Here is a 72,089-nt window from a genome sequence, read left to right on the forward strand (position 1 = left end):
CCTGGGTACTGAGCGGGGGTCTTCTGGGTACTGAGCGGGGGTCTTCTAGGTACTGAGCGGGGGTCTCCTGGGTACTGAGCGGGGGTCTTCTGGGTACTGAGCGGGGGTCTTCTGGGTACTGAGCGGGGTCTTCTGGGTACTGAGCAGGGGTCTTCTGGGTACTGAGCGGGGGTCTTCTGGGTACTAAGTGGGGTCTTCTGGGTACTGAGCGGGGGTTTTCTGGGTACTGAGCGGGGGTCTTCTGGGTACTGAGCGGGGGTCTTCTGGGTACTGAGCGGGGGTCTTCTGGGTACTAGACGGGGGTCTTCTGGGTACTGAGCGGGGGTCTTCTGGGTACTGAGCGGGGGTCTTCTGTGTACTAGGCGGGGGTCTACTGGGTACTGAGCGGGGGTCTTCTGGGTACTAGGCGGGGGTCTTCTGGGTACTGAGCGGGGGTCTTCTGGATACTGAGCGGGGGTCTTCTGGGTACTAAGCGGGGTTTTCTGGGTACTGAGCGGGGGTCTTCTGAATACTGAGCGGGGGTCTCCTGAGTGCTGAGCGGGGGTCTTCACAGCTCGTCTTTTATAATGATCTAGTCCATGATATCTTGGGGGGATCCGTCACCCCCCATCCCCGGGTAGGAAGTTCTGACCCCTCCAGTATTTTACGGGTAGAATTCTAGATCTGTAAATGTATTAGACAAGACCGTGTTACGGGGTTTGTTGTGCTCAGCTTTGGCAGTGATTGGAGGATTCCCTCCCGGTTCCGTGCACTGTATGATCGGGTCAGATCCAGACCGAGGTTTTCCCGTCTTTGCTGCTGGTGCTTCCTTTATCGGACGCAGCTTTGGGTTTGGCTCCTTGCTTTTCATGGGCGGTGTTGACCCGGTTCTGCTCCACCACGGTCCCCCCGGACGCTGGGCTGCTGGTCCTGGACGTGGGACCATTGACCTGAGAATTATAGGACTGGAAGGCGATGTCTAGCTGCTCCTGGGCCACCCGCAAGTGTTTATGTAAAGAGGTGAGGTCCGGGGGCAGGGGGTCATCGGGGCCCGTACATTGATGCTCTTGGGCCACGTTGGCCAGGTTCTGCTCATGCGCCATCGCGCTGTTTGGGAGTTTGGTGGACTTGTCGGATCGGACCACCATATTGTATTCCGGGGGGGAAGTGATGTTCTTTGGGTAGGAGTAGTTATACGGCGGCTGTCGGGCGCTGATAGTCCTTCTGCTACGGATGGCGTCTCTGATGGTGCCGATGCCGAGGTGGAACATCTCACAGATATTGAGCAGCAGGCACAGGCAGCTGACCACGTACATGATGAGGAGGAATATGGTCTTCTCCGTGGGTCTGGACACGAAGCAGTCCACGGTGTGAGGACACGGCGCCGTGCTGCACTTAAAGGACGGGAGAACCTGGAAGCCATACAAGAAGTATTGTCCGGCCAAGAAGCCGACCTCAAACACGGCCCTGGCCAGCAGCTGGGACACGTAGACCCTCATGAGACCCTCCTCCTGGATGCGCCGCCGCCCGTCGTGCTTCTTACTCTCCACTTTCTGGGGTTCCGCCGGGGCCTCGTAGATCATGGGCTCCTCTTCCTCATCGTCTGGATCTTCTGCCTCCTCACCCGTCCTCCACCTGGATTTCTTCTTCTTCTTGAGGGTGTATTTCCGTCTGTCTTCCTCGGAGACGCGGGCGATCCTGTGAATGGCGTAGCCGAGATACATGACGGATGGAGCAGAAATCATGATGATCTGGAAGACCCAGAAGCGCACGTGGGAGAGCGGAGCGAAGGCGTCGTAGCAGACGTTATCGCAGCCCGGCTGCTTGGTGTTACACGTGAACTTACTCTGCTCATCCGAGTAGATGGATTCTCCGCCCACCGCGGTCAGGACTATCCGGAAGACGATGAGGACGCTGAGCCATACCTTCCCCACGAAGGTGGAGTGATTGTGGATTTCTTCTAGGAGACGGGTTAAGAAGCTCCAGCTCATATTGGGCATAAGGACTGTTCATGTATAACCTGCAAAAGAGCAGAGAGCAGCGTGAGACGAGCGGCGCCACAACCACATGCGTCTAATAATCCCCCACAGAGCAGACATGACGCCACGTGCGCACCGCTTTATTTCCAGGCGTATATCGGAGTGTAGAACGCGGATACTGCGCCAGCGAGCGGCTTCCCAGCCATTTCATTTCTACGTATTTCCACGCTGCTGCATCAAAAAACGCCCCATAAAAACGCTTCGGAAGTCAGCGCTAATAACGCCAGATTCGGTTTTCTCCTGCGATCAGCCGCGTGTTTGTCAGCTGTGTGAACGGCGGCCGAGGGCGGAGCAGACGCGCTATTAGGGTAAAGGGGCAATTACTTTTGCACGTGGGGGATTCGGGGGTTAATAACTTTCCCGTTACGGGATTTCTCAGGTTTTCTTTCACTGGACTATTCAGCGGACAAACCTGCAATGTGGAGCATTAGATCATGTCTTCTACTCAACTTACATCCAGAGCTGCAACAAATCATATGCAAACAGTGTTCACCTATACACATGAAGTAATGCTCTGCGCTGCATTGTATTGTGTGAGATGTAGAATATTCTACCACAAACCTACTATACAGTGACGGGCGTAAGAACTACAACTCCCACCATACACAGCAGAGTGTGCTCCTGGACACTAAACCAGCAGGGGGCAGCAGAGACGTGAGGTCCTGCAGGCTGAGCGCGAGCAGGATACAAGTAATATTGTGTTTGCAGCTCTTCATGTGACTGGAGTATAAGGGGATATCCACACGCTAAACATACGTCTGTAACATACGGAGCTGTTCTCAAGGGGAAGCCTCTAAATTTCAGCCGTTTTTATGCATCAGGCGTTTTTTACGGACGTTTTTTGAGCTGTTTTTCTATTGACCCAATAAAACGACTCCAAAAACGGCTCAGGAGGTGACATGCTCTTTTTTTACAGGGCTTTTTTTTAGGCGCCGTTTTTCGTTGCTGAAAATAAGCTGTGTGAACATACCCTAAGACTAGATGTTACAGCAGAATTGTGACTGCAGCTCTTGGTGTGATTAGAGTAATTTGTAACTCCGGATCAGTACCGCTGAGGATCAGGCCGGGTTCACACACAATGGAAACACTGCAGAACTTCTGGCGGATATTCCGCAGCATTTACAGTAGCAGCGAAGGAAATGACATTCTGCGAATCCTTGGCCCACGATGCGGAAATAATCACAGAAAAGTCGTGCCGCGTGTTCTGTGTGGAGATGTTGTGTGTTCTGTGTGGAGATGCTGTGTGTTCTGTGTGGAGATGCAGCGTGTTCTGTGTGGAGATGCCGTGTGTTCTGTGTGGAGATGCTGTGTGTTCTGTGTGGAGATGCTGTGTGTTCTGTGTGGAGATGCTGTGTGTTCTGTGTGGAGATGTTGTGTGTTCTGTGAGGAGATGCTGTGTGTTCTGTGCGGAGATGCCGTGTGTTCTGTGAGGAGATGTTGTGTGTTCTGTGTGGAGATGTTGTGTGTTCTGTGTGGAGATGTTGTGTGTTCTGTGTGGAGATGTTGTGTGTTCTGTGAGGAGATGCTGTGTGTTCTGTGTGGAGATGTTGTGTGTTCTGTGTGGAGATGCTGTGTGTTCTGTGTGGAGATGCTGTGTGTTCTGTGTGGAGATGCCGCGTGTTCTGTGTGGAGATGCCGCGTGTTCTGTGTGGAGATGCCGCGTGTTCTGTGTGGAGATGCTGTGTGTTCTGTGTGGAGATGCTGTGTGTTCTGTGTGGAGATGTTGTGTGTTCTGTGTGGAGATGCCGCGTGTTCTGTGTGGAGATGCTGTGTGTTCTGTGTGGAGATGCTGTGTGTTCTGTGTGGAGATGTTGTGTGTTCTGTGTGGAGATGTTGTGTGTTCTGTGTGGAGATGCTGTGTGTTCTGTGTGGAGATGTTGTGTGTTCTGTGTGGAGATGCTGTGTGTTCTGTGTGGAGATGTTGTGTGTTCTGTGTGGAGATGCAGCGTGTTCTGTGTGGAGATGTTGTGTGTTCTGTGTGGAGATGCCGCGTGTTCTGTGTGGAGATGCCGCGTGTTCTGTGTGGAGATGTTGTGTGTTCTGTGTGGAGATGTTGCGTGTTCTGTGTGGAGATGTTGTGTGTTCTGTGTGGAGATGTTGTGTGTTCTGTGTGGAGATGTTGTGTGTTCTGTGTGGAGATGCCGCGTGTTCTGTGTGGAGATGTCGCGTGTTCTGTGTGGAGATGTTGCGTGTTCTGTGTGGAGATGTTGTGTGTTCTGTGTGGAGATGCCGCGTGTTCTGTGTGGAGATGTTGTGTGTTCTGTGCGGAGATGTTGTGTGTTCTGTGTGGAGATGTTGTGTGTTCTGTGTGGAGATGTTGTGTGTTCTGTGTGGAGATGCTGTGTGTTCTGTGTGGAGATGTTGAGTGTTCTGTGTGGAGATGCAGCGTGTTCTGTGTGGAGATGTTGTGTGTTCTGTGTGGAGATGCAGCGTGTTCTGTGTGGAGATGCTGTGTGTTCTGTGTGGAGATGTTGTGTGTTCTGTGTGGAGATGCAGCGTGTTCTGTGTGGAGATGTTGTGTGTTCTGTGTGGAGATGCCGCGTGTTCTGTGTGGAGATGTTGTGTGTTCTGTGTGGAGATGCCGCGTGTTCTGTGTGGAGATGTTGCGTGTTCTGTGTGGAGATGTCGCGTGTTCTGTGTGGAGATGCAGCGTGTTCTGTGTGGAGATGTTGTGTGTTCTGTGAGGAGATGCTGTGTGTTCTGTGTGGAGATGTTGTGTGTTCTGTGTGGAGATGCTGTGTGTTCTGTGTGGAGATGTTGTGTGTTCTGTGTGGAGATGTTGTGTGTTCTGTGTGGAGATGCCGCGTGTTCTGTGTGGAGATGTTGTGTGTTCTGTGTGGAGATGTTGTGTGTTCTGTGTGGAGATGCTGTGTGTTCTGTGCGGAGATGTTGTGTGTTCTGTGTGGAGATGCTGCGTGTTCTGTGCGGAGATGTTGTGTGTTCTGTGTGGAGATGCCGCGTGTTCTGTGTGGAGATGTTGTGTGTTCTGTGTGGAGATGCTGTGTGTTCTGTGTGGAGATGTTGCGTGTTCTGTGTGGAGATGCCGTGTGTTCTGTGTGGAGATGCTGTGTGTTCTGTGTGGAGATGCTGTGTGTTCTGTGTGGAGATGCTGTGTGTTCTGTGTGGAGATGTTGTGTGTTCTGTGAGGAGATGCTGTGTGTTCTGTGCGGAGATGCCGTGTGTTCTGTGAGGAGATGTTGTGTGTTCTGTGTGGAGATGTTGTGTGTTCTGTGTGGAGATGTTGTGTGTTCTGTGTGGAGATGTTGTGTGTTCTGTGAGGAGATGCTGTGTGTTCTGTGTGGAGATGTTGTGTGTTCTGTGTGGAGATGCTGTGTGTTCTGTGTGGAGATGCTGTGTGTTCTGTGTGGAGATGCCGCGTGTTCTGTGTGGAGATGCCGCGTGTTCTGTGTGGAGATGCCGCGTGTTCTGTGTGGAGATGCTGTGTGTTCTGTGTGGAGATGTTGTGTGTTCTGTGTGGAGATGTTGTGTGTTCTGTGTGGAGATGCTGTGTGTTCTGTGTGGAGATGCTGTGTGTTCTGTGTGGAGATGTTGTGTGTTCTGTGTGGAGATGCCGCGTGTTCTGTGTGGAGATGCTGTGTGTTCTGTGTGGAGATGCTGTGTGTTCTGTGTGGAGATGTTGTGTGTTCTGTGTGGAGATGTTGTGTGTTCTGTGTGGAGATGCTGTGTGTTCTGTGTGGAGATGTTGTGTGTTCTGTGTGGAGATGCTGTGTGTTCTGTGTGGAGATGTTGTGTGTTCTGTGTGGAGATGCAGCGTGTTCTGTGTGGAGATGTTGTGTGTTCTGTGTGGAGATGCCGCGTGTTCTGTGTGGAGATGCCGCGTGTTCTGTGTGGAGATGTTGTGTGTTCTGTGTGGAGATGTTGCGTGTTCTGTGTGGAGATGTTGTGTGTTCTGTGTGGAGATGTTGTGTGTTCTGTGTGGAGATGTTGTGTGTTCTGTGTGGAGATGCCGCGTGTTCTGTGTGGAGATGTCGCGTGTTCTGTGTGGAGATGTTGCGTGTTCTGTGTGGAGATGTTGTGTGTTCTGTGTGGAGATGCCGCGTGTTCTGTGTGGAGATGTTGTGTGTTCTGTGCGGAGATGTTGTGTGTTCTGTGTGGAGATGTTGTGTGTTCTGTGTGGAGATGTTGTGTGTTCTGTGTGGAGATGCTGTGTGTTCTGTGTGGAGATGTTGAGTGTTCTGTGTGGAGATGCAGCGTGTTCTGTGTGGAGATGTTGTGTGTTCTGTGTGGAGATGCAGCGTGTTCTGTGTGGAGATGCTGTGTGTTCTGTGTGGAGATGTTGTGTGTTCTGTGTGGAGATGCAGCGTGTTCTGTGTGGAGATGTTGTGTGTTCTGTGTGGAGATGCCGCGTGTTCTGTGTGGAGATGTTGTGTGTTCTGTGTGGAGATGCCGCGTGTTCTGTGTGGAGATGTTGCGTGTTCTGTGTGGAGATGTCGCGTGTTCTGTGTGGAGATGCAGCGTGTTCTGTGTGGAGATGTTGTGTGTTCTGTGAGGAGATGCTGTGTGTTCTGTGTGGAGATGTTGTGTGTTCTGTGTGGAGATGCTGTGTGTTCTGTGTGGAGATGTTGTGTGTTCTGTGTGGAGATGTTGTGTGTTCTGTGTGGAGATGCCGCGTGTTCTGTGTGGAGATGTTGTGTGTTCTGTGTGGAGATGTTGTGTGTTCTGTGTGGAGATGCTGTGTGTTCTGTGCGGAGATGTTGTGTGTTCTGTGTGGAGATGCTGCGTGTTCTGTGCGGAGATGTTGTGTGTTCTGTGTGGAGATGCCGCGTGTTCTGTGTGGAGATGTTGTGTGTTCTGTGTGGAGATGTTGTGTGTTCTGTGTGGAGATGCTGTGTGTTCTGTGAGGAGATGTTGTGTGTTCTGTGTGGAGATGCTGTGTGTTCTGTGTGGAGATGTTGTGTGTTCTGTGTGGAGATGTTGTGTGTTCTGTGAGGAGATGCTGTGTGTTCTGTGCGGAGATGTTGTGTGTTCTGTGTGGAGATGTTGTGTGTTCTGTGTGGAGATGCAGCGTGTTCTGTGTGGAGATGTTGTGTGTTCTGTGTGGAGATGTTGTGTGTTCTGTGTAGAGATGCCGCGTGTTCTGTGCGGAGATGTTGTGTGTTCTGTGTGGAGATGTTGCGTGTTCTGTGTGGAGATGTTGTGTGTTCTGTGTGGAGATGTTGTGTGTTCTGTGTGGAGATGTTGTGTGTTCTGTGTGGAGATGTTGTGTGTTCTGTGTGGAGATGCTGTGTGTTCTGTGTGGAGATGTTGTGTGTTCTGTGTGGAGATGTTGTGTGTTCTGTGTGGAGATGCTGTGTGTTCTGTGTGGAGATGCAGCGTGTTCTGTGTGGAGATGCTGTGTGTTCTGTGTGGAGATGCTGTGTGTTCTGTGTGGAGATGCTGTGTGTTCTGTGTGGAGATGTTGTGTGTTCTGTGTGGAGATGCTGTGTGTTCTGTGTGGAGATGCTGTGTGTTCTGTGAGGAGATGCTGTGTGTTCTGTGTGGAGATGTTGTGTGTTCTGTGTGGAGATGCCGCGTGTTCTGTGTGGAGATGCTGTGTGTTCTGTGTGGAGATGCTGTGTGTTCTGTGTGGAGATGTTGTGTGTTCTGTGTGGAGATGCCGCGTGTTCTGTGTGGAGATGCTGTGTGTTCTGTGTGGAGATGCAGCGTGTTCTGTGTGGAGATGCCGCGTGTTCTGTGTGGAGATGTTGTGTGTTCTGTGTGGAGATGCTGTGTGTTCTGTGTGGAGATGCAGCGTGTTCTGTGCGGAGATGTTGTGTGTTCTGTGTGGAGATGTTGTGTGTTCTGTGTGGAGATGTTGTGTGTTCTGTGTGGAGATGCTGTGTGTTCTGTGTGGAGATGCTGTGTGTTCTGTGTGGAGATGCCGCGTGTTCTGTGTGGAGATGTTGTGTGTTCTGTGTGGAGATGCTGTGTGTTCTGTGTGGAGATGCAGCGTGTTCTGTGCGGAGATGCCGCGTGTTCTGTGTGGAGATGTTGTGTGTTCTGTGTGGAGATGCTGTGTGTTCTGTGTGGAGATGCTGTGTGTTCTGTGTGGAGATGCCGCGTGTTCTGTGTGGAGATGTTGTGTGTTCTGTGTGGAGATGTTGTGTGTTCTGTGCGGAGATGCCGCGTGTTCTGTGTGGAGATGCTGTGTGTTCTGTGTGGAGATGTTGTGTGTTCTGTGTGGAGATGCTGTGTGTTCTGTGTGGAGATGCCGCGTGTTCTGTGTGGAGATGTTGTGTGTTCTGTGTGGAGATGCTGTGTGTTCTGTGTGGAGATGCAGCGTGTTCTGTGTGGAGATGCCGCGTGTTCTGTGCGGAGATGTTGTGTGTTCTGTGTGGAGATGTTGTGTGTTCTGTGTGGAGATGCTGTGTGTTCTGTGTGGAGATGTCGCGTGTTCTGTGTGGAGATGCAGCGTGTTCTGTGTGGAGATGTTGTGTGTTCTGTGTGGAGATGCTGCGTGTTCTGTGTGGAGATGCCGCGTGTTCTGTGCGGAGATGTTGTGTGTTCTGTGTGGAGATGCAGCGTGTTCTGTGTGGAGATGCCGCGTGTTCTGTGCGGAGATGTTGTGTGTTCTGTGTGGAGATGTTGTGTGTTCTGTGTGGAGATGCTGTGTGTTCTGTGTGGAGATGCAGCGTGTTCTGTGTGGAGATGCCGCGTGTTCTGTGCGGAGATGTTGTGTGTTCTGTGTGGAGATGCAGCGTGTTCTGTGTGGAGATGTTGTGTGTTCTGTGTGGAGATGTCGCGTGTTCTGTGTGGAGATGCAGCGTGTTCTGTGTGGAGATGCCGTGTGTTCTGTGTGGAGATGCCGCGTGTTCTGTGTGGAGATGTTGTGTGTTCTGTGTGGAGATGCAGCGTGTTCTGTGTGGAGATGTTGTGTGTTCTGTGTGGAGATGTTGTGTGTTCTGTGTGGAGATGCCGCGTGTTCTGTGCGGAGATGTTGTGTGTTCTGTGTGGAGATGCAGCGTGTTCTGTGTGGAGATGCTGCGTGTTCTGTGTGGAGATGCTGTGTGTTCTGTGTGGAGATGTTGTGTGTTCTGTGTGGAGATGTTGTGTGTTCTGTGTGGAGATGTTGTGTGTTCTGTGTGGAGATGCTGTGTGTTCTGTGTGGAGATGTGTGTTCTGTGTGGAGATGTTGTGTGTTCTGTGTGGAGATGCCGCGTGTTCTGTGTGGAGATGTTGTGTGTTCTGTGTGGAGATGTTGTGTGTTCTGTGTGGAGATGTTGCGTGTTCTGTGTGGAGATGTTGTGTGTTCTGTGTGGAGATGCTGTGTGTTCTGTGTGGAGATGCTGTGTGTTCTGTGTGGAGATGCTGTGTGTTCTGTGTGGAGATGTTGTGTGTTCTGTGTGGAGATGTTGTGTGTTCTGTGTGGAGATGTTGTGTGTTCTGTGTGGAGATGCCGCGTGTTCTGTGTGGAGATGCCGCGTGTTCTTTGTGGAGATGTTGTGTGTTCTGTGTGGAGATGCCGCGTGTTCTGTGTGGAGATGTTGTGTGTTCTGTGAGAAGATGTTGTGTGTTCTGTGTGGAGATGTTGTGTGTTCTGTGCGGAGATGCTGTGTGTTCTGTGTGGAGATGTTGTGTGTTCTGTGTGGAGATGCCGCGTGTTCTGTGTGGAGCTGCCGCGTGTTCTGTGTGGAGATGTTGTGTGTTCTGTGTGGAGATGCAGCGTGTTCTGTGTGGAGATGTTGTGTGTTCTGTGTGGAGCTGTTGTGTGTTCTGTGTGGAGATGCCGCGTGTTCTTTGTAGAGATGTTGTGTGTTCTGTGTGGAGATGCCACGTGTTCTGTGTGGAGATGTTGTGTGTTCTGTGAGAAGATGTTGCGTGTTCTGTGTGGAGATGTTGTGTGTTCTGTGTGGAGATGTTGTGTGTTCTGTGTGGAGATGTTGTGTGTTCTGTGTGGAGATGTTGTGTGTTCTGTGCGGAGATGCCGCGTGTTCTGTGTGGAGATGTTGTGTGTTCTGTGTGGAGATGTTGTGTGTTCTGTGTGGAGATGCTGTGTGTTCTGTGTGGAGATGCAGCGTGTTCTGTGTGGAGATGTTGTGTGTTCTGTGTGGAGATGTTGTGTGTTCTGTGTGGAGATGTTGTGTGTTCTGTGTGGAGATGTTGTGTGTTCTGTGCGGAGATGCCGCGTGTTCTGTGTGGAGATGTTGTGTGTTCTGTGTGGAGATGTTGTGTGTTCTGTGTGGAGATGCTGTGTGTTCTGTGTGGAGATGTTGTGTGTTCTGTGTGGAGATGCTGTGTGTTCTGTGTGGAGATGTTGCGTGTTCTGTGTGGAGATGTTGTGTGTTCTGTGTGGAGATGCTGCGTGTTCTGTGCGGAGATGCCGCGTGTTCTGTGCGGAGATGTTGTGTGTTCTGTGCGGAGATGCCGTGTGTTCTGTGCGGAGATGTTGTGTGTTCTGTGTGGAGATGCCGCGTGTTCTGTGTGGAGATGTTGTGTGTTGTGTGTTCTGTGCGGAGATGTTGTGTGTTCTGTGAGGAGATGTTGTGTGTTCTGTGTGGAGATGTTGTGTGTTCTGTGTGGAGATGTTGTGTGTTCTGTGCGGAGATGCCGTGTGCTCTGTGTGGAGATGCTGCGTGTTCTGTGTGGAGATGCTGCGTGTTCTGTGTGGAGATGTTGTGTGTTCTGTGTGGAGATGTTGTGTGTTCTGTGTGGAGATGTTGTGTGTTCTGTGCGGAGATGCTGCGTGTTCTGTGTGGAGATGTTGTGTGTTCTGTGTGGAGATGTTGTGTGTTCTGTGTGGAGATGTTGTGTGTTCTGTGCGGAGATGCCGCGTGTTCTGTGTGGAGATGTTGTGTGTTCTGTGTGGAGATGCTGCGTGTTCTGTGCGGAGATGCCGCGTGTTCTGTGCGGAGATGTTGTGTGTTCTGTGCGGAGATGCCGTGTGTTCTGTGCGGAGATGTTGTGTGTTCTGTGTGGAGATGCCGCGTGTTCTGTGTGGAGATGTTGTGTGTTGTGTGTTCTGTGCGGAGATGTTGTGTGTTCTGTGAGGAGATGCCGCGTGTTCTGTGTGGAGATGTTGTGTGTTCTGTGCGGAGATGTTGTGTGTTCTGTGCGGAGATGCCGTGTGTTCTGTGTGGAGATGCCGTGTGTTCTGTGTGGAGATGTTGTGTGTTCTGTGTGGAGATGCCGCGTGTTCTGTGCGGAGATGTTGTGTGTTCTGTGTGGAGATGTTGTGTGTTCTGTGCGGAGATGCCGTGTGTTCTGTGTGGAGATGCCGCGTGTTCTGTGTGGAGATGTTGTGTGTTCTGTGTGGAGATGCCGCGTGTTCTGTGCGGAGATGTTGTGTGTTCTGTGTGGAGATGATGTGTGTTCTGTATGGAGATGTCGCGTGTTCTGTGCGGAGATGTTGCGTGTTCTGTGCGGAGACGCTGTGTGTTCTGTGTGGAGATGCTGAGTGCTCTGTGCGGAGATGTTGTGTGTTCTGTGTGGAGATGCCGCGTGTTCTGTGTGGAGATGTTGTGTGTTCTGTGTGGAGATGTTGTGTGTTCTGTGTGGAGATGTTGTGTGTTCTGTGTGGAGATGCTGTGTGTTCTGTGTGGAGATGTTGCGTGTTCTGTGTGGAGATGTTGTGTGTTCTGTGTGGAGATGCCGCGTGTTCTGTGTGGAGATGCCGCGTGTTCTGTGTGGAGATGCCGCGTGTTCTGTGTGGAGATGCCGCGTGTTCTGTGTGGAGATGCCGCGTGTTCTGTGTGGAGATGCCGCGTGTTCTGTGTGGAGATGTTGTGTGTTCTGTGTGGAGATGCCGCGTGTTCTGTGTGGAGATGCCGCGTGTTCTGTGTGGAGATGTTGTGTGTTCTGTGTGGAGATGTTGTGTGTTCTGTGTGGAGATGTTGTGTGTTCTGTGTGGAGATGTTGCGTGTTCTGTGTGGAGATGTTGTGTGTTCTGTGTGGAGATGCTGTGTGTTCTGTGTGGAGATGCCGCGTGTTCTGTGTGGAGATGTTGTGTGTTCTGTGTGGAGATGCCGCGTGTTCTGTGCGGAGATGTTGTGTGTTCTGTGTGGAGATGCTGTGTGTTCTGTGTGGAGATGTTGCGTGTTCTGTGTGGAGATGTTGTGTGTTCTGTGTGGAGATGCTGTGTGTTCTGTGTGGAGATGCCGCGTGTTCTGTGTGGAGATGTTGTGTGTTCTGTGTGGAGATGTTGTGTGTTCTGTGTGGAGATGCCGCGTGTTCTGTGTGGAGATGTTGCGTGTTCTGTGTGGAGATGCCGCGTGTTCTGTGTGGAGATGCCGCGTGTTCTGTGAGGAGATGTCGCGTGTTCTGTGTGGAGATGTCGCGTGTTCTGTGTGGAGATGTTGTGTGTTCTGTGTGGAGATGTTGTGTGTTCTGTGTGGAGATGTTGTGTGTTCTGTGCGGAGATGCCGCGTGTTCTGTGTGGAGATGCTGTGTGTTCTGTGTGGAGATGCCGCGTGTTCTGTGTGGAGATGCCGCGTGTTCTGTGTGGAGATGTCGCGTGTTCTGTGTGGAGATGCCGCGTGTTCTGTGAGGAGATGTCGCGTGTTCTGTGTGGAGATGCCGCGTGTTCTGTGAGGAGATGTCGCGTGTTCTGTGTGGAGATGTTGCGTGTTCTGTGCGGAGATGCCGCGTGTTCTGTGAGGAGATGTTGCGTGTTCTGTGCGGAGATGCAGTGTGTTCTGTGTGGAGATGCAGCGTGTTCTGTGTGGAGATGTTGCGTGTTCTGTGCGGAGATGCCGCGTGTTCTGTGAGGAGATGTCGCGTGTTCTGTGCGGAGATGTTGCGTGTTCTGTGCGGAGATGTCGCGTGTTCTGTGTGGAGATGCCGTGTGTTCTGTGTGGAGATGCTGTGTGTTCTGTGTGGAGATGTTGTGTGTTCTGTGTGGAGATGCTGTGTGTTCTGTGTGGAGATGCCGCGTGTTCTGTGTGGAGATGTTGTGTGTTCTGTGTGGAGATGTTGTGTGTTCTGTGTGGAGATGTCGCGTGTTCTGTGTGGAGATGCCGCGTGTTCTGTGTGGAGATGCTGTGTGTTCTGTGAGGAGATGTCGCGTGTTCTGTGTGGAGATGTTGCGTGTTCTGTGCGGAGATGCCGCGTGTTCTGTGAGGAGATGTTGTGTGTTCTGTGTGGAGATGTTGTGTGTTCTGTGTGGAGATGTTGCGTGTTCTGTGTGGAGATGCTGTGTGTTCTGTGTGGAGATGTTGTGTGTTCTGTGTGGAGATGCTGCGTGTTCTGTGTGGAGATGCTGTGTGTTCTGTGTGGAGATGTTGTGTGTTCTGTGTGGAGATGTTGCGTGTTCTGTGTGGAGATGCTGTGTGTTCTGTGTGGAGATGTTGTGTGTTCTGTGTGGAGATGCTGTGTGTTCTGTGTGGAGATGCTGTGTGTTCTGTGTGGAGATGCTGCGTGTTCTGTGTGGAGATGTTGTGTGTTCTGTGTGGAGATGTTGTGTGTTCTGTGTGGAGATGCTGTGTGTTCTGTGCGGAGATGTTGCGTGTTCTGTGTGGAGATGCCGTGTGTTCTGTGAGGAGATGTCGCGTGTTCTGTGTGGAGATGTTGCGTGTTCTGTGCGGAGATGCCGCGTGTTCTGTGTGGAGATGTTGTGTGTTCTGTGTGGAGATGCCGCGTGTTCTGTGTGGAGATGTTGTGTGTTCTGTGTGGATTGCTGTGTGTTCTGTGTGGAGATGTTGTGTGTTCTGTGCGGAGATGCCGCGTGTTCTGTGCGCAGACGCCGCATGTTCTGTGAGATGCCGCGTGTTCTGTGCGGAGATGTTGCGTGTTCTGTGCGCAGACGCCGCGTGTTTTATATAACCGCGCTTCACACTAAGTCCGCCGGTATAACCTCCCTGTGGGAACATGACCCTACTCAGACCCTCAGCGGAGATTCCCTCATAAGATCCGTCCTGTGATTATTCCCACACCGCGGCTCTTCTCCAGCTGGACCGTTCTGCACAGTTTCATGTCAGCGCTGGGAGATTGCGCTGTGACTAGTGACAGAAATAAACATGGAATCTCGGGGCTTTGATGTGAGAGGATTTCCCCGTCTTGTTTATCTTGGAGCGGTCTCTTTTCTGAACGCCTCTGTTCTAATTTTTGGGATTTCTCCAAATCAAACTGTCAGACTGGAGACAGCTCCGATATCCGAAGGTGCACATATAAGGGAATCATCTCCCAAACTAGAGGGAACCCCTTCACTGCTGCGCAGCCATGACCTGACACAGGAGCAACTGAGACCGCACCATATACAGGACTGTATACACTCTATATATACATAGACTGCCCCATATACAGGACTCTATACCCTCTATATATACACAGACTGCACCATATACAGGACTGTATACACTCTATATATACATAGACTGCACCATATACAGGACTCTATACCTTCTATATATATATATATATATACATAGACTGCACCATATACAGGACTCTATACCTTCTATATATATATATATACATAGACTGCACCATATACAGGACTCTATACCCTCTATATATACATAGACTGCACCATATACAGGACTCTATACATTCTATATATACATAGACTGCACCATATACAGGACTCTATACCTTCTATATATATATATATATATATATATACATAGACTGCACCATATACAGGACTCTATGCACTATATATATACATAGACTGCACCATATACAGGACTCTATACCTTCTATATATACATAGACTGCACCATATACAGGGCTCTATACCTTCTATATATACATAGACTGCACTATATACAGGGCTCTATACCTTCTATATATACATAGACTGCACCATATACAGGACTGTATACACTCTATATATATACATAGACTGCACCATATACAGGACTCTATACCTTCTATATATACATAGACTGCACCATATACAGGACTCTATACCATCTATATATACATAGACTACACCATATACAGGACTGTATACACTCTATATATATATATACATAGACTGCACCATATACAGGACTCTATGCACTATATATATATATATATACATAGACTGCACCATATACAGGGCTCTATACCTTCTATATATACATAGACTGCACCATATACAGGGCTCTATACCTTCTATATATACATAGACTGCACCATATACAGGGCTCTATACCTTCTATATATACATAGACTGCACCATATACAGGACTGTATACACTTTATATATATACATAGACTGCACCATATACAGGACTCTATACCTTCTATATATACATAGACTGCACCATATACAGGACTCTATACCTTCTATATATACATAGACTGCACCATATACAGGACTCTATACCATCTATATATACATAGACTACACCATATACAGGACTCTATACACTATATATATACATAGACTGCACCATACACAGGACTCTATACCTTCTATATATACATAGACTGCACCATACCCTCTATATATACAAAGACTGCACCATATACAGGACTGTATACCTTCTATATATACATAGACTACACCATATACAGTACCATCTATATACACATAGACTGTACCATATACAGGACTGTATACCCTCTATATATACATAAACTGCATCATATACAGGACTCTTTACCTTCTATATATACATAGACTTCACCATATACAGGACTCGATACCTCTATATATACATAGATTGCACCATATACAGGACTATATACCCTCTATATATACATGGACTGCACCATATATAGGACTTTATACCCTCTATATAGACATAGACTGCACCATATACAGGACTCTATACCTTCTATATATATATACTTAGACTGCACCATATACAGGACTGTATACCCTCTATATATACATAAACTGAATCATATACAGGACTGTATACACTCTATATATACATAGACTTCACCATATACAGGACTCTATACCTTCTATATATACTTAGACTGCACCATATACAGGACTCTATACTCTCTATATATACATGGACTGCACCATATACAGGACTTTATACCCTCTATATAGACATAGACTGCACCATATGCAGGACTCTATACCTTATATATACATAGACTGCACCATATACAGGAATCTATACCCTCTATATATACATAGACTGCACCATATACCGGAGTCTATACCTTCTATATATATATACATAGACTGCAACATACACAGGAATCAATACCTTCTATATATACATAGACTGTACCATATACAAGAATCTATACCCTCTATATACATAGACTGTACCATATACAGGACTCTATACACTCCATATATACATAGACTGCACCACATACAGGACTCTATACCTTCTATATATACATAGACTGCACCATATACAGGACTCTATACCTTCTATATATACATAGACTGTACCATATACAGGACTCTATACCCTCTATATATACACATAGACTGCACCATATACAGGACTCTATACCTTCTATATATACATAGACTACACCATATACAGGACTCTATACCTTCTATATATACATAGACTGCACCATATACAGGACTTTATACCCTCTATATATACATAGACTGCACCATACACAGGACTCTATACCTTTTATATATACATAGACTGTACCATATACAGGACTCTATACGTCTATATATACATAGACTGCACCATATACAGGACTCTATACCTTCTATATATACATAGACTGCACCATACCCTCTATATATACAAAGACTGCACCATAAACAGGACTCTATACCTTCTATATATACATAGACTGCACCATACCCTCTATATATACATAGACTGCACCATATACAGGACTCTATACCTTCTATATATACATAGACTGCACCATATACAGGAATCTATATCTTCTATATATACATAGACTCCACTATACACAGGACTTTATAGCCTCTATATATACATAGACTGCACCATATACAGGACTCTATACCGTCTATATATACATAGACTACACCATATACCGTACTCTATACCTCCTATATATACATAGACTGCACCATATACAGGACTGTATACCCTCTATTTATACATAGACTGCACCATATGCAAGACTCTATACATACATACATACATAGCCTGCACCATATACAGGACTCTATACCTTCTATATATACATAGACTGCACCATATACAGGACTCTATACCCTCTATATATACATAGACTGCACCATATACAGGACTTTATACCTTCTATATATACATAGACTGCACCATATACAGGACTATATACCCTCTATATATACAAAGACTGCACCATATACAGGACTCTATACCCTCTATATAAACATAGACTGCACCGTATACAGTACTCTATACCCTCTCTCTCTCTCTATATATATATACACATAGACTGCACCATGTACAGGACTCTATACCCTCTATATATACAAAGACTGCACCATATACAGGACTCTATACCCTCTATATATACATAGACTGCACCATATACAGGACTCTATACCCTCTTTATATACAGACTGCACCATATACAGGACTCTATACCCTCTATATATACATAGACTGCACCATATACAGGACTCTATACCCTCTTTATATACATAGACTGCACCATATACAGGACTCTATACCCTCTATATATACACATAGACTGTACCATATACAAGACTCTATACCCTCTATATACATAGACTGCACCATATACAGGACTCTATACCCTCTATATATACATAGACTGCACCATATACAGGTCTCTATACCTACTTTACATACATAGACTACACCATATACAGGAGTATATACATTCTATATATACATAGACTGCACCATATACAGGACTCTATACCTTCTATATATACTTAGACTGCACCATATACAGGACTCTATACTTCTATATATACATTGACTGCACCATATAAAGGACTTTATACCCTATATATACATAGGCTGCACGAAATAAAGGACTCTATACCATATATATATATATAAATATATATACACACACTCACACATATACATGGGCTGCACCATATACAGGACTATATACCTTCTATATATACACATAAATTGACCATATACAGGACTGTATACCTTCTATATACATAGACTGCACCATATACAGGACTGTATGCCTTCTATATATACACAGAAATTGCACCATATACAGGACTGTATACCTTCAATATAGATAGACTGCACCATACACAGGACCCTATATCCTCTCTATATATACATAGACTGCACCATATACAGGACTCCATAACTTCTATATGTAGATAGACTGCACCATATACAAGAATCTATACATTCTATATATACATAGACTGCACCATACACAGGACCCTATATCCTCTCTATATATACATAGACTGCACCATATACAGGACTCTATACCCTATATATATACCCCCCCGGTGTTTCTCAGCCTGGAGATAACTACTTGGACAAAGTGTTTGATTTGCACCTAAGCTCATGGACTGACAAACCCTCCACAGATGAGTCTTTGTTACAATGTATCAGTGCAGGAAATCCTCTGTGTGGTAATCACATATCTCTTCTGTCCTGATGCTTTGTTACAATGTATCAGTGCGGCCTGTGTGATCTCCTCCTGCGCTGCTCAGTCTGGCGGTGACCTGGAGACGGTTCACGTCTTGTAAACTCCTTGTAATGTTATTAGCCGGCACCTCGTGACCCCGGGTTCCTCTTTACAAGAAAATGTTTCCTTCACTGGTGATAATAAAACCTAGAGAATATAATGACTGAGCGAAGATGATGATGATGGATACGACCGGGTCAGAGACCGCGCCAAAGTCATGCAACAAAGGAGCGGAGACCGAGGGAGCGAACCCGGCCCAAGACACCGCCAAATGCTGCCCAATGTGTGCATGTATCTAATCCTATCATGTGTGATACTGTCTGCTGAGCTGTGTATCTAATCCTATCATGTGTGATACTGTCTGCTGAGCTGTGTATCTAATCCTATCATGTGTGATACTGTCTGCTGAGCTGTGTATCTAATCCTATCATGTGTGATACTGCCTGCTGAGCTGTGTATCTAATCCCATCATGTGTGATACTGTCTGCTGAGCTATGTATCTAATCCCATCATGTGTGATACTGTCTGCTGAGCGGTGTATCTAATCCTATCATGTGTGATACTGCCTGCTGAGCTGTGTATCTAATCCTATCATGTGTGATACTGTCTGCTGAGCTGTGTATCTAATCCTATCATGTGTGATACTGTCTGCTGAGCGGTGTATCTAATCCTATCATGTGTGATACTGCCTGCTGAGCTGTGTATCTAATCCTATCATGTGTGATACTCTCTGCTGAGCTGCTGTATCTAATCCTATCCTGTGTGATACTGTCTGCTGAGCTGTGTATCTAATCCTATCATGTGTGATACTGTCTGCTGAGCTGTGTATCTAATCCCATCATGTGTGATACTGTCTGCTGAGCGGTGTATCTAATCCTATCATGTGTGATACTGTCTGCTGAGCTGTGTATCTAATCCTATCCTGTGTGATACTGTCTGCTGAGCGGTGTATCTAATCCTATCATGTGTGATACTGCCTGCTGAGCCACTGTATCTAATCCTATCATGTGTGATACTGCCTGCTGTGCTGTGTATCTAATCCTATCATGTGTGATACTGTCTGCTGAGCCGTGTATCTAATCCTATCATGTGTGATACTGTCTGCTGAGCTGTGTATCTAATCCTATCATGTGTGATACTGTCTGCTGAGCTGTGTATCCAATCCTATCATGTGTGATACTGTCTGCTGGGCTGTGTATCTAATCCTATCATGTGTGATACTGTCTGCTGAGCCACTGTATCCAATCCTATCATGTGTGATACTGTCTGCTGAGCTGTGTATCTAATCCTATCATGTGTGATACTGTCTGCTGAGCCGTGTATCTAATCCTATCATGTGTGATACTGTCTGCTGAGCGGTGTATCTAATCCTATCATGTGTGATACTGTCTGCTGAGCTGTGTATCTAATCCTATCATGTGTGATACTGTCTGCTGAGCCGTGTATCTAATCCTATCATGTGTGATACTGTCTGCTGAGCTGTGTATCTAATCCTATCATGTGTGATACTGTGCTGAGCTGTGTATCTAAGCCCATCATGTGTGATACTGTCTGCTGAGCTGTGTATCTAATCCTATCATGTGTGATACTGTCTGCTGAGCTGTGTATCTAAGCCCATCATGTGTGATACTGTCTGCTGAGCCGTGTATCTAATCCTATCATGTGTGATACTGTCTGCTGAGCTGTGTATCTAATCCTATCATGTGTGATACTGTCTGCTGAGCCACTGTATCTAATCCTATCATGTGTGATACTGTCTGCTGAGCGGTGTATCTAATTCCATCATGTGTGATACTGTCTGCTGAGCTGTGTATCTAATCCTATCATGTGTGATACTGTCTGCTGAGCTGTGTATCTAATCCTATCATGTGTGATACTGTCTGCTGAGCTGTGTATCTAATCCTATCATGTGTGATACTGTCTGCTGAGCTGTGTATCTAATCCTATCATGTGTGATACTGTCTGCTGAGCGGTGTATCTAATCCTATCATGTGTGATACTGTCTGCTGAGCTGTGTATCTAATCCTATCATGTGTGATACTGTCTGCTGAGCTGTGTATCTAATCCTATCATGTGTGATACTGTCTGCTGAGCTGTGTATCTAATCCTATCATGTGTGATACTGTCTGCTGAGCTGTGTATCTAAGCCCATCATGTGTGATACTGTCTGCTGAGCCGTGTATCTAATCCTATCATGTGTGATACTGTCTGCTGAGCTGTGTATCTAATCCTATCATGTGTGATACTGTCTGCTGAGCTGTGTATCTAATCCTATCATGTGTGATACTGTCTGCTGAGCCCTGTATCTAATCCTGTCATGTGTGATACTGTCTGCTGAGCTGTGTATCTAATCCTATCATGTGTGATACTGTCTGCTGAGCTGTGTATCTAATCCTGTCATGTGTGATACTGTCTGCTGAGCCCTGTATCTAATCCTGTCATGTGTGATACTGTCTGCTGAGCTGTGTATCTAATCCTATCATGTGTGATACTGTCTGCTGAGCTGTGTATCTAAGCCCATCATGTGTGATACTGTCTGCTGTGCTGTGTATCTAATCCCATCATGTGTGATACTGTGCTGAGCTGTGTATCTAAGCCCATCATGTGTGATACTGTCTGCTGAGCTGTGTATCTAATCCTATCATGTGTGATACTGTCTGCTGAGCTGTGTATCTAAGCCCATCATGTGTGATACTGTCTGCTGAGCGGTGTATCTAATCCTATCATGTGTGATACTGTCTGCTGAACACTGTATCTAATCCTATCATGTGTGATACTGTCTGCTGAGCGGTGTATCTAATCCTATCATGTGTAATACTGTCTGCTGAACACTGTATCTAATCCTATCATGTGTGATACTGTCTGCTGAGCTGTGTATCTAATCCTATCATGTGTGATACTGTCTGCTGAGCCGTGTATCTAATCCTATCATGTGTGATACTGTCTGCTGAGCTGTGTATCTAAGCCCATCATGTGTGATACTGTCTGCTGAGCTGTGTATCTAATCCTATCATGTGTGATACTGTCTGCTGAGCTGTGTATCTAATCCCATCATGTGTGATACGGTCTGCTGAGCTGTGTATCTAATCCTATCATGTGTGATACTGTCTGCTGAGCTGTGTATCTAATCCTATCATGTTTGATACTGTCTGCTGAGCTGTGTATCTAATCCTATCATGTGTGATACTGTCTGCTGAGCTGTGTATCTAAGCCCATCATGTGTGATACTGTCTGCTGAGCCGTGTATCTAATCCTATCATGTGTGATACTGTCTGCTGAGCTGTGTATCTAATCCTATCATGTGTGATACTGTCTGCTGGGCCCTGTATCTAATCCTATCATGTGTGATACTGTCTGCTGAGCTGTGTATCTAATCCTATCATGTGTGATACTGTCTGCTGTGCCGTGTATCTAGTCCTATCATGTGTGATACTGTCTGCTGAGCCGCTGTATCTAATCCTATCATGTGTGATACTGTCTGCTGAGCTGTGTATCTAATCCTGTCATGTGGGATTCTGTCTGCTGAGCTGTGTATCTAATCCTATCATGTGTGATACTGTCTGCTGAGCTGTGTATCTAGTCCTATCATGTGTGATACTGTCTGCTGAGCTGTGTATCTAATCCCATCATGTGTGATACTGTCTGCTGAGCTGTGTATCTAATCATATCATGTGTGATACTGTCTGCTGAGCTGTGTATCTAATCCTATCATGTGTGATACTGTCTGCTGAGCACTGTATCTAATCCTATCATGTGTGATACTGTCTGCTGAGCACTGTATCTAATCCTATCATGTGTGATACTCTCTGCTGAGCTGTGACTCCGTTATGGGGTAGTGTAGTAAGGACAAGGACCCTCTCTGTGACTTCTGTCACTGTTATGGGGGCACTGTAGCTATCCCTGTTATGGGGGCACTGTAGCTATCCCTGTTATGGGGGCACTGTAGCTATCCCTGTTATGGGGGCACTGTAGCTATCACTGTTATGGGGGCACTGTAGCTATCCCTGTTATGGGGCACTGTAGCTATCCCTGTTATGGGGCACTGTAGCTATCCCTGTTATGGGGGCACTGTAGCTATCCCTGTTATGGGGCACTGTAGCTATCCCTGTTATGGGGCACTGTAGCTATCCCTGTTATGGGGGCACTGTAGCGATCCCTGTTATGGGGGCACTGTAGCGATCCCTGTTATGGGGGCACTGTAGCGATTCCTGTTATGGGGGCACTGTAGCGATCCCTGTTATGGGGGCACTGTAGCGATCCCTGTTATGGGGCACTGTAGCGATCCCTGTTATGGGGGCACTGTAGCTATCCCTGTTATGGGGGCACTGTAGCGATCCCTGTTATGGGGCACTGTAGCGATCCCTGTTATGGGGGCACTGTAGCTATCCCTGTTATGGGGGCACTGTAGCGATCCCTGTTATGGGGCACTGTAGCGATCCCTGTTATGGGGCACTGTAGCGATCCCTGTTATGGGGCACTGTAGCTATCACTGTTATGGGGGCACTGTAGCTATCCCTGTTATGGGGCACTGTAGCGATCCCTGTTATGGGGCACTGTAGCGATCCCTGTTATGGGGGCACTGTAGCGATCCCTGTTATGGGGCACTGTAGCTATCCCTGTTATGGGGCACTGTAGCGATCCCTGTTATGGGCACTGTAGCTATCACTGTTATGGGGCACTGTAGCTATCCCTGTTATGGGGCACTGTAGCGATCCCTGTTATGGGGCACTGTAGCTATCCCTGTTATGGGGCACTGTAGCGATCCCTGTTATGGGGGCACTGTAGCGATCCCTGTTATGGGGGCACTGTAGCTATCCCTGTTATGGGGCACTGTAGCTATCCCTGTTATGGGGGCACTGTAGCTATCCCTGTTATGGGGCACTGTAGCGATCCCTGTTATGGGGGCACTGTAGCGATCCCTGTTATGGGGGCACTGTAGCTATCCCTGTTATGGGGGCACTGTAGCGATCCCTGTTATGGGGCACTGTAGCTATCCCTGTTATGGGGCACTGTAGCGATCCCTGTTATGGGGCACTGTAGCTATCCCTGTTATGGGGCACTGTAGCTATCCCTGTTATGGGGCACTGTAGCGATCCCTGTTATGGGGGCACTGTAGCTATCACTGTTATGGGGCACTGTAGCTATCCCTGTTATGGGGCACTGTAGCTATCCCTGTTATGGGGCACTGTAGCGATCCCTGTTATGGGGGCACTGTAGCGATCCCTGTTATGGGGGCACTGTAGCTATCCCTGTTATGGGGCACTGTAGCTATCCCTGTTATGGGGGCACTGTAGCTATCCCTGTTATGGGGCACTGTAGCGATCCCTGTTATGGGGGCACTGTAGCGATCCCTGTTATGGGGGCACTGTAGCGATCCCTGTTATGGGGGCACTGTAGCTATCCCTGTTATGGGGGCACTGTAGCGATCCCTGTTATGGGGCACTGTAGCTATCCCTGTTATGGGGCACTGTAGCTATCCCTGTTATGGGGCACTGTAGCTATCCCTGTTATGGGGCACTGTAGCGATCCCTGTTATGGGGGCACTGTAGCTATCCCTGTTATGGGGGCACTGTAGCGATCCCTGTTATGGGGGCACTGTAGCTATCCCTGTTATGGGGGCACTGTAGCGATCCCTGTTATGGGGCACTGTAGCTATCCCTGTTATGGGGCACTGTAGCGATCCCTGTTATGGGGCACTGTAGCTATCCCTGTTATGGGGCACTGTAGCTATCCCTGTTATGGGGCACTGTAGCGATCCCTGTTATGGGGGCACTGTAGCTATCACTGTTATGGGGCACTGTAGCTATCCCTGTTATGGGGCACTGTAGCGATCCCTGTTATGGGGCACTGTAGCGATCCCTGTTATGGGGCACTGTAGCGATCCCTGTTATGGGGGCACTGTAGCTATCCCTGTTATGGGGCACTGTAGCGATCCCTGTTATGGGGGCACTGTAGCGATCCCTGTTATGGGGGCACTGTAGCTATCCCTGTTATGGGGCACTGTAGCTATCCCTGTTATGGGGGCACTGTAGCTATCCCTGTTATGGGGGCACTGTAGCTATCCCTGTTATGGGGGCACTGTAGCTATCACTGTTATGGGGGCACTGTAGCTATCCCTGTTATGGGGCACTGTAGCTATCCCTGTTATGGGGCACTGTAGCTATCCCTGTTATGGGGGCACTGTAGCTATCCCTGTTATGGGGGCACTGTAGCTATCCCTGTTATGGGGCACTGTAGCTATCCCTGTTATGGGGCACTGTAGCTATCCCTGTTATGGGGGCACTGTAGCGATCCCTGTTATGGGGGCACTGTAGCGATCCCTGTTATGGGGGCACTGTAGCGATTCCTGTTATGGGGGCACTGTAGCGATCCCTGTTATGGGGGCACTGTAGCGATCCCTGTTATGGGGCACTGTAGCGATCCCTGTTATGGGGGCACTGTAGCTATCCCTGTTATGGGGGCACTGTAGCGATCCCTGTTATGGGGCACTGTAGCGATCCCTGTTATGGGGGCACTGTAGCTATCCCTGTTATGGGGGCACTGTAGCGATCCCTGTTATGGGGCACTGTAGCGATCCCTGTTATGGGGCACTGTAGCGATCCCTGTTATGGGGCACTGTAGCTATCACTGTTATGGGGGCACTGTAGCTATCCCTGTTATGGGGCACTGTAGCGATCCCTGTTATGGGGCACTGTAGCGATCCCTGTTATGGGGGCACTGTAGCGATCCCTGTTATGGGGCACTGTAGCTATCCCTGTTATGGGGCACTGTAGCGATCCCTGTTATGGGGCACTGTAGCTATCACTGTTATGGGGCACTGTAGCTATCCCTGTTATGGGGCACTGTAGCGATCCCTGTTATGGGGCACTGTAGCTATCCCTGTTATGGGGCACTGTAGCGATCCCTGTTATGGGGGCACTGTAGCGATCCCTGTTATGGGGGCACTGTAGCTATCCCTGTTATGGGGCACTGTAGCTATCCCTGTTATGGGGGCACTGTAGCTATCCCTGTTATGGGGCACTGTAGCGATCCCTGTTATGGGGGCACTGTAGCGATCCCTGTTATGGGGGCACTGTAGCTATCCCTGTTATGGGGGCACTGTAGCGATCCCTGTTATGGGGCACTGTAGCTATCCCTGTTATGGGGCACTGTAGCGATCCCTGTTATGGGGCACTGTAGCTATCCCTGTTATGGGGCACTGTAGCTATCCCTGTTATGGGGCACTGTAGCGATCCCTGTTATGGGGGCACTGTAGCTATCACTGTTATGGGGCACTGTAGCTATCCCTGTTATGGGGCACTGTAGCTATCCCTGTTATGGGGCACTGTAGCGATCCCTGTTATGGGGGCACTGTAGCGATCCCTGTTATGGGGGCACTGTAGCTATCCCTGTTATGGGGCACTGTAGCTATCCCTGTTATGGGGGCACTGTAGCTATCCCTGTTATGGGGCACTGTAGCGATCCCTGTTATGGGGGCACTGTAGCGATCCCTGTTATGGGGGCACTGTAGCGATCCCTGTTATGGGGGCACTGTAGCTATCCCTGTTATGGGGGCACTGTAGCGATCCCTGTTATGGGGCACTGTAGCTATCCCTGTTATGGGGCACTGTAGCTATCCCTGTTATGGGGCACTGTAGCTATCCCTGTTATGGGGCACTGTAGCGATCCCTGTTATGGGGGCACTGTAGCTATCCCTGTTATGGGGGCACTGTAGCGATCCCTGTTATGGGGGCACTGTAGCTATCCCTGTTATGGGGGCACTGTAGCTATCCCTGTTATGGGGGCACTGTAGCTATCCCTGTTATGGGGGCACTGTAGCTATCCCTGTTATGGGGGCACTGTAGCTATCCCTGTTATGGGGCACTGTAGCGATCCCTGTTATGGGGCACTGTAGCTATCCCTGTTATGGGGCACTGTAGCGATCCCTGTTATGGGGCACTGTAGCTATCCCTGTTATGGGGCACTGTAGCTATCCCTGTTATGGGGCACTGTAGCGATCCCTGTTATGGGGGCACTGTAGCTATCACTGTTATGGGGCACTGTAGCTATCCCTGTTATGGGGCACTGTAGCGATCCCTGTTATGGGGCACTGTAGCGATCCCTGTTATGGGGCACTGTAGCGATCCCTGTTATGGGGGCACTGTAGCTATCCCTGTTATGGGGCACTGTAGCGATCCCTGTTATGGGGGCACTGTAGCGATCCCTGTTATGGGGGCACTGTAGCTATCCCTGTTATGGGGCACTGTAGCTATCCCTGTTATGGGGGCACTGTAGCTATCCCTGTTATGGGGCACTGTAGCGATCCCTGTTATGGGGGCACTGTAGCGATCACTGTTATGGGGGCACTGTAGCTATCCCTGTTATGGGGGCACTGTAGCGATCCCTGTTATGGGGCACTGTAGCTATCCCTGTTATGGGGCACTGTAGCGATCCCTGTTATGGGGCACTGTAGCTATCCCTGTTATGGGGCACTGTAGCTATCCCTGTTATGGGGCACTGTAGCGATCCCTGTTATGGGGGCACTGTAGCTATCCCTGTTATGGGGGCACTGTAGCTATCACTGTTATGGGGGCACTGTAGCTATCACTGTTATGGGGCACTGTAGCTATCCCTGTTATGGGGCACTGTAGCGATCCCTGTTATGGGGGCACTGTAGCTATCCGTTATGGGGGCACTGTAGCGATCCCTGTTATGGGGGCACTGTAGCGATCCCTGTTATGGGGCACTGTAGCGATCCCTGTTATGGGGCACTGTAGCGATCCCTGTTATGGGGGCACTGTAGCGATCCCTGTTATGGGGGCACTGTAGCTATCCCTGTTATGGGGGCACTGTAGCGATCCCTGTTATGGGGGCACTGTAGCGATCCCTGTTATGGGGCACTGTAGCGATCCCTGTTATGGGGCACTGTAGCGATCCCGGTTATGGGGCACTGTAGCTATCCCTGTTATGGGGCACTGTAGCTATCCCTGTTATGGGGGCACTGTAGCGATCCCTGTTATGGGGGCACTGTAGCGATCCCTGTTATGGGGCACTGTAGCGATCCCTGTTATGGGGCACTGTAGCGATCCCTGTTATGGGGCACTGTAGCTATCCCTGTTATGGGGCACTGTAGCGATCCCTGTTATGGGGCACTGTAGCTATCCCTGTTATGGGGCACATGTAATAGGAATTGTATAGGCGGTCTGGGTTGGGTTTGGTTCACATTGCGCTGCGCCCTCCTTCTATGACTGATGAATGTTGTGGACACAGAACAAACAGAAACCCGGCACTGACATTTACCACGTGAACATTTTTATGATTTGCTGATTCCGTTTTGACAATCCACAAATATCGCAACGTTTCGGGGAATATCCGACCTTCAAACCTTCTGACAAGTGCAGAAAATACAAAGCGGACGTCACGTCATTACGTTTTGTAGGTTCGTTTCTTTATTAATGACGTGACGTCCGCTTTGTTTTTTCTGCACTTGTCAGAAGGTTTGAAGGTCGGATATTCCCCGAAACGTTGCGATATTTGTGGATTGTCAAAACGGAATCAGCAAATCATAAAAATGTTCACGTGGTAAATGTCAGTGCCGGGTTTCTGTTTGTTCTGACTTCAGAGTTGCGTCTTCTCCGAGCTCCATCAGTCCGAGTGCCGCGTCTCCGTTATAAAGTGGACGCAGGACAGTCACCCCCATCATCCGCACTACGAGGATCACAAGACGTTCATATTCGTCATGTGTCTGTAATTATAACGGAATGATCTTGTGGCCGGGGTGACGATCGCAGTGCGAGGAGATGACGACTGGGGGGGGGGGGGTCAGTGCCGGGGAGTCACTTCCCTGATTTATGATTCACCCTCGGGATACACTGGATGATGGTGAGGGGATGATCAGTGATCGGGCCGCAGGACGGGTGATCGCCCCAATCACTGTGACCTCCACAGAACTCTAATGTTAGGTGTCGGCAGGATTCTGTATGGGGAACACGACGGGAAGGACGGAGAAGATGTCCTCAGGTTCTGTTCACATCACGTTTGCTGTATTTACAAGGAAAAGTGGTCGCCGTATACGCCAAACGTATCTATAGGGCGCCATTTACCCAACGGAGGCCAAAATAATGTCCTTAATCTCCATGGGGCTGGTGCACGCCGGTCATCCCCCCTTTTTGCTGTGTAGAGAAGTTTGCGGATCTTTTCCATGTTAGAATAATCTCCATATAACTACAACGTGCAGCTCAACAGCAACCGCCAAACCCCAGCAGACCCTGCGAGTGACGCATTTCCCCCTCAGTCAGTGAAACGCGCCGTCTCCCAGACTCTGTAAACACAGCGTGAAGGGGGAGACGACACCGACGTCCCGGACATTGCATCTGGTCATATGAAAAAAAATTAACTTGATTAGAAATAAAAACTTCTACAACTTCCTAAAAGACCTTGTGATTCAAGTCCTCACCATTTCAAGATCTCTGCAAGCTGTCAGTGAATGAGAACACTCTTATTTACACTCGGAGGCTGCAAACCCATGCATACGTAGTCCTGCTCATACAGCTGAGGGTTTGTTACAATTGTGTCAGTCTAGACAATGCTCTGTGAGCTAAACAGCCTGGAGTGCAGACTGATACATTGTTACAAACTACCAGAGAGATCTGCTGTTGCTGATGCGTTTAGCCCACAGAGCATGGTCTAGACTGAATACACTTGTAACAAACCCTCAGCTGTATGAGCAGGACTAGGTATGCATGGGTTTGCAGCCTCCGAATGTAAATAAGAGTGTTCTCATTCACTGACAGCTAGCAGAGATCTTGGAAATGGTGAGGAATTCAAGCAGAAAATCTATTAGAAAGTTGTAGAAGTTTTCATTTCTATAAACTTTTGACGTCCTTTCTTTGCAGCTGATTCTTTTTTAGCCTCGGGTCAGTTTCCGAATCATCTGCTTTATATAATCAGAACATTCTTCTTCTGCAGAGAATCCGCGGGGACTCGATGGCTTTGATGTCCGTGTGGGAAACAAGTCATTTCTCTGCCACTAATTCCCATGTGTTAAACATCAACCACCAGGAAAACATTCGTCGCCCGCTGGGTCTTATCCAACCTCCCGTCACCCGTATACAACGAGCCCGAGTCCCAAACCTCTTCCCCGTGTATCCGAGAAGAAGCCCCGATCACTCACCTCACCGGACACCGTCATGAAAAAGCTTCTCGCTGAGTTCCAGCCAAGGTTCAAAACAATACTAAATAATCAAAAATATCTGTAGAAAGGCGGGTGGAAGCGAGAGAAGTGCCTGCGAGGGAGCTCCGGAGCGAGTGTTCCACATCCTGCCCGTCACCCGTCTCCGTACATCCTGCCCCGGCACGCTCACATTCTTCCTGTACACTCGCTATAAAGAAGGAGCCTTCTGTGGAGCCTGATGAGGATCCATCCTTGTTGTGTCCCACAAAGAGCGAGACTGGGCCCGGGAATGAAGGGTGAGGGGGTCCTGCACTCCGGGACAAGCTCTGGAATCTGCAGCCTCCTTCCTCCTTCTTCTTCCCCTGGAGAGTAAACAAATGAGCACAGGGAGCAGCTAATAAGAACCATGCCCAGGAAGGAGCGCGCTCCACGTGTCAGGCACAAGAAAGACAACTCCGCCAAACGTCACCGAGACGGACCGAGAGAAGGTCACTTTTTTATTTCAGAAATTGTTACCAGTTGTTTTTACCTTCTGCGGCGCTGGATGTGACCGATGAGAAGAAGAAGAACTCCCCGGCGTCTCCCGCTGTATCTAAGAGTTTTATTGGATTGAGCTTCACGAGGTTGATTTTTATTCCAGTATCTTTGGGAGGGACCATAGAGCAGAACACACGGGGGCAGATTTATCAATGTCATATGAGAAGACCCCGATAAATCTGCCCCATGTGCCCCTCTCTGAGAAAAGTATTGATGACTACATACTGCAGGGAAGTCACATTAGTGCGGTCATTGTCACTGAATGATGTCCCCAAAATGTGACTAGAAATGTCCATCTATCTGGGCAGGTAAAAATTGATGATCTGGCCCGAGTCACGTTGGGAACACGACAATTGGGGCAGCGCGGGGGCTGAGTGGTCTGTACAATGGTCAGCACAGGGGCTCAGTGGTCAGCACGGGGGCTGAGTGGTCTGTACAATGGTCAGCACAGGGGCTCAGTGGTCAGCACGGGGGCTCAGTGGTCAGCACAGTGGTCAGTGCGGGGGGCTCAGTGGTCAGCACAGTGGTCAGTGCGGGGGGCTCAGTGGTCAGCACAGTGGTCAGTGCGGGGGCTCAGTGGTCAGTGCAGGGGGCTCAGTGGTCAGCACAGTGGTCAGTGCGGGGGCTCAGTGGTCAGCACAGTGGTCAGTGCGGGGGGCTCAGTGGTCAGCACAGTGGTCAGTGCGGGGGCTCAGTGGTCAGCACAGTGGTCAGTGCGGGGGGCTCAGTGGTCAGCACACTGGTCAGTGCGGGGGCTCAGTGGTCAGCACAGTGGTCAGTGCAGGGGGCTCAGTGGTCAGCACAGTGGTCAGTGCGGGGGCTCAGTGGTCAGCACAGTGGTCAGTGCGGGGGGCTCAGTGGTCAGCACAGTGGTCAGTGCGGGGGCTCAGTGGTCAGCACAGTGGTCAGTGCGGGGGGCTCAGTGGTCAGCACACTGGTCAGTGCGGGGGCTCAGTGGTCAGCACAGTGGTCAGTGCAGGGGGCTCAGTGGTCAACACGGGGGCTGAGTGGTCTGTACAATGGTCAGCACAGGGGCTCAGTGGTCAGCACGGGGGCTCAGTGGTCAGCACAGTGGTCAGTGCGGGGGCTCAGTGGTCAGCACAGTGGTCAGTGCGGGGGCTCAGTGGTCAGTGCGGGGGGCTCAGTGGTCAGCACAGTGGTCAGTGCGGGGGGCTCAGTGGTCAGCAAAGTGGTCAGTGCAGTGGTCAATAGCACTGACTTTCTGGATTTGATTCCGGACAAGGGCAGCATCTGAATGGAGTTTGTATGTTCTCATGGATTTCCCCTGGGTTCTCCCGGTTCCTCCCGCAACTCTGGTAGGAAATTAGCTTGTGATCTCCTGGGACTGATGTGGATGGTGACAATCTCTGTACAGCGATGCAGAATATTTAGCGCTAAATAAACAATGAAATTGAATAAATAAACTGTTTCCTACCCTCCAAAGTCTGCTCCATCTGCTGGAAAGTTCCTCACGATTGTTATTAACTGGTTCCCACGGATTATTGGAAAATACAAACAGAGAGGAAGGGACGACAATCAAGATGAAGACGATCACAGAATCCAAGAACACAACATTGAGAGCCTGAAGACCAAAGAGAAGACGGGACATTCTGGAGGAACATAAGTCACATGCTAATAACAGGAGTAGTGGCCACGAGTCCAGTGCCGGTCCTGTGTACTGATAACAGCAGAAGTGGCCACGAGTCCAGCGCTGGTCCTGTGTACTGATAACAAGAGAAGTGGCCACGAGTCCAGCGCCGGTCCTGTGTACTGATAGCAGCAGAAGTGGCCACGAGTCCAGCGCTGGTCCTGTGTACTGATAACAAGAGAAGTGGCCACGAGTCCAGCGCCGGTCCTGTGTACTGATAGCAGCAGAAGTGGCCACGAGTCCAGCGCCGGTCCTGTGTACTAATAACAAGAGAAGTGACCACGAGTCCAGTGCCGGTCCTGTGTACTGATAACAGCAGAAGTGGCCACGAGTCCAGCGCCGGTCCTGTGTACTGATAGCAGCGGAAGTGGCCACGAGTCCAGCGCTGGTCCTGTGTACTGATAGCAGCAGAAGTGGCCACGAGTCCAGCGCCGGTCCTGTGTACTGATAGCAGCAGAAGTGGCCACGAGTCCAGCGCCGGTCCTGTGTACTGATAACAAGAGAAGTGACCACGAGTCCAGTGCCGGTCCTGTGTACTGATAACAGCAGAAGTGGCCACGAGTCCAGCGCCGGTCCTGTGTACTGATAGCAGCAGAAGTGGCCACGAGTCCAGCGCCGGTCCTGTGTACTGATAGCAGCAGAAGTGGCCACGAGTCCAGCGCCGGTCCTGTGTACTAATAACAAGAGAAGTGACCACGAGTTCAGTGCCGGTCCTGTGTACTGATAACAGCAGAAGTGGCCACGAGTCCAGCGCCGGTCCTGTGTACTGATAGCAGCGGAAGTGGCCACGAGTCCAGCGCTGGTCCTGTGTACTGATAGCAGCAGAAGTGGCCACGAGTCCAGCGCCGGTCCTGTGTACTGATAGCAGCAGAAGTGGCCACGAGTACAGCGCCGGTCCTGTGTACTGATAACAAGAGAAGTGACCACGAGTCCAGTGCCGGTCCTGTGTACTGATAACAGCAGAAGTGGCCACGAGTGCAGCGCCGGTCCTGTGTACTGATAGCAGCAGAAGTGGCCACGAGTCCAGCGCTGGTCCTGTGTACTGATAGCAGCAGAAGTGGCCACGAGTCCAGCGCCGGTCCTCTGTACTGATAGCAGCAGAAGTCGCCACGAGTCCAGCGCCGGTCCTGTGTACTGATAACAGGAGAAGTGGCCATGAGTCCAGCGCTGGTCCTGTGTACTGATAACAGGAGAAGTGGCCACGAGTCCAGCGCCGGTCCTGTGTACTGATAACAGGAGAAGTGACCACGAGTCCAGCGCTGGTCCTGTGTACTAATAACAGGAGAAGTGACCACGAGTCCAGTGCTGGTCCTGTGTACTGATAACAAGAGAAGTGACCATGAGTCCAGCGCTGGTCCTGTGTACTGATAACAAGAGAAGTGACCACGAGTCCAGTGCTGGTCCTGTGTACTGATAACAGGAGAAGTGGCCACGAGTCCAGCACTGGTCCTGTGTACTGATAACAGGAGAAGTGGCCACGAGTCCAGCGATGGTCCTGTGTACTGATAACAGGAGAAGTGACCACGAGTCCAGCATTGGTCCTGTGTACTGATAACAGGAGAAGTGACCACGAGTCTAGTGCTGGTTCTGTGTACTCATAACATCAGAAGTGACCACGAGTCCACCGCTGGTCCTGAGTACTGATAACAGCAGAAGTGACCACGATTCCAGCGCTGGTCCTGTGTACTGATAACAGGAGAAGTGGCCACGAGTCCAGCGTTGGTCCTGTGTACTGATAACAGGAGAAGTGGCCACAAGTCCAGCGCTGGTCCTGTGTACTGATAACAGGAGAAGTGGCCACGAGTCCAGCGCTGGTCCTCTGTACTGATAACAGCAGAAGTGACCACGAGTCCAGCGTTGGTCCTGTGTAATGATAACAGCAGAAGTGGCCACGAGTCCAGTGCTGGTCCTGTGTACTGATAGCAGCAGAAGTGGCCACGAGTCCAGCGATGGTCCTGTGTACTGATAACAGCAGAAGTGACCACGAGTCCAGCGCTGGTCCTGTGTACTGATAACAGCAGAAGTGGCCACGAGTCCAGCGCTGGTCCTGTGTACTGATAACAGGAGAAGTGGCCACGAGTCCAGCACTGGTCCTGTGTACTGATAGCAGGAGAAGTGACCACGAGTCCAGAGCTGGTCCTGTGTACTGATAACAGCAGAAGTGACGACGAGTCCAGCGCTGGTCCTCTGTACTGACAACAGGAGAAGTGGCCACGAGTACAGCACTGGTCCTGTGTACTGACAACAGGAGAAGTGGCCACGAGTCCAGCACTGGTCCTGTGTACTGATAACAGCAGAAGTATCCACGAGTCCAGCACTGGTCCTGTTTACTGATAACAGGAGAAGTGGCCACGAGTCCAGTGCTGGTCCTGTGTACGGACAACAGAATAGGTGACCACGAGTCCAGCGCTGGTCCTGTGTACTGATAACAGGAGAAGTGACCACGAGTCCAGCGCTAGTCCTGTATACTAATAACAGCAGAAGTGACCACGAGTCCAGCACTGGTCCTGTGTACTGACAACAAGAGAAGTGACCACGAGTCCAGCGCTGATCCTGTGTACTGATAACAGGAGAAGTGACCACGAGTCCAGCACTGGTCCTGTGTACCGATAACAGCAGAAGTGGCCACGAGTCCAGCGCTGGTCCTGTGTACTGATAACAGGAGAAGTGACCACGAGTCCAGCGCTGGTCCTGTGTACTGATAACAGGAGAAGTGACCACGAGTCCAGCACTGGTCCTGTGTACCGATAACAGCAGAAGTGACCACGAGTCCAGCGCTGGTCCTGTGTACTGATAACAGGAGAAGTGACCACGAGTCCAGTGCTGGTCCTGTGTACTAACAATAGGATAAGTGACCACGAGTTCAGCGCTGGTCCTGTGTACTGATAACAAGAGAAGTGACCACGAGTCCAGCGCTGGTCCTGTGTACTGATAACAAGAGAAGTGACCACGAGTCCAGTGCTGGTCCTGTGTACTGATAACAGCAGAAGTGGCCACGAGTCCAGCACTGGTCCTGTGTACTGATAACAGGAGAAGTGGCCACGAGTCCAGCGATGGTCCTGTGTACTGATAACAGGAGAAGTGACCACGAGTCCAGCATTGGTCCTGTGTACTGATAACAGGAGAAGTGACCACGAGTCTAGTGCTGGTTCTGTGTACTCATAACATCAGAAGTGACCACGAGTCCACCGCTGGTCCTGAGTACTGATAACAGCAGAAGTGACCACGATTCCAGCGCTGGTCCTGTGTACTGATAACAGGAGAAGTGGCCACGAGTCCAGCGTTGGTCCTGTGTACTGATAACAGGAGAAGTGGCCACAAGTCCAGCGCTGGTCCTGTGTACTGATAACAGGAGAAGTGGCCACGAGTCCAGCGCTGGTCCTCTGTACTGATAACAGCAGAAGTGACCACGAGTCCAGCGTTGGTCCTGTGTAATGATAACAGCAGAAGTGGCCACGAGTCCAGTGCTGGTCCTGTGTACTGATAGCAGCAGAAGTGGCCACGAGTCCAGCGATGGTCCTGTGTACTGATAACAGCAGAAGTGACCACGTGTCCAGCGCTGGTCCTGTGTACTGATAACAGCAGAAGTGGCCACGAGTCCAGCGCTGGTCCTGTGTACTGATAACAGGAGAAGTGGCCACGAGTCCAGCACTGGTCCTGTGTACTGATAGCAGGAGAAGTGACCACGAGTCCAGAGCTGGTCCTGTGTACTGATAACAGCAGAAGTGACGACGAGTCCAGCGCTGGTCCTCTGTACTGACAACAGGAGAAGTGGCCACGAGTACAGCACTGGTCCTGTGTACTGACAACAGGAGAAGTGGCCACGAGTCCAGCACTGGTCCTGTGTACTGATAACAGCAGAAGTATCCACGAGTCCAGCACTAGTCCTGTTTACTGATAACAGGAGAAGTGGCCACGAGTCCAGCGCTGGTCCTGTGTACGGACAACAGAATAGGTGACCACGAGTCCAGCGCTGGTCCTGTGTACTGATAACAGGAGAAGTGACCACGAGTCCAGCGCTAGTCCTGTATACTAATAACAGCAGAAGTGACCACGAGTCCAGCACTGGTCCTGTGTACTGACAACAAGAGAAGTGACCACGAGTCCAGCGCTGATCCTGTGTACTGATAACAGGAGAAGTGACCACGAGTCCAGCACTGGTCCTGTGTACCGATAACAGCAGAAGTGGCCACGAGTCCAGCGCTGGTCCTGTGTACTGATAACAGGAGAAGTGACCACGAGTCCAGCGCTGGTCCTGTGTACTGATAACAGGAGAAGTGACCACGAGTCCAGCACTGGTCCTGTGTACCGATAACAGCAGAAGTGACCACGAGTCCAGCGCTGGTCCTGTGTACTGATAACAGGAGAAGTGACCACGAGTCCAGTGCTGGTCCTGTGTACTAACAATAGGATAAGTGACCACGAGTTCAGCGCTGGTCCTGTGTACTGATAACAAGAGAAGTGACCACGAGTCCAGCGCTGGTCCTGTGTACTGATAACAAGAGAAGTGACCACGAGTCCAGTGCTGGTCCTGTGTACTGATAACAGCAGAAGTGACCATGAGTCCAGCGCTGGTCCTGTGTACTGATAACAGGAGAAGTGACCACGAGTCCAGCGCTGGTCCTGTGTACTGACAACAGCAGAAGTGACCACGAGTCCAGCGTTGGTCCTGTGTACTGATAACAGGAGAAGTGGCCACGAGTCCAGCGTTGGTCCTGTGTACTGATAACAGGAGAAGTGACCACGAGTCCAGCGCTGGTCCTGTGTACTGATAACAGGAGAAGTGGCCACGAGTCCAGCGCTGGTCCTCTGTACTGATAACAGCAGAAGTGACCACGAGTCCAGCGCTGGTCCTGTGTAATGATAACAGCAGAAGTGACCACGAGTCCAGCGATGGTCCTGTGTACTGATAACAGGAGAAGTGACCACGAGTCCAGCATTGGTCCTGTGTACTGATAACAGGAGAAGTGACCACGAGTCCAGTGCTGGTTCTGTGTACTCATAACATCAGAAGTGACCACGAGTTCAGTGCTGGTCCTGTGTACTGATAACAGGAGAAGTGGCCACGAGTCCCGCGCTGGTCCTGTATACTGATAACAGCAGAAGTGACCACGAGTCCAGCGTTGGTCCTGTGTACTGATAAAAGGTGAAGTGACCACGAGTCCTGCGCTGGTCCTGTGTACTGATAAAAGGAGAAGTGACCACGAGTCCACCGCTGGTCCTGTGTACTGATAACAGCAGAAGTGACCACGAGTCCAGCGCTGGTCCTGTGTACTGATAACAGGAGAAGTGGCCACGAGTCCAGCGCTGGTCCTGTGTACTGATAACAGGAGAAGTGACCACGAGTCCAGCACTGGTCCTGTGTACCGATAACAGCAGAAGTGGCCACGAGTCCAGCGCTGGTCCTGTGTACTGATAACAGGAGAAGTGACCACGAGTCCAGCGCTGGTCCTGTGTACTGATAACAGGAGAAGTGACCACGAGTCCAGCACTGGTCCTGTGTACCGATAACAGCAGAAGTGACCACGAGTCCAGCGCTGGTCCTGTGTACTGATAACAGGAGAAGTGACCACGAGTCCAGTGCTGGTCCTGTGTACTAACAATAGGATAAGTGACCACGAGTTCAGCGCTGGTCCTGTGTACTGATAACAAGAGAAGTGACCACGAGTCCAGCGCTGGTCCTGTGTACTGATAACAAGAGAAGTGACCACGAGTCCAGTGCTGGTCCTGTGTACTGATAACAGCAGAAGTGGCCACGAGTCCAGCACTGGTCCTGTGTACTGATAACAGGAGAAGTGGCCACGAGTCCAGCGATGGTCCTGTGTACTGATAACAGGAGAAGTGACCACGAGTCCAGCATTGGTCCTGTGTACTGATAACAGGAGAAGTGACCACGAGTCTAGTGCTGGTTCTGTGTACTCATAACATCAGAAGTGACCACGAGTCCACCGCTGGTCCTGAGTACTGATAACAGCAGAAGTGACCACGATTCCAGCGCTGGTCCTGTGTACTGATAACAGGAGAAGTGGCCACGAGTCCAGCGTTGGTCCTGTGTACTGATAACAGGAGAAGTGGCCACAAGTCCAGCGCTGGTCCTGTGTACTGATAACAGGAGAAGTGGCCACGAGTCCAGCGCTGGTCCTCTGTACTGATAACAGCAGAAGTGACCACGAGTCCAGCGTTGGTCCTGTGTAATGATAACAGCAGAAGTGGCCACGAGTCCAGTGCTGGTCCTGTGTACTGATAGCAGCAGAAGTGGCCACGAGTCCAGCGATGGTCCTGTGTACTGATAACAGCAGAAGTGACCACGAGTCCAGCGCTGGTCCTGTGTACTGATAACAGCAGAAGTGGCCACGAGTCCAGCGCTGGTCCTGTGTACTGATAACAGGAGAAGTGGCCACGAGTCCAGCACTGGTCCTGTGTACTGATAGCAGGAGAAGTGACCACGAGTCCAGAGCTGGTCCTGTGTACTGATAACAGCAGAAGTGACGACGAGTCCAGCACTGGTCCTGTGTACTGATAACAGGAGAAGTGGCCACGAGTCCAGCACTGGTCCTCTGTACTGACAACAGGAGAAGTGGCCACGAGTACAGCACTGGTCCTGTGTACTGACAACAGGAGAAGTGGCCACGAGTCCAGCACTGGTCCTGTGTACTGATAACAGCAGAAGTATCCACGAGTCCAGCACTAGTCCTGTTTACTGATAACAGGAGAAGTGGCCACGAGTCCAGCGCTGGTCCTGTGTACGGACAACAGAATAGGTGACCACGAGTCCAGCGCTGGTCCTGTGTACTGATAACAGGAGAAGTGACCACGAGTCCAGCGCTAGTCCTGTATACTAATAACAGCAGAAGTGACCACGAGTCCAGCACTGGTCCTGTGTACTGACAACAAGAGAAGTGACCACGAGTCCAGCGCTGATCCTGTGTACTGATAACAGGAGAAGTGACCACGAGTCCAGCACTGGTCCTGTGTACCGATAACAGCAGAAGTGGCCACGAGTCCAGCGCTGGTCCTGTGTACTGATAACAGGAGAAGTGACCACGAGTCCAGCGCTGGTCCTGTGTACTGATAACAGGAGAAGTGACCACGAGTCCAGCACTGGTCCTGTGTACCGATAACAGCAGAAGTGACCACGAGTCCAGCGCTGGTCCTGTGTACTGATAACAGGAGAAGTGACCACGAGTCCAGTGCTGGTCCTGTGTACTAACAATAGGATAAGTGACCACGAGTTCAGCGCTGGTCCTGTGTACTGATAACAAGAGAAGTGACCACGAGTCCAGCGCTGGTCCTGTGTACTGATAACAAGAGAAGTGACCACGAGTCCAGTGCTGGTCTTGTGTACTGATAACAGCAGAAGTGACCATGAGTCCAGCGCTGGTCCTGTGTACTGATAACAGGAGAAGTGACCACGAGTCCAGCGCTGGTCCTGTGTACTGACAACAGCAGAAGTGACCACGAGTCCAGCGTTGGTCCTGTGTACTGATAACAGGAGAAGTGGCCACGAGTCCAGCGTTGGTCCTGTGTACTGATAACAGGAGAAGTGACCACGAGTCCAGCGCTGGTCCTGTGTACTGATAACAGGAGAAGTGGCCACGAGTCCAGCGCTGGTCCTCTGTACTGATAACAGCAGAAGTGACCACGAGTCCAGCGCTGGTCCTGTGTAATGATAACAGCAGAAGTGACCACGAGTCCAGCGATGGTCCTGTGTACTGATAACAGGAGAAGTGACCACGAGTCCAGCATTGGTCCTGTGTACTGATAACAGGAGAAGTGACCACGAGTCCAGTGCTGGTTCTGTGTACTCATAACATCAGAAGTGACCACGAGTTCAGTGCTGGTCCTGTGTACTGATAACAGGAGAAGTGGCCACGAGTCCCGCGCTGGTCCTGTATACTGATAACAGCAGAAGTGACCACGAGTCCAGCGTTGGTCCTGTGTACTGATAAAAGGTGAAGTGACCACGAGTCCTGCGCTGGTCCTGTGTACTGATAAAAGGAGAAGTGACCACGAGTCCACCGCTGGTCCTGTGTACTGATAACAGCAGAAGTGACCACGAGTCCAGCGCTGGTCCTGTGTACTGATAACAGGAGAAGTGGCCACGAGTCCAGCGCTGGTCCTGTATACTGATAACAGCAGAAGTGACCACGAGTCCAGCGTTGGTCCTGTGTACTTATAACAGGAGAAGTGGCCACGAGTCCAGCGTTGGTCCTGTGTACTGATAACAGGAGAAGTGGCCACGAGTCCAGCGCTGGTCCTGTGTACTGATAACAGGAGAAGTGGCCACGAGTCCAGCGCTGGTCCTCTGTACTGATAACAGCAGAAGTGACCACGAGTCCACCGCTGGTCCTGTGTACTGATAACAGCAGAAGTGACCACGATTCCAGCGCTGGTCCTGTGTACTGATAACAAGAGAAGTGACCACGAGTCCAGCATTGGTCCTGTGTGCTGATAACAGGAGAAGTGACCACGAGTCCAGCGCTGGTCCTGTGTACTAATAACAGGAGAAGTGACCACGAGTCCAGCGCTGGTCCTGTGTACTGATAACAGCAGAAGTGACCACGAGTCCAGTGCTGGTCCTGTGTACTGATAACAGGTGAAGTGGCCACGACTCCAGTGTTGGTCCTGTGTACTGATAACAGCAGAAGTGACCACGAGTCCAGCACTGGTCCTGTGTACTGATAACAGGAGAAGTGACCACGAGTCCAGCGCTGGTCCTGTGTACTGATAACAGGAGAAGTGACCACGAGTCCAGTGCTGGTCCTGTGTACTAACAATAGGATAAGTGACCACGAGTCCAGCGCTGGTCCTGTGTACTGATAACAAGAGAAGTGACCACGAGTCCAGCGCTGGTCCTGTGTACTGATAACAAGAGAAGTGACCACGAGTCCAGCGCTGGTCCTGTGTACTGATAACAAGAGAAGTGACCACGAGTCCAGCGCCGGTCCTGTGTACTGATAACAGGAGAAGTGGCCACGAGTCCAGTGCTGGTCCTGTGTACTGATAACAGGAGAAGTGGCCATGAGTCCAGCGCTGGTCCTGTGTACTGATAACAGGAGAAGTGGCCACGAGTCCAGCGCCGGTCCTGTGTACTGATAACAAGAGAAGTGACCACGAGTCCAGCACTGGTCCTCTGTACTGACAACAGGAGAAGTGGCCACGAGTCCAGCGCTGGTCATGTGTACTGATAACAGGAGAAGTGGCCACGAGTCCAGCACTGGTCCTGTGTACTGACAACAGGAGAAGTGGCCACGAGTCCAGCACTGGTCCTGTGTACTGATAACAGCAGAAGTGACCACGAGTCCAGCGCTGGTCCTGTGTACTGATAACAGGAGAAGTGACCACGAGTCCAGTGCTGGTCCTGTGTACTAACAATAGGATAAGTGACCACGAGTTCAGCGCTGGTCCTGTGTACTGATAACAAGAGAAGTGACCACGAGTCCAGCGCTGGTCCTGTGTACTGATAACAAGAGAAGTGACCACGAGTCCAGTGCTGGTCCTGTGTACTGATAACAGCAGAAGTGGTCACGAGTCCAGCGCTGGTCCTGTGTACTGATAACAGCAGAACTGGCCATGAGTCGTGCGCTGGTCCTGTGTACTGATAACAGGAGAAGTGACCACGAGTCAAGCGCTGGTCCTGTGTACTGATAACAAGAGAAGTGACCACGAGTCCAGCGCTGGTCCTGTGTACTGATAACAGCAGAAGTGGCCACGAGTCCAGCGCTGGTCCTGTGTACTGATAACAGCAGAAGTGACCACGAGTCCAGCGCTGGTCCTGTGTACTGATAACAGGAGAAGTGACCACGATTCCAGCGCTGGTCCTGTGTACTGATAACAAGAGAAGTGACCACGAGCCCACCGCTGGTCCTGTGTACTGATAACAGCAGAAGTGGCCACGAGTCCACCGCTGGTCCTGTGTACTGATAACAGCAGAAGTGGCCACGAGTCCAGCGCTGGTCCTGTGTACTGATAACAGCAGAAGTGGCCACGAGTCCAGCGCTGGTCCTGTGTACTGATAACAGCAGAAGTGACCACGAGTCCAGTGCTGGTCCTGTGTACTGATAACAGCAGAAGTGGTCACGAGTCCAGCGCTGGTCCTGTGTACTGATAACAGCAGAAGTGGCCATGAGTCCAGCGCTGGTCCTGTGTACTGATAACAGGAGAAGTGACCACGAGTCCAGCGCTGGTCCTGTGTACTAACAATAGGAGAACTGGCCATGAGTCCAGCGCTGGTCCTGTGTACTGATAACAGGAGAAGTGACCACGAGTCCAGCGCTGGTCCTGTGTACTGATAACAAGAGAAGTGACCACGAGTCCAGCGCTGGTCCTGTGTACTGATAACAGCAGAAGTGGCCACGAGTCCAGCGCTGGTCCTGTGTACTGATAACAGCAGAAGTGACCACGAGTCCAGTGCTGGTCCTGTGTACTGATAACAGCAGAAGTGACCATGAGTCCAGCGCTGGTCCTGTGTACTGATAACAGGAGAAGTTACCACGAGTCCAGCGCTGGTCCTGTGTACTGATAACAAGAGAAGTGACCACGAGTCCAGTGCTGGTCCTGTGTACTGATAACAGCAGAAGTGACCATGAGTCCAGCGCTGGTCCTGTGTACTGATAACAAGATAAGTGACCACGAGTCCAGCGCTGGTCCTGTGTACTGATAACAGCAGAAGTGAACACGAGTCCAGCGCTGGTCCTGTGTACTGATAACAGGAGAAGTGACCACGAGTCCAGCGCTGGTCCTGTGTACTGATAACAAGAGAAGTGACCACGAGCCCACCGCTGGTCCTGTGTACTGATAACAGCAGAAGTGGCCACGAGTCCACCGCTGGTCCTGTGTACTGATAACAGCAGAAGTGATCACGAGTCCAGCGCTGGTCCTGTGTACTAACAATAGGAGAACTGGCCATGAGTCCAGCGCTGGTCCTATGTACTGATAACAGGAGAAGTGACCACGAGTCCAGCGCTGGTCCTGTGTACTGATAACAAGAGAAGTGACCACGAGTCCACCGCTGGTCCTGTGTACTGATAACAGCAGAAGTGGCCACGAGTCCACCGCTGGTCCTGTGTACTGATAACAGCAGAAGTGGCCACGAGTCCAGTGCTGGTCCTGTGTACTGATAACAGGAGAAGTGACCACGAGTCCAGTGCTGGTCCTGTGTACTGATAACAGCAGAAGTGGTCACGAGTCCAGCGCTGGTCCTGTGTACTGATAACAGCAGAAGTGGTCACGAGTCCAGCGCTGGTCCTGTGTACTGATAACAGCAGACGTGACCACGAGTCCAGCGCTGGTCCTGTGTACTGATAACAGGAGAAGTGACCACGAGTCCAGCGCTGGTCCTGTGTACTGATAACAAGAGAAGTGACCACGAGCCCACCGCTGGTCCTGTGTACTGATAACAGCAGAAGTGGCCACGAGTCCACCGCTGGTCCTGTGTACTGATAACAGCAGAAGTGGCCACGAGTCCAGTGCTGGTCCTGTGTACTGATAACAAGAGAAGTGACCACGAGTCCAGCGCTGATCCTGTGTACTAACAATAGGAGAACTGGCCATGAGTCCAGCGCTGGTCCTGTGTACTGATGACAGAAGTGACCACGAGTCCAGCGCTGGTCCTGTGTACTAATAACAAGAGAAGTGACCACGAGTCCAGCACTGGTCCTGTGTACCGATAACAGCAGAAGTGGCAACGAGTCCAGTGCTGGTCCTGTGTACTAATAACAAGAGAAGTGACCACGAGTCCAGCGCTGATCCTGTGTACTAACAATAGGAGAACTGGCCATGAGTCCAGCGCTGGTCCTGTGTACTGATAACAGGAGAAGTGACCACGAGTCCAGTGCTGCTCCTGTGTACTGATAACAGGAGAAGTGACCACGAGTCCAGCACTGGTCCTGTGTACCGATAACAGCAGAAGTGGCCACGAGTCCAGCGCTGGTCCTGTGTACTGATAACAGCAGAAGTGACCACGAGTCCAGCGCTGGTCCTGTGTACTGATAACAGCAGAAGTGACCACGAGTCCAGCGCTGGTCCTGTGTACTGATAACAGGAGAAGTGACCACGAGTCCAGCGCTGGTCCTGTGTACTGATAACAAGAGAAGTGACCACGAGCCCACCGCTGGTCCTGTGTACTGATAACAGCAGAAGTGGCCACGAGTCCACCGCTGGTCCTGTGTACTGATAACAGCAGAAGTGGCCACGAGTCCAGTGCTGGTCCTGTGTACTGATAACAAGAGAAGTGACCACGAGTCCAGCGCTGATCCTGTGTACTAACAATAGGAGAACTGGCCATGAGTCCAGCGCTGGTCCTGTGTACTGATGACAGAAGTGACCACGAGTCCAGCGCTGGTCCTGTGTACTAATAACAAGAGAAGTGACCACGAGTCCAGCACTGGTCCTGTGTACCGATAACAGCAGAAGTGGCAACGAGTCCAGTGCTTGTCCTGTGTACTAATAACAAGAGAAGTGACCACGAGTCCAGCGCTGATCCTGTGTACTAACAATAGGAGAACTGGCCATGAGTCCAGCGCTGGTCCTGTGTACTGATAACAGGAGAAGTGACCACGAGTCCAGCACTGGTCCTGTGTACCGATAACAGCAGAAGTGGCCACGAGTCCAGCGCTGGTCCTGTGTACTGATAACAGCAGAAGTGACCACGAGTCCAGCGCTGGTCCTGTGTACTGATAACAGCAGAAGTGGCCACGAGTCCAGCGCTGGTCCTGTGTACTGATAACAGGAGAAGTGACCACGAGTCCAGCGCTGGTCCTGTGTACTGATAACAAGAGAAGTGACCACGAGCCCACCGCTGGTCCTGTGTACTGATAACAGCAGAAGTGGCCACGAGTCCACCGCTGGTCCTGTGTACTGATAACAGCAGAAGTGGCCACGAGTCCAGTGCTGGTCCTGTGTACTGATAACAAGAGAAGTGACCACGAGTCCAGCGCTGATCCTGTGTACTAACAATAGGAGAACTGGCCATGAGTCCAGCGCTGGTCCTGTGTACTGATGACAGAAGTTACCACGAGTCCAGCGCTGGTCCTGTGTACTAATAACAAGAGAAGTGACCACGAGTCCAGCACTGGTCCTGTGTACCGATAACAGCAGAAGTGGCAACGAGTCCAGTGCTGGTCCTGTGTACTAATAACAAGAGAAGTGACCACGAGTCCAGCGCTGATCCTGTGTACTGATAACAGGAGAAGTGACCACGAGTCCAGCACTGGTCCTGTGTACCGATAACAGCAGAAGTGGCCACGAGTCCAGCGCTGGTCCTGTGTACTGATAACAGGAGAAGTGACCACGAGTCCAGCGCTGGTCCTGTGTACTGATAACAGGAGAAGTGACCACGAGTCCAGCACTGGTCCTGTGTACTAACAATAGGATAAGTGACCACGAGTTCAGCGCTGGTCCTGTGTACTGATAACAAGAGAAGTGACCACGAGTCCAGCGCTGGTCCTGTGTACTGATAACAAGAGAAGTGACCACGAGTCCAGTGCTGGTCCTGTGTACTGATAACAGCAGAAGTGGTCACGAGTCCAGCGCTGGTCCTGTGTACTGATAACAGCAGAACTGGCCATGAGTCGTGCGCTGGTCCTGTGTACTGATAACATGAGAAGTGACCACGAGTCAAGCGCTGGTCCTGTGTACTGATAACAAGAGAAGTGACCACGAGTCCAGCGCTGGTCCTGTGTACTGATAACAGCAGAAGTGGCCACGAGTCCAGCGCTGGTCCTGTGTACTGATGACAGCAGAAGTGACCACGAGTCCAGCGCTGGTCCTGTGTACTGATAACAGGAGAAGTGACTACGATTCCAGCGCTGGTCCTGTGTACTGATAACAAGAGAAGTGACCACGAGCCCACCGCTGGTCCTGTGTACTGATAACAGCAGAAGTGGCCACGAGTCCACCGCTGGTCCTGTGTACTGATAACAGCAGAAGTGGCCACGAGTCCAGCGCTGGTCCTGTGTACTGATAACAGCAGAAGTGGCCACGAGTCCAGTGCTGGTCCTGTGTACTGATAACAGCAGAAGTGGTCACGAGTCCAGCGCTGGTCCTGTGTACTGATAACAGCAGAAGTGGCCATGAGTCCAGCGCTGGTCCTGTGTACTGATAACAGGAGAAGTGACCACGAGTCCAGCGCTGGTCCTGTGTACTAACAATAGGAGAACTGGCCATGAGTCCAGCGCTGGTCCTGTGTACTGATAACAGGAGAAGTGACCACGAGTCCAGCGCTGGTCCTGTGTACTGATAACAAGAGAAGTGACCACGAGTCCAGCGCTGGTCCTGTGTACTGATAACAGCAGAAGTGGCCACGAGTCCAGCGCTGGTCCTGTGTACTGATAACAGCAGAAGTGACCACGAGTCCAGTGCTGGCCCTGTGTACTGATAACAGCAGAAGTGACCATGAGTCCAGCGCTGGTCCTGTGTACTGATAACAGGAGAAGTGACCACGAGTCCAGCGCTGGTCCTGTGTACTGATAACAAGAGAAGTGACCACGAGTCCAGTGCTGGTCCTGTGTACTGATAACAGCAGAAGTGACCACGAGTCCAGCGCTGGTCCTGTGTACTGATAACAAGAGAAGTGACCACGAGTCCAGCGCTGGTCCTGTGTACTGATAACAAGATAAGTGACCACGAGTCCAGCGCTGGTCCTGTGTACTGATAACAGCAGAAGTGAACACGAGTCCAGCGCTGGTCCTGTGTACTGATAACAGGAGAAGTGACCACGAGTCCAGCGCTGGTCCTGTGTACTGATAACAAGAGAAGTGACCACGAGCCCACCGCTGGTCCTGTGTACTGATAACAGCAGAAGTGGCCACGAGTCCACCGCTGGTCCTGTGTACTGATAACAGCAGAAGTGATCACGAGTCCAGCGCTGGTCCTGTGTACTAACAATAGGAGAACTGGCCATGAGTCCAGCGCTGGTCCTGTGTACTGATAACAGGAGAAGTGACCACGAGTCCAGCGCTGGTCCTGTGTACTGATAACAAGAGAAGTGACCACGAGTCCACCGCTGGTCCTGTGTACTGATAACAGCAGAAGTGGCCACGAGTCCACCGCTGGTCCTGTGTACTGATAACAGCAGAAGTGGCCACGAGTCCAGTGCTGGTCCTGTGTACTGATAACAGGAGAAGTGACCACGAGTCCAGTGCTGGTCCTGTGTACTGATAACAGCAGAAGTGGTCACGAGTCCAGCGCTGGTCCTGTGTACTGATAACAGCAGAAGTGGTCACGAGTCCAGCGCTGGTCCTGTGTACTGATAACAGCAGACGTGACCACGAGTCCAGCGCTGGTCCTGTGTACTGATAACAGGAGAAGTGACCACGAGTCCAGCGCTGGTCCTGTGTACTGATAACAAGAGAAGTGACCACGAGCCCACCGCTGGTCCTGTGTACTGATAACAGCAGAAGTGGCCACGAGTCCACCGCTGGTCCTGTGTACTGATAACAGCAGAAGTGGCCACGAGTCCAGTGCTGGTCCTGTGTACTGATAACAAGAGAAGTGACCACGAGTCCAGCGCTGATCCTGTGTACTAACAATAGGAGAACTGGCCATGAGTCCAGCGCTGGTCCTGTGTACTGATGACAGAAGTGACCACGAGTCCAGCGCTGGTCCTGTGTACTAATAACAAGAGAAGTGACCACGAGTCCAGCACTGGTCCTGTGTACCGATAACAGCAGAAGTGGCAACGAGTCCAGTGCTGGTCCTGTGTACTAATAACAAGAGAAGTGACCACGAGTCCAGCGCTGATCCTGTGTACTAACAATAGGAGAACTGGCCATGAGTCCAGCGCTGGTCCTGTGTACTGATAACAGGAGAAGTGACCACGAGTCCAGCGCTGGTCCTGTGTACTGATAACAGGAGAAGTGACCACGAGTCCAGCACTGGTCCTGTGTACCGATAACAGCAGAAGTGGCCACGAGTCCAGCGCTGGTCCTGTGTACTGATAACAGCAGAAGTGACCACGAGTCCAGCGCTGGTCCTGTGTACTGATAACAGCAGAAGTGACCACGAGTCCAGCGCTGGTCCTTTGTACTGATAACAGGAGAAGTGACCACGAGTCCAGCGCTGGTCCTGTGTACTGATAACAAGAGAAGTGACCACGAGCCCACCGCTGGTCCTGTGTACTGATAACAGCAGAAGTGGCCACGAGTCCACCGCTGGTCCTGTGTACTGATAACAGCAGAAGTGGCCACGAGTCCAGTGCTGGTCCTGTGTACTGATAACAAGAGAAGTGACCACGAGTCCAGCGCTGATCCTGTGTACTAACAATAGGAGAACTGGCCATGAGTCCAGCGCTGGTCCTGTGTACTGATGACAGAAGTGACCACGAGTCCAGCGCTGGTCCTGTGTACTAATAACAAGAGAAGTGACCACGAGTCCAGCACTGGTCCTGTGTACCGATAACAGCAGAAGTGGCAACGAGTCCAGTGCTTGTCCTGTGTACTAATAACAAGAGAAGTGACCACGAGTCCAGCGCTGATCCTGTGTACTAACAATAGGAGAACTGGCCATGAGTCCAGCGCTGGTCCTGTGTACTGATAACAGGAGAAGTGACCACGAGTCCAGCGCTGGTCCTGTGTACTGATAACAGGAGAAGTGACCACGAGTCCAGCACTGGTCCTGTGTACCGATAACAGCAGAAGTGGCCACGAGTCCAGCGCTGGTCCTGTGTACTGATAACAGCAGAAGTGACCACGAGTCCAGCGCTGGTCCTGTGTACTGATAACAGCAGAAGTGGCCACGAGTCCAGCGCTGGTCCTGTGTACTGATAACAGGAGAAGTGACCACGAGTCCAGCGCTGGTCCTGTGTACTGATAACAGGAGAAGTGATCACGAGTCCAGCGCTGGTCCTGTGTACTGATAACAAGAGAAGTGACCACGAGCCCACCGCTGGTCCTGTGTACTGATAACAGCAGAAGTGGCCACGAGTCCACCGCTGGTCCTGTGTACTGATAACAGCAGAAGTGGCCACGAGTCCAGTGCTGGTCCTGTGTACTGATAACAAGAGAAGTGACCACGAGTCCAGCGCTGATCCTGTGTACTAACAATAGGAGAACTGGCCATGAGTCCAGCGCTGGTCCTGTGTACTGATGACAGAAGTGACCACGAGTCCAGCGCTGGTCCTGTGTACTAATAACAAGAGAAGTGACCACGAGTCCAGCACTGGTCCTGTGTACCGATAACAGCAGAAGTGGCAACGAGTCCAGTGCTGGTCCTGTGTACTAATAACAAGAGAAGTGACCACGAGTCCAGCGCTGATCCTGTGTACTAACAATAGGAGAACTGGCCATGAGTCCAGTGCTGGTCCTGTGTACTGACAACAGCAGAAGTGACCACGAGTCCAGCGCTGGTCCTGTGTACTGATAACAGGAGAAGTGGCCACGTGTCCAGCGCTGGTCATCATCATCATCAGGATCATAGGGAACAGGAAAGATTTATTTGATTAAAATAAAAAGTGATGAGGAAGATGAGGAGCAGTTGAGATATTCTGATTGGTCGGAGATCTGCGTGAACAGCCGGCCGTAGTCTCATTCACAAATTGGAATTATCATTAAGAAATTCCTGCACCCAATGAGGAGAAGATTGAGCCCCCCCCCCCCCCCCTGATGATCATTACAGAAATGTAACTAGATGTAGCAGAGCTCAATATTGTGTTACAACACAACCCCGGACTTAGGAGGCAGCAGCTTGATGTGTGTGATGATTGACAGATGTGACCTCTGACCTTCGGCTGCTCCTGTTTATCAGACCCCGTCATGTCCCCTCCTGCTGTGTAACCCCACAGGAGACCACTGCCCAGCGCTTCCTGTATGTGGGGGGGAGGGGACAAACATAAGCACCCCTTCCCCTAACATAGGAGCCCCTCCCCCTCCTGTGTCCAGGGATACAATGTTGCAGTGCTCAGTTAGGTAAATACAAAGTATCCATCTCCCATCCTGCCCAGTGTAATAACTGTGAGACCCGAGGGGGGCGCTCAGGGGTTTCTGTCAACCGGACAGGCCATCTGGCAAATGCCGCCACTCCATTCAATGTCTATTGGAATGACGGAAGCATCGGAGGAAAGCGCTCGGCTCTTTCCGTCGTTCTCATAGTCAGTGAATGGCGCGGCGGGCGCGTGCTTAACATTCCAGCTCCTCAATGCCTGGGTGCAGTGAGGGGGATTTTGGGGTTCAGGACCCTGGAAAGTGATCACCTGTCCTGTGGAGCGGTGATAATTTATGATTTTTGGAAAACGCCCCTTAGTTTTGCTGTGGACTTGGTGTCTGATCAACCTTATCTGTAAGCGGCCGCTGAGCGATGCCAAGGGGAAGAAGTGGGTGAAGTTTGCCGCCTCTACATAATCGAACAGCAATCAAGTGGCAAAGAGGAAGCAGTGCCCAGGAGGGAAGGGTCCTCGCCCCTGCCCGGCACCGGGTCCTCGCCACTGCCCGGCACCGGATCCTCGCCCCTGCCCGGCACCGGATCCTCGCCCCTGCCCGGCACCGGGTCCCCGCCCCTGCCCGGCACCGGGTCCCCGCCCCTGCCCGGCACCGGGTCCCCGCCCCTGCCCGGCACCGGGTCCCCGCCCCTGCCCGGCACCGGGTCCCCGCCCCTGCCCAGCACCGGGCCACTGCCCAGCACCGGGTCCTCGCTCCTGCCCAGCACCGGCTACCCCACTGTTTGGGGGGGGGGGGGGGTGGAGTCGCATCGACAGATTTCTCAGACCTTATTTGAGTCGAAAAAGTAAGAAGGCATCGCTGGGCGGCTATTATAGTCTGAACCCATAAGCAGCCACGGGACCTGTCACACAGCGCTGCTGTATATATATACAGAATAATACAGATACTGAGAATTACACCCAGTATACAGGACAGGAGAAGTGGTACTGTGCAGTGTATATATACAGAATAATACAGATACTGAGAATTACACCCAGTATACAGGACAGGAGAAGTGGTACTGTGCAGTGTATATATACAGAATAATACAGATACTGAGAATTACACCCAGTATACAGGACAGGAGAAGTGGTACTGTGCAGAGTATATATATACAGAATAATACAGATACTGAGAATTACACCCAGTATACAGGACAGGAGGAGTGGTACTGTGCAGTGTCCATATATACAGAATAATACAGATACTGAGAATTACACCCAGTATACAGGACAGGAGAAGTGGTACTGTGCAGTGTATATATACAGAATAATACAGATACTGAGAATTACACCCAGTATACAGGACAGGAGGAGTGGTACTGTGCAGTGTATATATACAGAATAATACAGATACTGAGAATTACCCCCAGTATACAGGACAGGAGAAGAAGTACTGTGCAGTGTATATATATATACAGAATAATACAGATACTGAGAATTACCCCCAGTATACAGGACAGGAGAAGAAGTACTGTGCAGTGTATATATATATAACATCCGGCCCAAATACTACAGATACTGAGAATTACCCCCAGTATACAGGACAGGAGAAGAAGTACTGTGCAGTGTATATATATATAACATCCGGCCCAAATACTACAGATACTGAGAATTACACCCAGTATACAGGACAGGAGGAGTGGTACTGTGCAGTGTATATACAGAATAATACAGATACTGAGAATTACACCCAGTATACAGGACAGGAGAAGTGGTACTGTGCAGTGTGTATATATACAGAATAATACAGATACTGAGAATTACACCCAGTATACAGGACAGGAGAAGTGGTACTGTGCAGTGTGTATATATACAGAATAATACAGATACTGAGAATTACACCCAGTATACAGGACAGGAGGAGTGGTACTGTGCAGTGTATATATACAGAATAATACAGATACTGAGAATTACCCCCAGTATACAGGACAGGAGAAGTGGTACTGTGCAGTGTATATATACAGAATAATACAGATACTGAGAATTACCCCCAGTTTACAGGACAGGAGAAGTGGTACTGTGCAGTGTATATATACAGAATAATACAGATACTGAGAATTACACCCAGTATACAGGACAGGAGAAGTGGTACTGTGCAGTGTATATATACAGAATAATACAGATACTGAGAATTACACCCAGTATACAGGACAGGAGAAGTGGTACTGTGCAGTGTATATATACAGAATAATACAGATACTGAGAATTACACCCAGTATACAGGACAGGAGAAGTGGTACTGTGCAATGTCCATATATACAGAATAATACAGATACTGAGAATTACACCCAGTATACAGGACAGGAGAAGTGCTACTGTGCCGTGTCTATATATACAGAATAATACAGATACTGAGAATTACACCCAGTATACAGGACAGGAGAAGTGGTACTGTGCAGTGTGTATATATACAGAATAATACAGATACTGAGAATTACACCCAGTATACAGGACAGGAGAAGTGGTACTGTGCAGTGTCTATATATACAGAATAATACAGATACTGAGAATTACACCCAGTATACAGGACAGGAGGAGCGGGTGTGTGCAGTGTATATACAGAATAATACAGACACTGAGAATTACACCCAGTATACAGGACAGGAGAAGTGGTACTGTGCAGTGTCCATATATACAGAATAATACAGATACTGAGAATTACACCCAGTATACAGGACAGGGGAAGTGGTACTGTGCAGTGTCCATATATACAGAATAATAATACAGATATATACAGCTCCCATAGAGTTACATGATAAGATTCTGCTGCCTGAAGTAACCACTAGGGGGAGCTCACTACATACAGATAAATACAGCTCCCATAGAGATACATGTAAGACTCTGCAGCCTGAAGTAACCACTAGGGGGAGCTCACTACATACAGATAAATACAGCTCCCATAGAGATACATGTAAGACTCTGCAGCCTGAAGTAACCACTAGGGGGAGCTCACTACATACAGATAAATACAGCTCCCATAGAGATACATGTAAGACTCTGCAGCCTGAAGTAACCACTAGGAGTAGCTCCCTACATACAGATATATACAGCTCCCATAGAGTTACAAGATAACATTCTGCTGCCTGCAGCCACCACTAGGGGGAGCTCACTACATACAGATATATACAGCTCCCATAGAGATACAAGATAACATTCTGCTGCCTGCAGCCACCACTAGGGGGAGCTCACTACATACAGATACATACAGCTCCCATAGAGATACATGTAAGACTCTGCAGCCTGAAGTAACCACTAGGGGGAGCTCACTACATACAGATAAATACAGCTCCCATAGAGATACATGTAAGACTCTGCAGCCTGAAGTAACCACTAGGAGTAGCTCCCTATATACAGATATATACAGCTCCCATAGTTACAAGATAACATTCTGCTGCCTGCAGCCACCACTAGGGGGAGCTCACTACATACAGATATATACAGCTCCCATAGAGTTACATGATAACATTCTGCTGCCTGCAGCCACCACTTGCGTACATACAGTAATAACATAATATACAGTCAGCTCCCTCTAGTGGTGACTGCAGGCAGCAGGATTCATCATATAACTCTATGTCTCTGCTGGGATTTGGAGTTCTGTGTTAGGTGAAAAGATCCGGCCATGTAAAGAAGCCTGGAGCTACTATCAGTATATAGATCAGAATGGAAGTGTAGTGGGGGGGGGGGGGGGGGGATTAACTTTACAGCACGTTGTCTGTTAATACAGCTGCCTGGGCATATTTTTCTAGGAACAGCGCCCCTACTGTTATGGCTGTATCCGGTATTGCGGCTCAGTCTCATCAATCTCTGTGCAAATAAGGCTCTGTTCACACACGGTGACCGAAAACGTCTGAAAATACGGAGCTGCGTTCAGGCGTAGACCGCTCCTGAATTTCAGATGTTTTTGTAACAACTCACGTTTTTCACGGTGTATTTTACGGACGTTATCGGTGCTGTTTTTCAATGGAGTCAATGAAAAATGGCTCCAAAAATGGCCCAAGAAGTGACCTGCTACTACTTTTTCGCGGGCGTCTGTTTACGCGCCGTATTTTGACAGCGACGCGTAAAATTACACCTCGTGGGAACAGAACATCGTAAAACCCATTGCAAGCACTGGGCAGATGTTTGTGGGCGTAATGGAGCCGTTTTTTCAGGCGTAAAACACCCAAAATACGTCTGAAAACCCTGAGTGTGAACACACCCTAAATAAAAGTTCTGCAACTTTGCAGTAGACTAGCGTCTCAATTCCTCGCTATTTTCATCATCTGCGCTTGCAGTCAGTGAATTGGAACATTTTTGTTTATATCCAGGAGGCTAAAAACCCGTTCTGACCTTATGTTTCACACAGCTGAGGGTTTGTCACAATGTATCAGTGTACACATCAGCAGCGCAAAACTCTTGCCCATGGAGGTTCAGCGTCTTTATCAGGACACGAGGACGACCCCCGACTCAGGACGCCAATGAAAGAAACCCGGTGTCATGTGCGGCGATCAGAGTCCTCGCTTCTTGGCATGATCTTCTCCCCTCCCCCGGCTGTGTGGCATCTCCCTGGTATTATAACCCATCGGACATGGCGGGCGCGATCTGCTGTTACATCGTGTCTCGTAGTCGCCCCTGCGCTCCTAGCGGAATTGTTGCAGATTTTCCTTCTGGATTTGCAGGGGATTGTTGCAGACAAGTGGATGAGATTTAAAATCCTCCAGTCACATCCAGAGCTGCAGTCACCATTCTGCTGTTACATCATGTCTCATACTCCAGTCACATACAGAGCTGCAGTCACCATTCTGCTGTTACATCGTGTCTTATACTACAGTCACATCCGCAGCTGCAGTCACCATTCTGCTGTTACATCATGTCTTATACTCCAGTCACATACAGAGCTGCAGTCACCATTCTGCTGTTACATCATGTCTTACATCATGTCTCATACTCCAGTCACATACAGAGCTGCAGTCACCATTCTGCTGTTACATCGTGTCTTATACTCCAGTCACATCCAGAGCTGCAGTCACCATTCTGCTGTTACATCGTGTATTATACTCCAGTCACATACAGAGCTGCAGTCACCATTCTGCTGTTACATCATGTCTTATACTCCAGTCACATCCACAGCAGCAGTAACCATTCTGCTGTTACATCATGTCTTATACTCCAGTCACATCCAGAGCTGCAGTAACCATTCTGCTGTTACATCATGTCTCATACTCCAGTCACATACAGAGCTGCAGTCACATTCTGCTGTCACATCCACAGCTGCAGTCACCATTCTGCTGTTACATCATGTCTCATACTCCAGTCACATCCAGAGCTGCAGTCACATTCTGCTGTTACATCGTGCCTTATACTCCAGTCACATCCACAGCTGCAGTCACCATTCTGCTGTTACATCATGTCTTATACTCCAGTCACATCCAGAGCTGCAGTAACCATTCTGCTGTTACATTATGTCTCATACTCCAGTCACATACAGAGCTGCTGTCACCATTCTGCTGTTACATCGTGTCTTATACTCCAGTCACATCCACAGCTGCAGTCACCATTCTGCTGTTACATCATGTCTTATACTCCAGTCACATCCAGAGCTGCAGTCACCATTCTGCTGTTACATCATGTCTTATACTCCAGTCACATCCACAGCTGCAGTCACCATTCTGCTGTTACATCATGTCTTATACTCCAGTCACATCCACAGCTGTAGTCACCATTCTGCTGTTACATCATGTCTTATACTCCAGTCACATCCACAGCTGTAGTCACCATTCTGCTGATACATCATGTCTTATACTCCAGTCACATCCACAGCTGCAGTAACCATTCTGCTGTTACATCATGTCTTATACTCCAGTCACATCCACAGCTGTAGTCACCATTCCGCTGTTACATCATGTCTTATACTCCAGTCACATCCACAGCTGCAGTCACCATTCTGCTGTTACATCATGTCTCATACTCCAGTCACATACAGAGCTGCTGTCACCATTCTGCTGTTACATCGTGTCTTATACTCCAGTCACATCCACAGCTGCAGTCACCATTCTGCTGTTACATCATGTCTTATACTCCAGTCACATCCACAGCTGTAGTCACCATTCTGCTGTTACATCATGTCTTATACTCCAGTCACATCCACAGCTGTAGTCACCATTCTGCTGATACATCATGTCTTATACTCCAGTCACATCCACAGCTGCAGTAACCATTCTGCTGTTACATCATGTCTTATACTCCAGTCACATCCACAGCTGCAATCACCATTCTGCTGTTACATCATGTCTTATACTCCAGTCACATCCACAGCTGTAGTCACCATTCCGCTGTTACATCATGTCTTATACTCCAGTCACATCCACAGCTGCAGTAACCATTCTGCTGTTACATCATGTCTTATACTCCAGTCACATCCACAGCTGTAGTCACCATTCCGCTGTTACATCATGTCTTATACTCCAGTCACATCCACAGCTGCAGTAACCATTCTGCTGTTACATCATGTCTTATACTCCAGTCACATCCACAGCTGTAGTCACCATTCCGCTGTTACATCATGTCTTATACTCCAGTCACATCCACAGCTGCAGTAACCATTCTGCTGTTACATCATGTCTTATACTCCAGTCACATCCACAGCTGTAGTCACCATTCCGCTGTTACATCATGTCATACTCCAGTCACATCCACAGCTGCAGTAACCATTCTGCTGTTACATCATGTCTTATACTCCAGTCACATCCACAGCTGCAGTCACCATTCTGCTGTTACATCATGTCTTATACTCCAGTCACATCCACAGCTGTAGTCACCATTCCGCTGTTACATCATGTCTTATACTCCAGTCACATCCACAGCTGCAGTCACCATTCTGCTGCTACATCATGTCTTATATTTTAATCACATCCAGAGCTGCACCAGATTCTTCTTATACATCATGTCTTATACTCCAGTCACATCCAGAGCTGCTGTCACATGTGTAGCGTTACATCATGACTTAGATTTCAGTCGCAGCTGCAGTCAGTATTCTGCGAGGGGACCAGCGAGGGGTTAATATCTCGGAGAACACGAATGAGGACGGCGGCTGCGCCAGGAAGAGCGCGAAAGATGGAAAATCAGGGTAACAGCGAACAACTGTAACAGGGTCAGAGATCTGCTGGCAGCTTTATGTGTATCCGGAGGATTCTACACCCAAGACGAGCCGCCCGGCCCTCCCCTGACATCACATGAGTGGTCTTCATCTCCGGACATCCCCATCTATAGGAATACCAGACCCCGCACCCGCCGCGTCCTCCACCTGGAGACCGGAGCAAACTGATTATAGAGAAGGTGCGGGGCCGCTACAGTGTGCAAGACCTTCACCCCTCCCCCACTGACCCCTTATCCATCTTCTTTATAACAGTTTTCTGAGATCCTCACACCTTATACTACTGACAACCAGCCTGTATATCATGTGAGAGGTTGTCACAGCCCCGCCCCCTGTTACTGACATCACTGATATATAATATAATTACATGTGATCAGACATGAGATCCACACATCTTATATACAGTAACAGCTATTCATCTATTACTACTGACAACCAGCCTGTATACCATGTGTGAGAGGTTGTCACAGCCCCGCCCCCTGTTACTGACATCACTGATATATAATATAATTACATTGTGATCAGACAGGAGATCCACACATCTTATATACAGTCACAGCTATTCATCTATTACTACTGACAACCAGCCTGTATATCATGTGTGAGAGGTTGTCACAGCCCCGCCCCCTGTTACTGACATCACTGTTATATAATATAATTACATTGTGATCAGACATGAGATCCACACATCTTATATACAGTAACAGCTATTCATCTATCACTACTGACAACCAGCCTGTATATCATGTGTGAGAGGTTGTCACAGCCCCGCCCCCTGTTACTGACATCACTGATATATAATATAATTACATGTGATCAGACATGAGATCCACACATCATATATACAGTCACAGCTATTCATCTATCACTACTGACAACCAGCCTGTATATCATGTGTGAGGGGTTGTCACAGCCCCGCCCTCTGTTACTGACATCACTGATATATAATATAATGACATGTGATCAGACATGAGATCCACACATCTTATATACAGTAACAGCTATTCATCTATTACTACTGACAACCAGCCTGTATATCATGTGTGAGAGGTTGTCACAGCCCCGCCCCCTGTTACTGACATCACTGATATATAATATAATTACATTGTGATCAGACATGAGATCCACACATCTTATATACAGTAACAGCTATTCATCTATTACTACTGACAACCAGCCTGTATATCATGTGTGAGAGGTTGTCACAGCCCCGCCTCCTGTTACTGACATCACTGATATATAATATAATTACATGTGATCAGACATGAGATCCACACATCTTATATACAGTAACAGCTATTCATCTATCACTACTGACAACCAGCCTGTATATCATGTGTGAGGGGTTGTCACAGCCCCGCCCTCTGTTACTGACATCACTGATATATAATATAATGACATGTGATCAGACATGAGATCCACACATCATATATACAGTAACAGCTATTCATCTATTACTACTGACAACCAGCCTGTATATCATGTGTGAGAGGTTGTCACAGCTCCGCCCCCTGTTACTGACATCACTGATATATAATATAATTACACTGTGATCAGACATGAGATCCACACATCTTATATACAGTAACAGCTATTCATCTATTACTACTGACAACCAGCCTGTATATCATGTGTGAGAGGTTGTCACAGCTCCGCCCCCTGTTACTGACATCACTGATATATAATATAATTAGACTGTGATCAGACATGAGATCCACACATCTTATATACAGTAACAGCTATTCATCTATTACTACTGACAACCAGCCTGTATATCATGTGTGAGAGGTTGTCACAGCCCCGCCCCCTGTTACTGACATCACTGATATATAATATAATTACACTGTGATCAGACATGAGATCCACACACCTTATATACAGTAACAGCTATTCATCTATTACTACTGACAACCAGCCTGTATATCATGTGTGAGAGGTTGTCACAGCCCCGCCCCCTGTTACTGACATCACTGATATATAATATAATTAGACTGTGATCAGACATGAGATCCACACATCTTATATACAGTCACAGCTATTCATCTATCACTACTGACAACCAGCCTGTATATCATGTGTGAGAGGTTGTCACAGCCCCGCCCCTTGTTACTGACATCACTGATATATAATATAATTACACTGTGATCAGACATGAGATCCACACATCTTATATACAGTAACAGCTATTCATCTATTACTACTGACAACCAGCCTGTATATCATGTGTGAGAGGTTGTCACAGCCCCGCCCCCTGTTATTGACATCACTGATATATAATATAATGACATGTGATCAGACATGAGATCCACACATCTTATATACAGTCACAGCTATTCATCTATTACTACTGACAACCAGCCTGTATATCATGTGTGAGAGGTTGTCACAGCTCCGCCCCCTGTTACTGACATCACTGATATATAATATAATTACATTGTGATCAGACATGAGATCCACACATCTTATATACAGTCACAGCTATTCATCTATTACTACTGACAACCAGCCTGTATATCATGTGTGAGAGGTTGTCACAGCTCCGCCCCCTGTTACTGACATCACTGATATATAATATAATTACACTGTGATCAGACATGAGATCCACACATCTTATATACAGTCACAGCTATTCATCTATTACTACTGACAACCAGCCTGTATATCATGTGTGAGAGGTTGTCACAGCCCCGCCCCCTGTTACTGACATCACTGATATATAATATAATTACATTGTGATCAGACATGAGATCCACACATCTTATATACAGTCACAGCTATTCATCTATTACTACTGACAACCAGCCTGTATATCATGTGTGAGAGGTTGTCACAGCCCCGCCCCCTGTTACTGACATCACTGATATATAATATAATTACACTGTGATCAGACATGAGATCCACACATCTTATATACAGTAACAGCTATTCATCTATTACTACTGACAACCAGCCTGTATATCATGTGTGAGAGGTTGTCACAGCCCCGCCCCCTGTTACTGACATCACTGATATATAATATAATTACATGTGATCAGACATGAGATCCACACATCTTATATACAGTAACAGCTATTCATCTATTACTACTGACAACCAGCCTGTATATCATGTGTGAGAGGTTGTCACAGCTCCGCCCCCTGTTACTGACATCACTGATATATAATATAATTACATGTGATCAGACAGGAGATCCACACATCTTATATACAGTCACAGCTATTCATCTATTACTACTGACAACCAGCCTGTATATCATGTGTGAGAGGTTGTCACAGCCCCGCCCCCTGTTACTGACATCACTGATATATAATATAATTACACTGTGATCAGACATGAGATCCACACATCTTATATACAGTCACAGCTATTCATCTATTACTACTGACAACCAGCCTGTATATCATGTGAGAGGTTGTCACAGCCCCGCCCCCTGTTACTGACATCACTGATATATAATATAATTACACTGTGATCAGACATGAGATCCACACATCTTATATACAGTAACAGCTATTCATCTATTACTACTGACAACCAGCCTGTATACCATGTGTGAGAGGTTGTCACAGCCCCGCCCCCTGTTACTGACATCACTGATATATAATATAATTACATTGTGATCAGACATGAGATCCACACATCTTATATACAGTAACAGCTATTCATCTATTACTACTGACAACCAGCCTGTATACCATGTGTGAAAGGTTGTCACAGCTCCGCCCCCTGTTACTGACATCACTGATATATAATATAATTACATTGTGATCAGACATGAGATCCTCACATCTTATATACAGTAACAGCTATTCATCTATTACTACTGACAACCAGCCTGTATATCATGTGTGAGAGGTTGTCACAGCCCCGCCCCCTGTTACTGACATCACTGATATATAATATAATTACATTGTGATCAGACATGAGATCCACACATCTTATATACAGTCACAGCTATTCATCTATTACTACTGACAACCAGCCTGTATATCATGTGTGAGAGGTTGTCACAGCCCCGCCCCCTGTTACTGACATCACTGATATATATATAATTACACTGTGATCAGACATGAGATCCACACATCTTATATACAGTAACAGCTATTCATCTATTACTACTGACAACCAGCCTGTATATCATGTGTGAGAGGTTGTCACAGCCCCGCCCCTTGTTACTGACATCACTAATATATAATATAATTACACTGTGATCAGACATGAGATCCACACATCTTATATACAGTCACAGCTGTTCATCTATTACTACTGACAACCAGCCTGTATATCATGTGTGAGAGGTTGTCACAGCTCCGCCCCCTGTTACTGACATCACTGATATATAATATAATTACATTGTGATCAGACATGAGATCCACACATCTTATATACAGTCACAGCTATTCATCTATTACTACTGACAACCAGCCTGTATATCATGTGTGAGAGGTTGTCACAGCTCCGCCCCCTGTTACTGACATCACTGATATATAATATAATTACATGTGATCAGACATGAGATCCACACATCTTATATACAGTCACAGCTATTCATCTATTACTACTGACAACCAGCCTGTATATCATGTGTGAGAGGTTGTCACAGCCCCGCCCCCTGTTACTGACATCACTGATATATAATATAATTACACTGTGATCAGACATGAGATCCACACATCTTATATACAGTCACAGCTATTCATCTATTACTACTGACAACCAGCCTGTATATCATGTGTGAGAGGTTGTCACAGCCCCGCCCCCTGTTACTGACATCACTGATATATAATATAATTACACTGTGATCAGACATGAGATCCACACATCTTATATACAGTAACAGCTATTCATCTATTATACTGACAACCAGCCTGTATATCATGTGTGAGAGGTTGTCACAGCCCCGCCCCCTGTTACTGACATCACTGATATATAATATAATTACATTGTGATCAGACAGGAGATCCACACATCTTATATACAGTCACAGCTATTCATCTATTACTACTGACAACCAGCCTGTATATCATGTGTGAGAGGTTGTCACAGCCCCGCCCCCTGTTACTGACATCACTGATATATATATAATTACACTGTGATCAGACATGAGATCCACACATCTTATATACAGTCACAGCTATTCATCTATTACTACTGACAACCAGCCTGTATATCATGTGTGAGAGGTTGTCACAGCCCCGCCCCCTGTTACTGACATCACTGATATATAATATAATTACATGTGATCAGACATGAGATCCACACATCTTATATACAGTAACAGCTACTCATCTATTACTACTGACAACCAGCCTGTATATCATGTGTGAGAGGTTGTCACAGCTCCGCCCCCTGTTACTGACATCACTGATATATAATATAATTACACTGTGATCAGACAGGAGATCCAGACATCTTATATACAGTAACAGCTATTCATCTATTACTACTGACAACCAGCCTGTATATCATGTGTGAGAGGTTGTCACAGCTCCGCCCCCTGTTACTGACATCACTGATATATAATATAATTACATTGTGATCAGACATGAGATCCACACATCTTATATACAGTGACAGCTATTCATCTATTACTACTGACAACCAGCCTGTATATCATGTGTGAGAGGTTGTCACAGCCCCGCCCCCTGTTACTGACATCACTGATATATAATATAATTACATTGTGATCAGACATGAGATCCACACATCTTATATACAGTCACAGCTATTCATCTATTACTACTGACAACCAGCCTGTATATCATGTGTGAGAGGTTGTCACAGCTCCGCCCCCTGTTACTGACATCACTGATATATAATATAATTACACTGTGATCAGACATGAGATCCACACATCTTATATACAGTGACAGCTATTCATCTATTACTACTGACAACCTGCCTGTATATCATGTGTGAGAGGTTGTCACAGCCCCGCCCCCTGTTACTGACATCACTGATATATAATATAATTACACTGTGATCAGACATGAGATCCACACATCTTATATACAGTAACAGCTATTCATCTATTACTACTGACAACCAGCCTGTATATCATGTGTGAGAGGTTGTCACAGCTCCGCCCCCTGTTACTGACATTATTGATATATAATATAATTACATTGTGATCAGACATGAGATCCACACATCTTATATACAGTAACAGCTATTCATCTATTACTACTGACAACCAGCCTGTATATCATGTGTGAGAGGTTGTCACAGCCCCGCCCCCTGTTACTGACATCACTGATATATAATATAATTACATTGTGATCATACATGAGATCCACACATCTTATATACAGTAACAGCTATTCATCTATTACTACTGACAACCTGCCTGTATATCATGTGTGAGAGGTTGTCACAGCTCCGCCCCCTGTTACTGACATCACTGATATATAATATAATGACATGTGATCAGACATGAGATCCACACATCTTATATACAGTAACAGCTATTCATCTATTACTACTGACAACCAGCCTGTATATCATCTGTGAGAGGTTGTCACAGCCCCGCCCCCTGTTACTGACATCACTGATATATAATATAATTACATGTGATCAGACATGAGATCCACACATCTTATATACAGTCACAGCTATTCATCTATTACTACTGACAACCAGCCTGTATATCATGTGTGAGAGGTTGTCACAGCTCCACCCCCTGTTACTGACATCACTGATATATAATATAATGACACTGTGATCAGACATGAGATCCACACATCTTATATACAGTCACAGCTATTCATCTATTACTACTGACAACCAGCCTGTATATCACGTGTGAGAGGTTGTCACAGCCCCGCCCCCTGTTACTGACATCACTGATATATAATATAATTACATTGTGATCAGACAGGAGATCCACACATCTTATATACAGTAACAGCTATTCATCTATTACTACTGACAACCAGCCTGTTTATCATGTGTGAGAGGTTGTCACAGCTCCGCCCCCTGTTACTGACATCACTGATATATAATATAATTACACTGTGATCAGACATGAGATCCACACATCTTATATACAGTAACAGCTATTCATCTATCACTACTGACAACCAGCCTGTATATCATGTGTGAGAGGTTGTCACAGCTCCGCCCCCTGTTACTGACATCACTGATATATAATATAATTACACTGTGATCAGACATGAGATCCACACATCTTATATACAGTAACAGCTATTCATCTATTACTACTGACAACCAGCCTGTATATCATGTGTGAGAGGTTGTCACAGCTCCGCCCCCTGTTACTGACATCACTGATATATAATATAATTACATTGTGATCAGACATGAGATCCACACATCTTATATACAGTAACAGCTATTCATCTATTACTACTGACAACCAGCCTGTATATCATGTGTCAGAGGTTGTCACAGCTCCGCCCCCTGTTACTGACATCACTGATATATAATATAATTATACTGTGATCAGACATCAGATCCACACATCTTATATACAGTAACAGCTATTCATCTATTACTACTGACAACCAGCCTGTATACCATGTGTGAGAGGTTGTCACAGCCCCGCCCCCTGTTACTGACATTACTGATATATAATATAATTACATTGTGATCAGACATGAGATCCACACATCTTATATACAGTAACAGCTATTCATCTATCACTACTGACAACCAGCCTGTATATCATGTGTGAGAGGTTGTCACAGCCCCGCCCCCTGTTACTGACATCACTGATATATAATATAATTACACTGTGATCAGACATGAGATCCACACATCTTATATACAGTAACAGCTATTCATCTATTACTACTGACAACCAGCCTGTATATCATGTGTGAGAGGTTGTCACAGCCCCGCCCCCTGTTACTGACATCACTGATATATAATATAATTACACTGTGATCAGACATGAGATCCACACATCTTATATACAGTAACAGCTATTCATCTATTACTACTGACAACCAGCCTGTATATCATGTGTGAGAGGTTGTCACAGCCCCGCCCCCTGTTACTGACATCACTGATATATAATATAATTACATTGTGATCAGACATGAGATCCACACATCTTATATACAGTAACAGCTATTCATCTATTACTACTGACAACCAGCCTGTATATCATGTGTGAGAGGTTGTCACAGCCCCGCCCCCTGTTACTGACATCACTGATATATAATATAATTACATTGTGATCAGACATGAGATCCACACATCTTATATACAGTCACAGCTATTCATCTATTACTACTGACAACCAGCCTGTATATCATGTGTGAGAGGTTGTCACAGCCCCGCCCCCTCTTACTGACATCACTGATATATAATATAATTACACTGTAATCAGACATGAGATCCACACATCTTATATACAGTAACAGCTATTCATCTATTACTACTGACAACCAGCCTGTATATCATGTGTGAGAGGTTGTCACAGCCCCGCCCCCTGTTACTGACATCACTGACATATAATATAATTACATTGTGATCAGACATGAGATCCACACATCTTATATACAGTAACAGCTATTCATCTATTACTACTGACAACCAGCCTGTATATCATGTGTGTGAGAGGTTGTCACAGCCCCGCCCCCTGTTACTGACATCACTGATATATAATATAATTACACTGTGATCAGACATGAGATCCACACATCCTATATACAGTAAAATTATATTGTAATGTTACATAAAGGGTTAACAAGTCAGGGACTTTACATTGTGATTCAGGTCTGGAGCAGCCTGGTGACGCCGCTGATCTCTGGACATTTATACATTGGACAGTCAGGCAGGATATGAAGTTACGTTCACACTTTGTCTATTGTCCGACACAGGAAAAGCTTCTAATGATGAGACAATGGTCTGTAAATGTCTGTGACCCCCCGCATTTGGTTCTGTCTGGGGGGTCTTCATGTCCGCTGTCTTGGTGGATAGATTGATCCCTTATCGGCTCCGCACCAATCACATGGAGACATATACAGGAGTCCGGGGTGTATAATGCACTGACTTATAAAGCTAATGACAGTCCTTAAAGGGGAGCTCCACCTTTCCTAAGCTCTTAAGGGGCCGGCGCAATGTTCTGTAACTTTCTTCTGGACTCCGGGGCAGATCCCTGATACTGTGTAAGACGTGGACGACGTGAACCCAGACCAGGAGACGCGCAAATCTATCACAATGGCGCATCTATGGACACGGCGAAACCTTTCCTATCACCTCTTGGTTGCGTTACTTTATGTCAGTTTTTACGCTGAAATGTTTTTACAAGGCAGCACATTTAGGCCACGCCCCTTTAGTTGGACCACACCCCTTTCCTGCTAAGCCGCGCCCCTTGAGGAACTGGCGCAAAAAACGTTTAAAAGAAATAATGTCCCGCACGGAATACACCGCAGAATTCTGCCTCAATTTGAACAGTAACTCTGCCCAATGAGTTGAACTCTCTCCCCATGTTCAAGTCCTCTGCTTGCTGTCAGTTAATGGGAACATTTAGAAGCTGGAATTGATTCATTGATTGAGAAAGGTTGACCTTGATGGACCTGTGTCTCTTTTGGCTCCTGTATACTGTATATATATATGCGGGTTTGTTGCGGGGGCGGCGCAGGGTCCGGGGTCTTATCGGAGCCGCCGTCCTTCGCTCTTTCCTTGTGAATCACGTCTTGTGTCGTTCCCGTGGTGGTGAAGGTCAGACCCGTGTGACTGTCTGCTGATGGTTCGGAGCTCAGGGCGGCGCTCGGGTCACATGCTCAGAGCAGATACTGTATATATATATATATACATATATACACAGAGAGCAGCTTAACCCCTCAGCTCCCAGGACGCCTCGGTCTGCTCAGTATGAAGAGCCGCACAATTTATCAATCCGACCATTAAAGGGGCGTCCATAATAACCCCGACATCCTGCTATAGACATCAAAGGGCCCCACCCAGGATCCCCATTACTGCTGAGGCTCCCACTGATGACCCATAATTGATGTGGAGACCCCCGGAAATCATTATATGTAAGTTTCAACCAGGGGCCTAACTAGGAAAGACTGGGCCCCATAGCAAACTTTTGACAGGGGCCCCTCTTCCGCTGGGTATCACACAACCCCCCCCTTGTAGACAGTGCCTCCCTATAGATTCCACCACACAGCGCCCCCTATAGATAGCGCCATACACAACCCCCTGTAGATAACGCCATACAGACCCCCCTGTAGATAGCGCCATACAGACCCCCCTGTAGATAACACCATACAGACCCCCCTGTAGATAACACCATACAGCCCCCCCTGTAGATAACTCCATACAGACCCCCCTGTAGATAACACCATACAGACCCCCTGTAGATAACACCATACAGCCCCCCCTGTAGATAACGCCATACAGCCCCCCCTGTAGATAACACCATACAGCCCCCCTGTAGATAACGCCATACAGCCCCCCTGTACATAACGCCATACAGCCCCCCCTGTAGATAACACCATACAGCCCCCCCTGTAGATAACACCATACAGACCCCCCCTGTAGATAACACCATACAGACCCCCTGTAGATAACACCATACAGACCCCCCTGTAGATAACACCATACAGACCCCCCTGTAGATAACACCATACAGACCCCCTGTAGATAACGCCATACAGCCCCCCCTGTAGATAACACCATACAGACCCCCCTGTAGATAACGGCATACAGCCCCCCCTGTAGATAACACCATACAGACCACCCTGTAGATAACACCATACAGACCCCCCTGTAGATAACGCCATACAGACCCCCCTGTAGATAACACCATACAGACCCCCCTGTAGATAACGGCATACAGCCCCCCCTGTAGATAACACCATACAGACCCCCCTGTAGATAACGCCATACAGACCCCCCTGTAGATAACACCATACAGACCCCCCTGTAGATAACGGCATACAGCCCCCCCTGTAGATAACACCATACAGACCACCCTGTAGATAACACCATACAGACCCCCCTGTAGATAACGCCATACAGACCCCCCTGTAGATAACACCATACAGACCCCCCTGTAGATAACGGCATACAGCCCCCCTGTAGATAACACCATACAGACCCCCCTGTAGATAACACCATACAGCCCCCCCTGTAGATAACGCCATACAGACCCCCCTGTAGATAACGCCATACAGACCCCCCTGTAGATAGCGCCATACAGACCCCCCTGTAGATAACGCCATACAGCCCCCCCTGTAGATAACACCATACAGCCCCCCCTGTAGATAACACCATACAGACCCCCCTGTAGATAACGCCATACAGCCCCCCTGTAGATAACGCCATACAGACCCCCTGTAGATAACGCCATACAGACCCCCTGTAGATAACGCCATACAGACCCCCTGTAGATAACGCCATACAGACCCCCCTGTAGATAACGCCATACAGACCCCCTGTAGATAACGCCATACAGACCCCCCTGTAGATAACGCCATACAGATCCCCTGTAGATAACACCATACAGCCCCCCTGTAGATAACGCCATACAGACCCCCCTGTAGATAACGCCATACAGATCCCCTGTAGATAACACCATACAGCCCCCCTGTAGATAACACCATACAGCCCCCCCTGTAGATAACACCATACAGCCCCCCCTGTAGATAACACCATACAGACCCCCCTGTAGATAACGCCATACAGCCCCCCTGTAGATAACACCATACAGACCCCCCTGTAGATAACACCATACAGCCCCCCTGTAGATAACGCCATACAGACCACCTGTAGATAACGCCATACAGCCCCCCTGTAGATAACGCCATACAGACCCCCCTGTAGATAACGCCATACAGCCCCCCTGTAGATAACACCATACAGACCCCCCTGTAGATAACACCATACAGCCCCCCTGTAGATAATGCCATACAGCCCCCTGTAGATAACGCCATACAGACCCCCCTGTAGATAACACCATACAGACCCCCCTGTAGATAAAGCCATACAGCCCCCCTGTAGATAACACCATACAGCCCCCCTGTAGATAACGCCATACAGACCCCCCTGTAGATAACACCATACAGCCCCCTGTAGATAACACCATACAGCCCCCCTGTAGATAACGCCATACAGACCCCCTGTAGATAACACCATACAGACCCCCCTGTAGATAACGCCATACAGACCCCCTGTAGATAACACCATACAGACCCCCCTGTAGATAACACCATACAGCCCCCCTGTAGATAACACCATACAGACCCCCCTGTAGATAACACCATACAGCCCCCTGTAGATAACGCCATACAGCCCCCCTGTAGATAACACCATACAGACCCCCCTGTAGATAACACCATACAGCCCCCCTGTAGATAACACCATACAGCCCCCCTGTAGATAACACCATACAGCCCCCCTGTAGATAACGCCATACAGCCCCCCTGTAGATAACGCCATACAGACCCCCCTGTAGGTAACGCCATACAGCCCCCCTGTAGATAACGCCATACAGCCCCCCTGTAGATAACACCATACAGCCCCCCTGTAGATAACTCCATACAGCCCCCCTGTAGATAACACCATACAGCCCCCCCTGTAGATAACACCATACAGCCCCCCTGTAGATAACACCATACAGCCCCCCTGTAGATAACGCCATACAGACCCCCCTGTAGATAACACCATACAGCCCCCCTGTAGATAACACCATACAGCCCCCCTGTAGATAACACCATACAGCCCCCCTGTAGATAACACCATACAGCCCCCCTGTAGATAACGCCATACAGACCCCCCTGTAGGTAACGCCATACAGACCCCCCTGTAGGTAACGCCATACAGACCCCCTGTAGATAACGCCATACAGACCCCCCTGTAGATAACGCCATACAGACCCCCCTGTAGATAACACCATACAGCCCCCCTGTAGATAACACCATACAGACCCCCCTGTAGATAACACCATACAGACCCCCCTGTAGGTAACGCCATACAGACCCCCCCTGTAGATAACGCCATACAGACCCCCCTGTAGATAACACCATACAGCCCCCCTGTAGATAACACCATACAGACCCCCTGTAGATAAGACCATACAGCCCCCCCTGTAGATAACACCATACAGACCCCCTGTAGATAACGCCATACAGCCCCCCTGTAGATAACACCATACAGACCCCTGTAGATAACACCATACAGCCCCCCTGTAGATAACACCATACAGACCCCCTGTAGATAACGCCATACAGACCCCCCTGTAGATAGCGCCATACAGACCCCCCTGTAGATAACGCCATACAGACCACCCTGTAGATAACACCATACAGACCACCCTGTAGATAACACCATACAGCCCCCCCTGTAGATAACTCCATACAGACCCCCGCTGTAGATAACACCATACAGACCCCCTGTAGATAACGCCATACAGCCCCCCTGTAGATAACGCCATACAGACCCCCCTGTAGATAACGCCATACAGCCCCCCTGTAGATAACGCCATACAGACCCCCCTGTAGATAACGCCATACAGCCCCCCTGTAGATAACACCATACAGACCCCCCTGTAGATAACACCATACAGACCCCCCTGTAGGCAACGCCATACAGACCCCCCCTGTAGATAACGCCATACAGACCCCCCTGTAGATAACACCATACAGCCCCCCTGTAGATAACACCATACAGCCCCCCTGTAGATAACACCATACAGACCCCCTGTAGATAACACCATACAGCCCCCCTGTAGATAACACCATACAGCCCCCCTGTAGATAACACCATACAGACACCCCTGTAGATAACGCCATACAGCCCCCCTGTAGATAACACCATACAGCCCCCCTGTAGATAACACCATACAGCCCCCCTGTAGATAACACCATACAGACCCCCTGTAGATAACACCATACAGCCCCCCTGTAGATAACACCATACAGACCCCCTGTAGATAACGCCATACAGCCCCCCTGTAGATAACGCCATACAGCCCCCCTGTAGATAACGCCATACAGCCCCCCTGTAGATAACGCCATACAGCCCCCCTGTAGATAACGCCATACAGCCCCCCTGTAGATAACACCATACAGCCCCCCTGTAGATAACGCCATACAGCCCCCCTGTAGATAACACCATACAGACCCCCCTGTAGATAACGCCATACAGACCCCCCTGTAGATAACGCCATACAGCCCCCCTGTAGATAACGCCATACAGACCCTCCTGTAGATAACACCATACAGACCCTCCTGTAGATAACACCATACAGCCCCCCCTGTAGATAACACCATACAGACCCCCCTGTAGATAACGCCATACAGACCCCCCTGTAAGATAACACCATACAGACCCTCCTGTAGGTAACGCTATACAGCCCCCCTGTAGATAACGCCATACAGACCCTCCTGTAGGTAACGCTATACAGCCCCCCCTGTAGATAACGCCATACAGCCCCCCCCTGTAGATAACGCCATACAGACCCCCCTGTAGATAACGCCATACACCCCCCTGTAGATAACGCCATACAGACCACCCTGTAGATAACACCATACACCCCCCCCTGTAGATAACGCCATACAGACCCCCTGTAGATAACGCCATACAGACCACCCTGTAGATAACGCCATACAGCCCCCCCCTGTAGATAACGCCATACAGACCCCCCTGTAGATAACGCCATACAGCCCCCCCTGTAGATAACACCATACAGCCCCCCCTGTAGATAACACCATACAGACCCCCCTGTAGATAACGCCATACAGCCCCCCCTGTAGATAACACCATACAGCCCCCCCCTGTAGATACACCATACAGACCACCTGTAGATAACGCCATACAGCCCCCCTGTAGATAACGCCATACAGACCCCCCTGTAGATAACGCCATACAGCCCCCCTGTAGAGAACACCATACAGTCCCCCCTGTAGATAACACCATACAGTCCCCCCTGTAGATAACGCCATACAGACCCCCCTGTAGATAACGCCATACAGACCCCCTGTAGATAAAGCCATACAGACCCCCTGTAGATAACGCCATACAGACCCCCTGTAGATAACGCCATACAGCCCCCCTGTAGATAACGCCATACAGACCCCCCTGTAGATAACACATACAGACCCCCTGTAGATAACACCATACAGACCCCCCTGTAGATAACGCCATACAGCCCCCCTGTAGATAACGCCATACAGCCCCCCTGTAGATAACGCCATACAGACCCCCCTGTAGGTAACGCCATACAGACCCCCCCTGTAGATAACGCCATACAG

At 48.9% G+C, this 72,089-nt stretch overlaps 1 protein-coding gene across 2 annotated transcripts; it reads right to left on the reverse strand.

Annotated features, from left to right (window-relative positions):
- Nucleotides 1-529: 529 nt before the first annotated feature.
- On the reverse strand, nucleotides 530-30,045 carry LOC142730612 (gap junction gamma-1 protein-like). 2 transcript variants are annotated; one of them, XM_075849365.1, is made up of 2 exons: nucleotides 29,632-30,045; nucleotides 530-1,999 (listed from the first exon to the last, which is right to left on the reverse strand). In XM_075849365.1, exon 2 carries the CDS (start codon nucleotides 1,977-1,979, stop codon nucleotides 765-767), a length of 1,215 nt encoding a protein of 404 aa, XP_075705480.1. In that variant the 5' UTR covers nucleotides 1,980-1,999; nucleotides 29,632-30,045; the 3' UTR covers nucleotides 530-764. The 2 variants fall into 2 exon arrangements, with proteins under 2 accessions (XP_075705480.1, XP_075705481.1); XM_075849366.1 differs by lacking the exon at nucleotides 29,632-30,045 and adding an exon at nucleotides 2,989-3,075.
- Nucleotides 30,046-72,089: the final 42,044 nt, after the last annotated feature.

The sequence above is a fragment of the Rhinoderma darwinii genome, unplaced genomic scaffold, assembly GCF_050947455.1.
Source record: "Rhinoderma darwinii isolate aRhiDar2 unplaced genomic scaffold, aRhiDar2.hap1 Scaffold_765, whole genome shotgun sequence".
Classification (NCBI taxonomy): Eukaryota; Metazoa; Chordata; class Amphibia; order Anura; family Rhinodermatidae; genus Rhinoderma; species Rhinoderma darwinii.

Excerpts from the sequence above, each read along its gene's own strand:
- LOC142730612 (XM_075849365.1), bottom strand. The coding sequence starts at position 1,979 with ATGCCCAATATGAGCTGGAGCTTCTTAACCCGTCTCCTAGAAGAAATC.